The following is a 56,756-nucleotide window of genomic DNA, read 5'->3' on the forward strand; positions in this document are numbered from 1 at the left end:
CGCACTCTCCCAAGTGAGCCACAGGCTGGCCTGCAGCATAAAATTTAGATTTAAGAACACACATAGGCTGAAAGTCAATGGTTAGAAAAAGGTATTCCATTCAAATGGTAACCAAAAGAGAGCAGGGGTGTCTATACTTATATCAGACAAAACAGACTTTAAGTCAAAAACTGTCACAAGCAATAAAGCCCTGCCAGGGTGAGAAGCTGATGAGAATGAGTATAGGGTACCCATACCAGGGAGTGGTCAACCGTGGCTCTCTGGTGCCTGTGACTGCTCTACTCTGAGCTCATTATTTCCAGTCTCCTTAAATTCCCTCAGGATCGGGCACAAAAAAACCCAGAATTTCAGTTTCTCCCCAAAAATATATTACTAGCAAAGTAACTGATACCATGAGCTTATAAGGTGCAATAATTAGACAACTGAGTAATACACCCACTACATAAGGAAGAAAATACATTAAAAATTTTATACTACATGAATAGGAATTATTAGAACAAGCAGCAAGATTTTTAAGTAAGCATAACATATATTCTCAAAAAATTGAAATTATTATTAATATGAAGCAGGAAACTGAAGTTTTAAAAAAAGCCATGCTTCAAATATTAGATAAAAGAAATACAGTAGTTTACATTTAAAATAAGTAAATAGGATAAATAGCAGATTGATACAACTGAAGAATGAATTGGTGCATAAAATAATTGCATGAAGGAACTCTCCAAAAAAGTCATTAAAAATGATAATGTTATAGAACATACAAAATAAAAGCTAAGGTAAATGAAGGAAAGTATAAATGCCAATTTTCAGAGAATAGGAGATCCAAAGAGAGAGAGAAAAAATAAATGAAGGGATGGAGATATTTGAAGAAATAATTATAAATTTCTCCAAAATTAAAAGGTAAAGCATCATAATAAAAAGGTTCATAGAATTCCAAAGAGACATAAGTAAAAACCATTACATAGAATCATTATAATTAAATTTAAAAACATCAAAGTCAAAGAGCAAATTTTACAAACTTCCCGAGAGAAAGAGCATATCACATACTAATGAGCAAGAACCAAATTGACAGCTGACTACTCAGCAGCAACAATGAATACAAGAAAATTAATAAACTTGAAAAGTTTATGTAATATGCTGGAAAATTGCCTTTTAAATGTGAAAGTGCAAAATAAGAAATTTTTCAGGTATACAAAGTCTCACAGGGCTTGTTATACAAAAATCCAATCTGAGAATACTTCTGGAGGAAGTATTCAAATAGGAAGAGAAATAACTTCAGGAGATGCTGCAAAAGATATGAAAAATAAGAGATAGTAAATGACTTAGTAAATTTTACTATTTATTGATATATATATAGAGAGAGAGATAGATATAGATATATCTATATATATATATATAACAACTCAGAAGCCTATTGGCAAGAGTCTACTTTTATTTAATATCAACACGGTGGAAGAGAAATAGGACAGGTCTATGTGGCTGAAACAGAAGGGTCATGAGGTAACTGTAAATAATTCCATGTAATTTTATAGCACAGAGTTTTCAGACTATGATCTCATTTTAGCGATTTAGAAACCTTGAGAAGTAGACCAAACAAACATTATTATTTTCATCTGCTCGCAGTACCTGTAGGCAGAAACTAAGCTTGACAGAAAATTTCAAAATTCAGGTTCTCTCAATACATCAATACATTAAAGAAAAACATTCTTTATATGAAAAGAAAATTTTAAATATTGTATATATCCGTAAAATAATGGATTAAAAAGGGGGGGCATAAGAGTATGTAAAGCTCATGTATTTTTTGTGGGGGAGGATAGATACTAATTGGTTTAAGGACTCAAAAGAAATAAATAAAAAATAACTGGATTGGCAGGGGGAGGGCAGCTGGCTGGTATGGGGATCTGAACCCTTGACCTTGCTGTTATAACACCACGCTCTAACCAACTGAGCTATCTGGCCAGCCACCATGAATCTTAAATTAATAGCAACCACCTTATAAATAAAGTCAAATGCATAATTTAATCTGTGCAAAGAAAATTTCGATTTATTCAGTGGAAACCTCAGCAAGGGGAGAAACTGCAAAGTGCAGTAAATGAACATATTTAATAAGGTGGTAAAAATATAATGTAAAAGTAACTGCAGAAAATGCAAAAGAGTTTTGTAACATGCCAATGAGAATGCAAATTCTCAGACTGTATAAAACAAGAACCAGGCATATGATATCTATAAAGACACACTTGAAATAAAAAATACAGAAAGATTAAAAATAAAAGGAAGAAAAAAGGGGTACTAGAAAAATATAAGCCACAGTAAGGCTGATGTTGCAATCTTACCATGTGACAAATTAGAATTCAGAGCAAACATTATTATAAGGTACAAAGACAAGCATTGCATACTGGCACAAGGAAAAATAAAGCAAGAAGATATAAGCATCATGAACATACATTCACCCAATAATTAGGCCTCAAAATATTTAAAACAACAGTGACATAAAGTGGGATGAAATATATAATTCAACTATTGAAGCTGATGATTTTAATATATCTTCAGAACTGATTAATCAGACAACAAAAAACAGATAAAGAAGTTCTGAAATCAAAGAAAGATAAACACAGATAGATGCTAGAGCAATATTTCAATAAATTTATGCCTTTAAATACAAATATCAAAAAACAAGTAAGATTAGCCAAAAATGATCTAAGAGTTTAATTTAGAAGGAAAAAAGGAAATAGAATATACCCAGAGAAAAAAGGGAATAATAAAGGACAGAAATTGATTTTTTTAAAAATAGACAGCCAAAAAAGCTATAAAGAAGATAAATAAAAACAAAAACCATATATTTGTAAAGATTAGTAGAACAGACAAATTTCTGACAAGACTGATTTTTTTTAAGAAAGTGAAGATAGCAATAAACAAATTTCAGAATAAATGGGTGAAATAACTACAGATCCAAGAGAGAATATAAAAGCATTATTATTATTAATTAAATGCTAACAAACTTAAAAATCATAAATGTACATTAAGTGTGAAATAAAGTTAATGCTAAAACTTCGATGGGAATAAATAGAAATTTGAATAAACTCTTGTGCATTATAGCAATTGAAATGGTAATCAAAATCTTCCAATTACAAAAACATCAGTCTTTGATTGTTCATCAGGTGGGTTCTACTAAGGACAGATAACTTCTGTCTTAAAGTATTCAAGAAAATGGAAAAAGAGCAAATTCTGGCTATTCAATTTCTGATGCATTAATATACCCTTGATTTCATAACTAGATAACAACAATACATAGGCAAAAAAGCTATAAGATTAATTCAGTTATAACCATAGAAGAGAAAATTGTATATAAAATATTAACTAACCACAACCGACACTAAATTAAAAAAATAATGCACCATGATCATGGTGGATTTATGCCAGGAATGTAAGGATGGTCCACTATTATTACAGTTTATCTACAATGTAATTTACTTCACTAACAAACTAAAGAGAATAAAATCTTATGATTATCATAACAAATGTAGAAAAACAGACTAAGCTCAAATTTTAAAAAACTGTTAGGATATTAGAAATAGATGAAATTTCCTTAATTTCTTCAAAGATATTGCTGTAGATTGAATGCTCCCTCCAAACTCATTGAAGCTTAAATTATGTCCCCCAAAGTCCCAAGTATTGGAAGCTTGGCCCCACTGTAACTGCTTTGGGTGGGAAATCCTAGTATGGTAATTGAAAGGTGGGGCCTTGAAGGGGTGATTAGATTGTAAGACCATACCATAGTAAATGGATTAATAATGGTGGTCAGGAGCATGGTTCTGAGGGCTTTGAAAGTAGAAAATGTGAGGGTCTCTCTCTCTCTCTCTGCTCCATCATTTTCTGCCATGAGAGACCTCTGCATTGCTAAAAAACCACCAAAGAAGACCCTCACCAGATGTGTTCCTGGACTTTGGGCTTCACAGCCTACTGTAAGCAATAAATTTTGTTTTCTCACAAAGTACCCAATTCCTAATATTTTGTTATAAGCAACAGAAATGTACTAATACAGATATATAACTAAAACCTACAGCAAGCATTATACTTGCATTTAATGGAGAAAATTTGGGCCCATTTGAGAGCAGGAATAAGATGAGGATAACTACCATCACTGCTACTCTTTAACTTATTAGAAATTATGGTCAGTGCAATAAGAAAAGGAAAGGAAATAAGAGGTGTAAGAGTTTTAAAAAACTATCATTATTTGGAGATGAGAGAATCATTAACCTAGAAAATAACAGGGAATAAACAGGCAAGTTATTAGCACTATTAAGACTTCAGCAAGTTCACTGGATACAAGAACAACTTACAAAACTCAAGAGATCTTTTTATGCCAGAAATAATAAAATATAATTTTATGAATCTGATCTCTCTAATAGTAACCAATACTACAAAGTGCTTAGGAATTATCTGAATGAAGACTATACAAGGCCTATATAAAAGATATTTTTAAATGCATTTAAAAAACATAAGAGGCCAGTGCACACCACCCAGAGAGGCCTCCAGGCAGACCCAAGAACTGCCTGGCCGCTGCACCCCAAGGCACCCATGCCAGAGCAGGTAGGCACCGCTGTGGGACCCCCAGCCCAGGCCAGTATGCACCACCCAGAGAAGCTCCCAGAGAGGCCTGAGGCACCCGCACTGGAGCAGGTAGGCATAGGTGCTGCTGCAGGACTCCCAGCCCAGGCCAGTCCCCACAGCCCAGAGAAGCCTGAGCCTCCCACCCACAGACACCAAGGCAACCATGCTAAATTGGCAGTCCCTGCAGGATCCTAGCCAGACATTAGGGTCAAACAAGTGGACCATGAAATCCCCTGCCATGATGACTAAACACCAAAGGAAAGATACCAGAAAATATCAAGGAAATAAGACACCACCAAAGGATGATAATAACTTTCAAGATCTAGATCCTATAGAACAGGAAGTCCAGGAAGTGACTGACAAGGAATTTTGAGCAACAATTCTAAGGAAACTAAATGAGATACAAGAAAACTCAGTTAGAAACACACTGAAATGAGGAAAAATATACAGGACCTGAAAGAAGAGATGTACAAAGAAATCAATGCCTAAAAAAGAATGTAGCAGAGCTTACAGAGCTGAAGAATTCATTCAAGAAAAAAAAAAACACAACAGAGTTCAACAAGCAGGCTAGAACAAGTAGAAGACAATTTCTGACCTTGAAGATGGGCAGTTTGAAATAACACAGGTGGACAAAATAAAAGAAAAAAGAATTTAAAACACTGAAGAAAATCTAAGAGAGATAATAGACAACCTTAAGTGCTCATATATCCAAATCATGGGTATTCCAGAAGGAGAGGAAAAAGGAAATGGCATTGAAAATATATTCAATGAAATAATGGCAGAAAACTTCCTAGGTATAGGGAAAGACACAGATCTTCAGATTCAAGAGGCTCAAAGATCCCAAAACATATTCAACCCAAAAAGGTCCTCTCCAAGGCATGTTACAGTCAAATTGGCAAAACTCAAAGACAAAGAGAGAATCTTAAAAGCTGTAAAAGAGAAGCGCCAAGTCACCTATAAGGGAGCCCCAATCAGACTAACATCAGACTTTTCATTGCAAACCCTAAAAGCCAGAAAAGAATGGGATGATATATTCAAAATACTAAAAGATAAATATTGCCAGCCAAACATACTTTACCCAGCAAGGCTATCCTTCCAAAATGAAGGACAAATAGTATATTTCTCAGACAAACAAAAACTGTGGGAGTTCACTACCACATGACCAGCCTTACAAAAAATTCTCAAGGGAGTACTGGGTTTGGTACCTGAAAAGGAACCACCACTGCCATAAATACTCAAGAAAAAACAAAACCCACTAGTAAGATAAAAATGCTAACAATAAAGAGGAAAAAAAGTTTATCCACCACCCCCAAGAAACCAACAAATATAGAAGACAAACAGAAAATCAGAAAGAAAGGAACAGAAGATACTCAAGACATCCAAACAAAAATCAGTAAAATGCTAGTAGTAAATCAACACCTTTCAATAACAACTCTTACTGTAAAAGGATTAAATTCCCCACTCAAAAGGCACAGACTGACTGAATGGATTAAAAAGGTGGACCCAACTATATGCTGCCTTCACCTCACTTGTAAAGACACACATAGACTAAGAGTGAAAGGATGGAAAAAAATATACCATGCAAATAGAAATGAAAAATGAGGGCCGACCCCGTGGCTCACTTGGGAGAGTGCGGCGCTGGGAGTGCCTAGGCCACGGGTTTGGATCCTATATAGGGATGGCCGGTGTGCTCACTGGCTGAGCGCAGTGTGGGTGGCACCAAGCCAAGGGTTGCAATCCCCTTACCGGTCACAAAAAGAAAAAAAAATGAGCCAAAGTAGCTATTCTTATATCTGATAAAATAGATTTTAAACCAAAAACCCTAAAAAGAGATAAAGAAGGCCACTATTTAATGATAAAAGGATTTATCCATCAAGAATTCATAACAATCATAATACATACACACCCAACATCGGAGCAGCCAGATTTATAAAGCAAACACTATTAGACCTAAAGAATGAGATAGATACTAATATCATAATAGCAGGGGACCTGAACACCCCACTGTCAATATTGGACAGATCATCTAGGCAAAGAATCAGCAGAGAAACACAAGATCTAAACAACACTTTAGACCAATGGACTTGGGAGACATCTACAGAACATTCCATCCAACAACCTCAGAATATCCATTCTTCTCATCAGCACATGGAACATTCTCCACAATAGATCACATGTTAGGTCACAAATCAAGTCTCAACAAATTCAAAAAAATTGGAATTATTCCATGTATTTTGTCAGATCACAGTGGATCAAAATTAGAAATCAATAACAAGTGAAACTCTGGAAACTATACAAACACATGGAAATTAAACAGCATTCTACTTAATGACATATGTGTCCAAGGAGAAATTAAACAGGAAATCAAAAAATTTACTGAAACTAATGAAAATAATGATACATCATACCAAAACCTCTGGGATACTGCAAAAGCAGTACTAAGGGGGAAATTTATTGTATTAAATGCTTACTTCAGAAGAACGGGAAGATGGCAAATAAACAACCTGACACTTCACCTTAAAGAACTAGAACAAGAACAATCCAAACCCAAGGTTAACAGATGGAAAGAAATAATTAAGATCAGAGCAGAACTTAATGAACTAGAAACCCAAAAAATGATACAAAAGATCAATGAATCAAAAAGTTGGTTTTTTGAAAAGATAAATAAAATTGACAAAACATTAGCATGGCTAACTAAAAAAAGAAGAGAGAAGACCCAAATAACAAAAATTAGAAATGAGAAAGGTGACATTACAACTGATACCTCAGAAATATGAGAAATCATTAGAGACTACTATAAACAACTGTGTGCCAACAAATTTGAAAATCTGGAGGAAATGGATAAATTTCTGGACACACACAAACTACTAAAACTGAACCAAGATGTAGAAAATCTGAACAGACCAATAACAATAAAAGAGATTGAAGCTGTTATCAGAAGGCTCCCAACAAAGAAAAGCTTAGGACCAGATGGGTTCACTGCAGAACTCTAACAAACCTTCAAAGAGGAATTGATACCAATTCTCTACAAACTTTTCCAAACGACTGAAACAGAAGCCATTCTCCCAAACTCATTCTATGAAGCAAACATCACAGTGATACCTAAACCAGACAATGATACAACAAAAAAAGAAAACTACAGGCCAAAATCCTTGATGAACATAGATGCAAAAATCCTAAATAAAAGACTAGCTAACAGAATACAGCAAAATGTACACAAAATTATCCACCATGATTAAGTGGGATTCATCCCGGGGATGCAAGGTTATTTCAACATATGCAAATCAATAAATGTGATACACCACATCAATAAAATCAAAGATCATATGATCATCTCTAGAGATGCTGAAAAAGCATTTGACAAAATTTAACATTCATTCATGATAAAGACTCTCTACAAGTTAGGTATAGATAGAAAGTATCTCAACATAATTAAAGCCATATATGATAAGCCCAATGCCAATATCATCCTGAATGGAAAAGCTTTTCCCTTAAGAACAGGAACTAGACAAGGATGCCAACTCTCCCCACTCCTATTCAACATAGTGTTGAAATTACCAGCCAGAGCAATCAGAGAAAAGAAGGAAATAAAGGGCATCCAGATTGGAAAAGATGAAGTCAAACCGTCCCTGTTTGCAGATAACATGATCCTATATATTGAACAGCCTAAAGCCTTTATAAAAAACTCTTGGAGTTGATAAATGATTTCAGCAAAGTTGCAGGATATAAAATCAACACACAAAAATCAGTAGCTATGCTCCAGCGGTGAACATGGAGAAAAAGAAATCAAGAAAGCAAGCCCATTTAAAACAGCCACCAAAAAAATAAAATACTTAGGAATAAAGTTAACCAAGGATATGAAAAATATCTACAATGAGAACTACAAACCACCATTGAGAGAATTAAAGAGGACACAAGAAGATGGAAAGATATCCCATGCTCTTGGATTGGAAGAATCAACATTGTGAAAATGCCCATACTAACCAAAGTGGTCTACAGATTCAATGTGATCCCAATCAAAATTCCAATGAGATTTTTCTCAGAAATGGAGAAAACTATCCAGACATTTATATGGAATAACAAAAGACCATGAACAGCCAAAGCAATCCTGAGCAAAAAAATAAATAAAACTGGAGGCAAAACATTATCTGACTTTAAACTATACTACAAAGCTATAAAGACCAAAACAGCATGGTACTGGCATAAAAACAGACACACAGATCAATGGATTTGAATAGAGAATCCAGAAATCAATCCATACACCTACAGGCATCTAATCTTTGACAAAAGCACCAAGTCTACACACTGGGGAAGAGACTGCCTCTTCAGCAAATGGTGTTGGGAAAACTGGATATCCATATGCAGGAGAATGAAACTAGACCCATACCTCTCACCATATACCAAAATCAACTCAAAATGGGTTAAAGAATTAAATATACACGCTGAAACAATAAAACTCCTTAAATAAAACATAGGGGAAACACTCCAGGAAGTAGGATTGGGTACAGACTTCATAAATATAACCCCAAAAGCACACTGAACCAAAGGAAAAATAAACAAATGGGATTATATCAAACTAAAAAGCTTCTGCACAACAATAGAAACAATTAACAGAGTTAAAAAACAGCCAACAGAGTGGGAGAAAGTATTTGCAAAATATACATCTGACAAAGGATTAATATCCAGATTAGACAAAGAACTCAAACAACTTTACAGCAAAAAAAACAAGTAACCCAATTAAAAAATGGCAAAGGAGATGAATAGGCATTTCTCAAAGGAAGATATACGAATGGCCAACAGATACATGAAAAAATGCTCAACATTACTCAGCATCCGGGAAATACAAATCAAAACCACACTGAGGTACTATCTCACTCCAGTCAGGATGGCTAATATCCAAGAGACTGAGAATGATAAATGCTGGTGAGAATGTGGAGAAAAAGGAACCCTCCTACACTGTTGGTGGGACTGCAAAATGGTGCAACCATTATGGAAATGGTATGGAGGTTCCTCAAACAATTACAGATAGATCTACCATATGACCCAGCTATTCCACTGCTGGGAATATACCAGAGGAACAGAAATCATCATATCAAAGGGATACCTGTACTCCAATGTGTATTACAGCACTGTTTACAATAGCCAAGAGTTGGAACTAGCCCAAATGTCCATCATCAGATGAGTGGATATGGAAACTGTGGTGTATCTACACAATGGAATACTACTCAGCTATAAAAAAGAATGAAATACTACCATTCGCAGCAACAAGGATGGACTTAGAAAAAAATTATATTAAGTGAAATAAGTCAGGCATAGAAAGAGAAATACCACATGTTCTCACTTATTTGTGGGAGCTAGAAATAAATAAATAAATACACAAACAAATGGGGAGGTAGGGAAGAAGACACAACAATCACAATTCCTTGAATTTGTTAAGACAAGTGAACAGATATGATGTTGATGGTCAGGAGCAGGGAGAGGAAAGGGGGAGGGAGGAATCAGTAAAGGGACATTAAAATCAACTACATTGTATATTGATAATAATAATAAAATTAAAATAAAAAATAAAATAATAAATTTTGTTAAGTATATATATAAAAAAAGACATAAGAAGAGATTTGGATAAATTAAGAGTTGTTACATGCTTTTGGATGGAATGATTTAATATTATAAAGATGTCAAATTTCCCCAGATTAATCTGTAATTTCAATGTTACCTCAATCAAAATTCCTGTTAAAAAATTTGAGACACTTGATAAACCTAATTTAAAATGTACACGCAATCATAAATGTGTTCAAACAAAGAAAAAGAAAACAGAGAATTTGTCCTAATGTCATAGTAATCAAAACACTAGGATACTGGCACAAAAAGAGACAAATAGAACACTGGAACAAAACAGATCTGACACAGACCCATCTGTAATGGGAACTTTCAGTATAATAAAAGAGGCACCACAAGCTTATGAAGAAAAGGTGAACCATTTAGTAGGAGTTGGGAAAACTGGCCCACTATATGGAGAAAAATGAAACTTGATCATCATCAAACACAAAGATGGATCCCAGCTGAATTAATGGACTAAATGTGAAATTTCAAATGATCTGAGACCCTGGTTTTGAGGACCATGAAAAATAAAAATAAATGAATGAATAAATAAATAAAACAATCAGAGGTATTTTAAGAGTACAGTATCTTTGAGACCTCAGTATGAGGAAAACTCCTTTTTTTAAAAAATTACAAAAACAAATGCATGAAATAAAAATATTGATGAAGTTGATTGCAAAATATTAAGGATTTCTGTACAAAAAAGGAAACCGAGATGGAAGTTGCCAGGTGTCAAATGAGGAGAAAAAAATCGTGATGCCGAAAACAGACAGGGGACTGCTAGTGAGTCTATGCAAGGATCTCCTGCAAATAAATAAGAAAAAGACAGGAGCCCACAGTACAAAAATGGACAAAGGATGTGAACCAGCTATTTACAGAAAAGGAACCCCCAGGTGGCTAACAAGCATAAAGATAGTCCCAATTACAAACAATTAAAGAAATGCAAATTAAAGCAGCATATTCCTTTATGCACATAAAATTGGCAAAAGTGGATAATGTCCAGCATTGATGTGGGTTTAGGAGCTGCGAAAATTTCAGGTATTGCTAAAAGAAATACATAGTAGTTCAGCCATTCTACTGCACCGATGGGTAGTACTTAGTCAAATTAAGGAGTTGCCGGAGCCCACCCAGGGACCCAGGGCAAGGAGAAGGGGAATGGTCCTCACTCCCTCAACCAGGCACACCAAGCCAGTGCTTCAGGGCCTGCCCAGGGACCCGAGGTATGGAGAAGGGGACTGGACCTCTCTCCCACAACCAGACACACCAAGCCAGTGCCTCGGGGCCCACCCACGGTCCCGGGGCATGGAGAAGGGGACCGGACCACCCTCCCACAACCAGGCACACCACGCCAGCACCTTGGGGCCCACCCAGGGACCCGAGGCAAGGAGAAGGGGACTGGACCTCTCTCCCACAACCAGGGACACTGTGCCAGTACCTTGGGGCCTGCCCGGCCCAGAGGCATGCAGAAGGGGACTGGACCCTCCTTCCACACCAGGCACAAAACGCCAGCACCTCAGGGCCCACCTGGGTACCTGAGGTATGGAGAAGGGGACCGGACCCTCCTCCCAAAACCAGGCACAGTGCACCAGTAACTCGGGGCCTGCCCAGGGACCTGGGACATGGAGAATGGAACTGGACCCCTCTCCCACAACCAGGCACATGGCGCCAGCACCTTGGGGCCTGCCCAGGGACCAGAGGCATGGAGAAGGGGACCAAACACACCCCACAACCAGGCATACTACCAGTGCCAAGGAGCATGCCAAAAACAGCATCTCCACATGGGTGGCCCACCACAGCCACCACAGTAACTATGGCTGCCACAAAAGAGGCTAGACACCACAGCCACCATGCAGATGGTCTGCCAACCACTGGAGTGCATTGACACAAGAAGAGTCACCAACAGAGACAAAGAAAAGAAGAGGATGTCTTTCCACAAAACCCATTTCAGAGTGACAGAAGAAGCAGCTGCTCTATGATAATATTGGGGGACCTGATCACATTGGACAGATCATCTAAGCAACAAGTTAACAAAGTAACCATTATTCTTGCAGAAGGATAGAAGAAATCTAGGCAATTAGAGGGGGGAGGGGGAGGGAATAGGGGAAGGGGAGAGATTGGAATAATTACGTACTTAAAGAATAATTACGATTTGTAACAATATATATGCTAGTAATATTGATTTAATCAACATATCTCAAAGTTCAACCCCCAAAAAATGTGTAATCGATTTTGATTCAATAAATAAAATAAATTTTAAAAATAAATAAATAAATAAAATTTGAAAATAAAATTAGAAAATTAAGGAGTTGCATCTCCAATGACCCTGCCACCACTTTCTAGGGTACATACATTGCAGAGATACAGGTTCATATAAGAATACAAAAATTGCTTGCAACAGTGGAGAACCAGAGATAATCCGGGTATACCAGGAGGAGTACAGATAGGTGGATATACAGAGTTGGAAGCAACAGACTGGATGTACAAAATTAGATGTATAAAATATCATTTTGGTTAATTAAAAATACATGTACACTAATACTATATACTATACAGGGTATAATAAATAAAAGGAAACACATTAAACCCATTAGAATGTTTACTTAACAGGTAGGGGTGAGAGGTTAGATATGGGAGTAAGGATGGGGGACAGAGGGAAAAAATAAGTCAAGAAAAAACTTGGAGGTACTAAGATGATAGCACACATGACCTGAGTGGAATGATTGACTTAACCCTTTGCATCTGAGGTCCAGTGAATAATAATAATAATGATAATGAATTAGGTATGGTCCTCATCATGGAAAGATCACTACCTGATGGGAAGAGAATTACAGGATTACAAAAACAGATAAATATATAAAACATGATTAAGTGCTGAGGTAAATAAAAAACTATGGAATCCCAGAAGGGGCATTTTTGTGTGAGCTTTGCCATTCAGTGAGTCCAAGTAGAGACAGCAAACAGTTTATTAGGTACCTGTCACACTGTTTTACAATGATGTATAAAATATGGATCTTGCTCCACTGCTAGTCTATGGGCTCTTGGAGAGCTGGGACTTGGTCTTTTTCTTAAAATAGGGGTATAGGGCAGTGTTAAGCAAACACCTTGGATCCAGACTTCCTGGGTTTGAATGCTAGCCCCACTACTTCCCGGCTGTGTGACCTTGGTCAAGCTGCTGATGTCTCTGTGTATATAAGAAGATAAAAGTATCTCTCGTGTGTAAAATGGCTGCAATAATAGTACCTACCTCATAGAGTATTTGTGAGGATTAAATGTAATTAACAAATGTAACTGCTCAGATCAGAATAATGCCTGGGCATATCAAGCACTCAAATTATCAGTGTTGTTGTTGTTATGCAGCTCCATGCTTTTAACCATTAAGAAATCAATGTGCACTTATCAAATTGAATTTTTCCTTCTTTCCTTTATATACTATACATCCTAGGCTCCCTCCTCTTTTCCTCTGACTGTATCCTAAGACTCCCACCTCCACAGTAACTCACAGGGGGCCCTGGGCCCGGGGGTCGTGACCAGAACGCAGAGCCTTTATGATGAGGATGGTGCCAGTGACGATGCCCACCAGACCTGCCACCAGGCCCAGGGCGCAGACCACAGTCTCCGTCGTCTCAGCCACCTGGATCGGCTCCTGGGCCTCTGGGGGTAATGAAGAGATGGGTCAGCAGGTGCAGTGTGGGGTGGGCTGGCCTACAATGTGTGGGGGCTGAAAGTTAGAGACCATTTGATGGCAGGTTAGGAGAGGAGAGACTGGGACCTGGCAAGTGCATAAGGCACCAGATCCAGGGAGGAGACGGTGCCAGGGAGATTTTAGAGAGGAAAAGAGGCTCCATACCCCAGTGCTTGAGGAACGGCTCGTCCAGGCCCCAGTGCTCCACTTTGCAGTCATAGACGTCCTCAGCTGAAGGCACGAAGGTCAGGTAGAGGAACTTGTGGAAACTGTAATCTGTTCTGGGCAGGAAGAGGCTCTCAGCAACACCTTCAGTGACCGGCTGCCCATTACGCAGCCACGTGACATTGAGCACCGGCGGGAAGAACTTGTCAATGTGGCAGATGAGCGTGTTGGGCTGGCCCAGCTCCACAGGCTCCTTGGGAAACACGGTCACCTCGGGAGGCTCTGGGAGGAGACAGGACCTGGTGAGTCCCCTGTTCTGGAATGAATCACAAAGGCTCCACCTTTGGGGTGTCACCTAGCTCAGGCTCAGACTTTATGGTACCTCTGGGGTCCTGAATCAGAGCCAGGAGTCTCATTGCACTGATCAATTTCACTCAGCTCAACCTTTCTCCTGAGTGAGAAGGGAAGATGCAAGCCCTCAGCTCTACTGGAATAAGCCCAATGCCACTCTGGGAAAGAGGGTCACTCAGCAGTGGGCTCTGGGTACTCTATTCTGTGTGGCAGAGGGGCCCTCCCATCCCTTTCACAGTTGGGCTACAGGGGAAGAAACAAAGACAGTCAGTACCATTGGCAGCCTGGGTGTGGTTGGAACGCTGGATCAGTATATTCAAGTTGGTATTCGATATAGCAATGTTGGCCAGCCCACCCTGGGCCTCAAAGGCAAAGGCTCGGCCAAACTCCGGCAGATGCCAGATGGTCTCTTTCTTGTCCAGGTCCACGTAGAACTGCTCATCCTCATCAAACTCAAACATAAATTCCCCCAGTGGTCTATGTTTCTGTACAAATGTGACATATGTTGACACATGGTCCGCTGCATAAAGAAAATGGAGAAAATTATGACAAAATGTAAGTATGAATATGTAAGTGGCAGGGGTCAGAGAATGAATAAAGATTTATTAATATAGAAAGTCAGAAGGAAAGAGGTCAAAGGAAGGGCATACGGAGGAAGAAGCAGTAGCATCAAAAAGGAGATAATGCAGAGCAGATGAGAGCAGTTATCAAAGGAAACGAGGGAGGAACAAAATGGAAGAGCATCACCGAGAAGTCAAGGTGCTTTCTGGTCTCTGAAAGTCTGAGCATCATGACGCTACAGAAATACCAATAATAATGAGCAGTAACACTGGAGCACTTACTGTGTGCCAGGCATCATTCTAAATACTTTACATATTTTACTCACTTGATTGTCACAGTAACCCTACGATGTAAATACATAACGTACTATTTTACAGATAAGGAACTGCAGAGGTTAAGTGCCTTGCCTAAGGTCACACAGCTACTGGTGGAAGTAGTAAAGCGATTCTTCTCTGCCCTTAAGATCTCAATTCTTCTAGGCCACAGATGTAAAATTGTTTCTAGAGTCATTGGTGGTGGGGGGAATATTATTATTATTACAGAAAAAGGAGAAAAATATAGGAAACTGAGAAGGAGAAGAAAACATCCTTCAAATTTTAGTGCTCTTTATAGTCATTAAATTTCTGTTTTAGTTTATGAACATGAAACTGCAGAATGTATAGCTTTGTCCATAATATTTTGAATTTTAGGTATATTAAATTCCAAAGTACAGTACAGTTATTTTGGCATTAGTTTTAAACTTTCCTTTTTAATTTATGTTTTGTTTGTTTGTTTTAAATGGAACTACAAATTGTTGCTGAGTTTGAAATATCTGTGGGATTTAATTTATTTTGTTTCTTAGATTTATCGATTTTTAAGTCGAAAAGACAGGAGAAACTATCATCATTAAACAAAGCAATGAATGTAGGGATTCTGAGTTTAGAATGACAGATGAATAAAAGTGAAAAGGGACTTCAGGGCTTATCTGTTCTAACCTCCTAACTCATGGTTTCCCTGTGAGTTTGCAGCAACCACATGTGGGGACCCCAGTCTGTGCTTGGACACTTTTAGTGAGAGGGAGAATGTTTTTTCACAAAGATACTTAGGTTCCTCCTCAGTTTAGAGGAATCATCTTCAGAAAAGAGGGTAAAATAAAAAGAAACAAGATCCTCTGAAAGTTATTGAGAACTCATGTTCTCAACACATGAATGTAGTTTGTACTTCTTTTGATGATTGTTTTTAACATTTTCACAATTCTGGGGACTAAAGATCGGCCATATATGTGAGACAAATTATTTTCCTTCAAATATTTTCATTCAGACCAAAAACAAGTATTAAAAGCCTTCTATGTATCAAACACTGTTAGACACTAAATATTCAAAATAAAATTAAGATATAATTCCTATTCTTGAGATGCTTACAATTCACTGAAGGAGAAAGACAAGTGAAAAGACAATAGCAGGAGGAGTTTGATAACTACAGAAACACTGGTATGCACAAGACGTTACTAAATAAGGCATTAGGGGAGGCTTCCTGGAGAACAGATTGCTTGAATTTAGGTAGTCAGAAAACAGGAGAAAAGCTATTTCTTGCACAGGGAGAAGAATGCTCAAAAGTGTAGGCCCAGCATGACGTATGACATATTTCAGCAGCTACACATGTTTCAGTATGACTGAAGCTAATTTCAGATGTGTGACAGCAGCAGGAGATGAGAAGAAGTAGCCAGGGGCTAGATCATGACAGACCTTACATGCAGAGCTCAGGAGTTTTAACGCTATCCTTAAAGTCACGAGGAATTATTGAAGAATTTTGGCAGGAGAGTAAGCTGATTTGCGATTTAGAAAGGTCACTGTGGCAGCAGTATGCAGCATGAGTGGGAGAAGTCTAGTTTAAGACAGAAAGTTAAATAGTGCTTTAACAATGAGAAGAGAGAAAACGGGCATAGTAACAGAAGGAAGGGAGAAGAAGAAATTTGATTGACATTAAAGAGATTAGACTCTTCAGGAACGGGTGTGTGAAGTGGGCAGTAAGGGAGGTAGAAAACTCCCACATAACCTTCTTTTTCCCAGACTGGCCAGTCATCTCCTTTTTTTTACCATTTGTCATTTTTTAAAATTATTTTTTAATTGACAAATAAAAATTGTATATATTTATTGTGTACAACATGTTGTTTGAACTATGTATACAATGTGGAATGGCTAAATGAAGCTAATTAACATATGCTTTACTCCACATTTTTTGTAGTGAGAACATTTTAAATGCATTCACTTAGTGATTTTGAAGAATATAATACATTATCAACTACAGTCACCATGTTGTACAGTAAATTTCTTGAACTTATTCCTCCTAACTGAAATTTTGTATCCTTTGACCAACATCTCCCCAACCCAATGCAATCCTATTGATTACTTTAATTTAAAAGGTAATAAAGGAAGACAGTCTGATTGGAAGATGACATTGAGTTCAGTGGGGGGCTCATTGCATTTAGATCATCTAAAAGCCATCAAAGTAGAAATGATAAATGAATAGTTGCATATGATGGTTGGTCTCAGGAGAGAAGATTGGGCCAGAGAACTGAGAGTCAACGGTGGTAGGTGAAGGTTAGATGAGATTTTTCCAGGAAGATGCATAAAATAAGAATTGCAGAAATTTGAGGATAGGGCTTTGAGGAACATGATAATTAAGAGGCAATTTCAAAGAAGAATAAGGAGGATCCCAAGAAATAGGAGAAATTTAAATAAGGACACAGTAAGTTAAAGGAGGATCTAATAAATGTTTCACTGAGAAATCAGAAAGAAGTGGATTACAGTGAAAATATTATCAAGAACTCAAGTCAGCTCTCCGACTTGCGAGTACACTGAGAAGTACCCACTAGATTTGATCATATATAGAGGTTGCTGACAGCCAAGATGAGGGTACCCTCAGTGATATATCAGAGACAGAAGTCAGAAGCTTAGCTATAAGGGTAGGGACACAGAAAGCATAACTCTAGGGTAGGATGCAGAGTGAAGGCAAAGTTGTTTTTTATTTGTTGTTCATGTTTGTGTTTTTAAGGTAAAGAACATGCTTCCATGCTGAGAGAGAAGAAACCAGTGAGAAGGGAAGCAATAAAGACAGAGCTGAGTTCACTAGTAATATCTCCAAGAATCCTAAAGAGCATGTATATCTGTATGAAGATATGCTCATTATGGTATTTATTATTACATAACATTGGAAATAACCCAAGTGACCATCACAGGACAATGGGTACTGCTGTTTCTCCCCAGTTTTATCTCCTCTTTACTTCTACCCACCCCCAGACACCCTGCCATAAACAACTGTCTGGGACAGGGTGCATCTTTTATATTATGAATTCTAATCCTTAACATCACGAGATTTTTGGATGAGAACATCATGCACAGGCTTGATGTTTTCTTATGTCAGCAGCAGGGGTAAAGAGTTCTCATCCTAACTTACAATCCCTGGCTGAGTTCTCATGGTTATCCAAAGTCTAGACCTCTCAATGAAGCAACAGTCCCCTGGGTCACTCAGGACTTGAATCACAAGGTTAATGAAAACATGAAACACTGCTGTCTGGAGAGAAGAAGCCATGTGAACCACCCACAAAGATCCTTCAGGATGCTACTAGGATCCTGGGAGAAAGGGAAGAATACAGGAACACTCTAGCACTTTCTCTTCTGTGTTCCAACACACAGAGCCCACATCTCTGAGTCCCTCAAAGGCAATCATACAAAGCAGAGGCTGGGGATACAGGAGAGATAGGAGGGGTGTCAGGTCCCTGCAGGGTTCAGTTAGAAAAGCATGGTGTGCAGAAGTCTGGGGAATGCAGAGTATGATCATCAGAATTGGGTCTGGACTTCGACCTTGGCTCTTTGAGTTCATATGTAACCTTGGAATGTATCAATTTTTTGAGCTTCAATTTTTTCATCTCTATGATGGAGGTAATGATATCTTCACTGAAGGTTCCTGTGAGATGTAAAATGAAGAAAGAAACTAAATAGGTGTCTAGTAAATTGTGGCTCCTATTGCTATGATTATCATTAGAGCAACAAGAAACAAAGGTGAACCTCACACAAGGGAATGAAGAGAGAAAAAAGACATAGAGGGAAATAGATCAATGAGTCCCTAAACTCTCTAACTCCTGAAGCCACAATTCATGGTAGCCTGTCCCCTCTCTCACATCCTTCTGAGCACTCACCCTTAATGGCCCCAGCTCCTTGGAGACTCAGCAGGAAAGTGAAGAACAGGGCTCTCAGGATCACAGCTTCGGTCCGGAACATTCTCTCTTCAGGCCACACGTTGTGGGGTCTACACTTGACAACTGTGAGCACAGGAACGGTGGTGAGGAACTGGGACAGGGAGGAGGCGGACAATAGCTCTGAAATTGTGGGCTCTATCACCTGAAAATGTCCAAAAAGGGTAGAGAGGAATCAACATGGCTAGGCTTAACCAATCAGAGAAATAATACAGCTGACACTCTTGTTGCCAGGTAAAGAGAATACTGGAAGGGGCTGGGGAGGAGATGGGAGAGCTTTCAGGGACCAGTATGCTAAGGAACTCCAATTCATAGTGCATTTTCAGAGTTAGAGAGAGAGACTTGAAAAGATAAGTCATACATTCTTCCGATGGTAAATGGTTTTAAGTTATGTTCTGTTATGTGATAGGATTAGTCTTCCTTCATTCCTCATACCCACCCCATCTCAAACATTCAGATTATCTTTGATGTTTTTGTCCTCTATTTTTTTTTCTAAATTATTTTTTAAATTATTTCATTAAGTTTACAAAAATGATCAGCTGATATTTAGGGATAACTGCACTATCTAATAAAAAATATAATTAATCTTTCTTTCAGGCCCACCTGCCTGAGATATTTTCTTTTCACTTAATTTTTTTTTGTAAAAGTTTTATAGTTTCCATGTAGAGTTTTAATTAACTTGAAAGAAGTTGATCTTTAAGTATTTTTCTATTCCTGGTTATCTTTGTTAGTGAAATTTCTAGATAATTCCTATTATTATATTATTCAGATTTCTTATTGAGTTTCCCTGATATGTAAGACTTCTGAAAATAATATTTTTATCTTTAAATTACTATTCATTTTATTTCATTTTCGTATAAGAATGCTTAATACAGCATTACATATGGGCACCCTTATTTTGATCTTGTTTTTAAGAGATTTCTCTAATGCTTTCCTACTACATGTCATTTCTGTTTGTTTGTTTTATATTCTCTTTACCATATTTGAGAAATTATTTTTTTATTTTTATTTAAAATTTTTTATTTGCAAACATTTCTTTAGTATTTATACATCAGATCACAAAACATTTAATATATAATATAATAATAAAGTATACTATATCAATATTAATTTTTGTTTTCTGGTAGCCTTGACTTGCATAAATACTAATTAAGCGTTAATAGATTAGTACATGAGAGATGCTATCTTTGGTGTTTCACAAGTACTATCTCATTTAATCCTCAAGTCAAACCTAAAAGGTAGGTATTATTAATGCCCATTCTAAAAATAAATTACTTGAGACATTCAGGAGTTAAATATTTGTCTAATTGTCCATAGCAGGTAAGTGACAAAGAGAGGAGACAAATCCAGTCAGTTTTACTGAAGAATCTGAGCTTTTTTCTCCAATACTATATTGACTCCTCATTTCTAATAGACATCTTATGCTGTCTAATTCTTTTTTTCTTTTGAATTCTGTATGCTAGCATTTTATTTACATTTTAATTCTACATAAAGAAATGATGCCAGTCTGACATTTTCCTTATTGGAATTTGTGGTCCAACAGGATCACATTTATAAGTTTGTAAAATAGGGAGTAATGCTCTTAGAGAGTTTGAAAAAAATATTCACTATAAACATAACAATCAGATGCTTTGAAGGAGGTAGGGTCTTTGATGAGCTTTTTCATTTTCTTCCTCGTTTACTAGACTGTTTATATTTTCTATGGACTTTACTTTCCCAAAGCAATTTCAGGTCTATTTATCCAATTTGACCTTAAGAGTGATGTAGGTTATGTCAGCCACACTTCGAAGACAATGAATTGAAGTCCAAAAAAGGCACTGTCCTTAAAGTTGAATAATTACTTGGTAGTATAGCTAGTATGTCCCTATTCCCAGGTGTAAGGTCCCTAGACTGAGCCCTGCTGACCCTGATGACAGTCCTATGGAGGGACCATGAGTCCCCTGCTCCTCTCAGAACTAACAGACCTCTAGGAGAAAGAAAATACAGGTGGGTGATAACCCTAAACACTCCCTGAGCTGAGGTAAGGCAGGCAGGCTGCAGGACTCATTTTGAGTTCTGGGATGGATACTCTAATCTCTCTTACAAATCATGCCACTGAATGACCATTTACACACTGAGGTGGCACTTGCTGCACCCCAGATTATGTCCTGTGGGTGTGTGAGCTATGGCAGGGTTGGGGAATGATAATATCCATAGATGGGCCAGCAGAATATTTGAGATCACCTGCAGAGCAAAGAACACACATAATCTCTCAAAACCTCATCACTTACCCATTTGCTTAAAATGCGTATAACTGTCCTCTACCTATCATCTTAAGTGCATCACACACTTTAAGTTGTCAGACCTCTCACACTAACCATCTGCCCAGTGAGTGGTGACTCATATAAATCTCAGTGCCCATTGGTTCTTTTCTCAGAGTCTGTCCAATCCTAGGGAACACAGGAGACTACTTTGGTTTATGGTCTCTAATATTTCAGACAGGAGTTCTATTTAGTGAGTCCTTCATTCCCCGACTGCTGTTTTCTTCATTTTACCATCCTTTTCCAGCTCCATGATGATCCTGCAGGTCCCTGAGGCCCCCTGGACAGCAGCCCTGACAATGTCACTGATGATGCTGAGCAGCCCCGTGGTCCAGGGCAGGGCCACTCCAGGTAAGTGCTGAGCGGCTATTGCTGGAGGGCCTGGCTCAGGGAACAGTTCCTAGGGGCCTTTCCCTTCAAGGGCCCAGACTCTGGGACAGGCTGTGGGGGCTCCTGCCATAACCCAGAGTCCTTCCTTTCCAGCTAGAGAGTCAGGCTCACCTCATTGCTATTCAGCAGGCCTATTCTCTCTCCCAGGGACACAGCACAGTAAACAAGAGCGGTGCCAAGGGGTCAATATGCTTGTCTGTGGTGGAAAATGGGGTCAAGAGGTCTGGGATAACTTTGGAAGGACAAGGTTTCCAGAGCGAGAGGTCAGCAAGTTCTGCCTCCTGGGTGTCTTCATGTCTGCATCACAGCCTTGAGTGGAATTGGGCAGAGCGCCCTTGGCTGGGGGTGTCCAGCTCCAAGGATCACCCTGCTGATTCAGTGCTCAGGGAGAGGGCCTTCCATTCCCTAGGGCAGAATAGGAGCCTATGCCCCTTGGACAGTGAAGGCAAGACAGAGATAAAGGGGATAAGACAGGCTATGGCTCCAGCCCCTGAATGGATTCTTGCTGAAAGTAAGTCTCCATGAGGATAAGGTATGTGGAAAGTGTTGAGTGTAGCTTATCAGACAGCCAAGGAAAGAGTAACTAAAGGAAAACCTCTTCCTTATGCTGCCTCCCCACACCTCGTGTAATATTATGGCTTCTACAACCCAGTGTTTCTCTCCCAGTATGCTTCTTGACTTTCTAGTCCAAATTTACATCCAACACCATGAGAAGAAGGGTTGTAAGTAGGTATCTTAGTTTTCCATTAATGTCCACCTTTCCTTCATAGATCCCTCCTCTTTTAGACCCCTCCACACCCCTCCTAGGATATACTGTCCTTATCTCACTTCCTCATTTTCCAGGGGTAACATTATTTGAGTCTCCTGAGTCCAGCCCCTCAAGCCCCTGGGCCCCTCTCCTATTTCATCAGGTCCATTTGCTGAGAAGCGAGGGACAATTTGCCACTGATAGTCACAGAGGGCTGCTGAGAACCAACAAGCAGGACAGCTCAGCTGTGGGAACTGTGCTTCAAAATCCCAGGAATTGGAGAAGGATGAGGCTGGGAAGTGAAGAACCTGAAGCAGTGTTTGGACACTAAATAATGACCAGCAGGAAGTGAAGGACACAGCACCAGCATCCCATAGGACGAGTTGTTCTGTGGGATAACAGGCAGTGGTGGTAGTCCAGAGGCAGGGTGAACAAAGAGCAGCAGGATATGTGTGATGGTGGGAGGGGAGGCAGTGGAGGTGCAAAGGGTGGACTGAGGTTTGTAGGAGGAATGAGATGAGGATGTGTAGGCATGTGAGAAAGACTGAGGGTGGGTTACCAGAGCACCCTGCACAGCACAGATGTTCAACAAGAACCTGCTGGAGTCATGGGGGTATGGAAGTAGGGTAGACAGGACAGATTCTACGATTCCCTTCAAACTATTCCACCTCCAAACAGATCCCCAACTCAGGCTGTGCTTAAAGTGGCCGGGGGGAATAAAAGCTTGGTTGAAACAAACCCTGGGGAGCATGAAGTGAGGCAGCAGATGTGGCTAAAAGAAAACAGACTGATAAAGGCAACATCCTTTTGGCTCAGATAGACTTTAAAAATGAGCTTTTCATGGCTGAGTTTCCCATTACCACACCCTCTGCCCCAGGGCTTTGGGCCACACACTCCCAAGTCCTCCCTGCCACACCAGTGGGGCATTTGCAGAAGCTCAGTGTGCGTTTGAGTCTTTGCATACTTATTTTTTTGTCATTTTTATCCCCCGAGTAAAATCAGGATAAAAGAGAGGAGGGAAGACATAGTCAGCAATTAGCCAACAAAAACTTTTCAATAGTTAAGGTCTAGTCTAAATGGCACCTCCCCTTCAGATTCTCCAGTAGCCCAGGGACTGAACTGGTCCCTCCCTCCTATAAGTTTCTTTAGAATTTTGCACATATTAAAACAGATCACACATTGAAAAGAGGAAGGAACTAGCTTGTATTGAGCAGTACCAAATATAATGCTACATGTTTTACATATGGTAACTTATTTAATTCTCATAGCAGTTCTTCAAGGCAAACAGTGTTGTTACTATTTTACATTTTAAGAAATGGAGATTTAGAAGATTGTTTCTTGTCCAAGATCACATAGCAATAAGCCATAGTGCAAGGATTTGAATCCATTCCTGTAACATGTTCTTTTTCTTACACCATATTGCCTCCATTATATCCTCCTGCGATTATTATTATTATTTTTTTTTTAAAGATGACTGGTAAGGGGATATTAACCCTTGACTTGGTGTTGTCAGCACCACACTCTCCCAAGTGAGCCATGGGCTGGCCCCAATTATTTTTTTTAATACATCCTGTTATGAATGAGAAATGAATTCACTTAGGTCAGTGGTTTTCAAACTGTGCCCTGGGTAACTTAATTGTCAAGGGTTTCATCAATAGTATACAGTTTATCATACACAAAACATGAAGATTTCAAATTACACACACACACATATACATAAAACCACTCATAACTTATGTTATTTGATTCCATTAAAAAGTTAAATGCTCAAAAAAAAAAAAAACTATCTAGCCTGTTAGCTTAGTTGGTTAGAGTGCAGTGTTATAACACCAAGGTCAAAGGTTTGGATCCCTGTACCAGACAGCTGCCAAAAAAAAAAAGTTAAATTTTGCAAAAAAAAAAAAAAATTCAAAATTATTTTTCTAGACTGAAAAAAATGTTCCTTTATTGATAAATGAGAAGGAGAAACAAGGACTAACAGGTTAAAATGACAGGATACATGTTCAGAGTAGGGCAGTTGAATAGGGAGGGCAGGTGGCTGGCAGAAGGAGAAAGAGTCTGGACTAAAGAGGGCTGGGGTTGATGGGCCTAGAGATTCAGGGGCTGGGACCAAAGGCTGCAGGAAAGAAGAATATCTGAGCCAAGACGTAGAATCTGATCTTAGCATTGCCAGTAAAGACTAAAGGCTTTTATGGTGCCCCTGAGGCCAGCCCCACCCCTCCCCACTGTCCTCTGCCCCCAGCTGTGTAGCTCCTAGTGATGGCTGAGATAGTACAGAACTCACCAGATGAACCAAAGTTATTCTGGTCACCTCTATGGTGACAGAGGTAACAGTCAGATCACCCCGACAACCGCTCCCATCTTGCTTCTGGAAACTCCAGGCCTGTTTTCTTCTGCCCTCAGGACGGCTCCCCAATATTTGGAGCTAGAGTAGGCAGTACAGCTTCATCTGGGGCTCTGGGCTCCTAATCTTTGCTTTAACTCTGCCCAGTACCTCATAGTCTACCCCGACATTGTAAAAAATGGGTGAGCATCCTATTTAAAAACACAGTTGCTGCCCCACCACACTTGTACATTAGATGTGATCTCAGAAGTTGTGTTATTGATTGGATTTGGCATTTAAATTTCTGAGATTATTTTTATTTACGTATTTTTATTGAAACATAATTGGTTGTACATATCTGTGGAATACAGCATTGAATTTCTGATATTATTTTTAATGAAGTAACAGAGATTGCTATTTTTAAAATACACTTGGTTAGAGCACTGTGTTATAAGACCAAGGTCAAGGGTTTAGATCCCTGTAGGAACCAGCCACCAAAAATAAAAATAAAAATAAAATAAATAAAACACACTTAATAAACTTTTTAGAGTCCCCTCTTATGTTCCAGACACAACATTTATTTTATTTACTTATTCATTCATTCACTGATACAGAAAAATTTACTGAGCACTATGTTAAATGCCGGATATAAGAAGAAGACAGTAGGTATTTGCCTTGAAAAGCTAACTTGAAGAGGATGGGACAAATATACAAAACAACCTTAATTTCCCCAGTGTGACCAAGAACAGAGCAAGCCCAAAAAGACTCAGACAGAAGCAAAAAAAATGTTCTAGATCACTGTTACTTCTGTGTAGATATGCACCTGCCGTAGTGGTGGCACTCCCCAGAAGAACAGCATGTGGTAAAGGTTGCCACGTTTCTGTATATTAAAATTACATCATCAATGCCTCTAGGAACATGGAGTTCACCCCCCCAGGTCTCTGGTTTTTGTGATATTCATGGATTAGTGCACATTCCGCACCGTTTGAGATTTATACAGCTATGTTTGAAAAGTAAAAAGCACATTAACTTTCAGACTAGGACACCTGTCATGTATCAAGCTTTAAGAAATATTTCTGGGCCGGCCCGTGGCTCACTTGGGAGAGCATGGTGCTGACAACACCAAGTCAAGGGTTAAGATCCCCTTACTGGTCTTTAAAAAAAAAGTAAAAAGAAATTTATTTCCAAATTTTCGGCATGCAACACAACAAAAGCAAAACTGAGGTATATTCAATATGTAATAATATAGTGGTACATCAGGGAGAGCACCTAACTGTGAAAAGAGAAAGAACCAAGGGAAGGCTTCCGGGAGGATGTGCCATCTGAGCCGGGATTGTCACCAGGACGGCGGTGTCAGGCAGGGAGTTCAGGGAGAACAGCCTCACTCTCTATTTCCCCAGCTCCTCCTGCCCCTGCGGCTTCTCGACCTGAGGGACTTGCCCCTCTAGTGAGATTCCGCTCCTTCCTGTGACCCCACATGAATGATCTCCCCGTCCCCCAGCTGCCAGCAGCACTGGTCACCTTCTGCTCGGTGTGCGCGCCGTTCTGTAAAGCCCGCTGAGTCACCCCTTCGCGGTGAGCCACATTATGTCAGTAAATCCTCTCACCTCACGGGTGAGAAAACTGAGGCCTACGAAGGTGCTGCGGCCTCCCCGCGACCCCATCACTCGCTACTGGAAAAAACACTATTTTAGAATCTGACCCCGAGTGGGAAGATTCGGGGAACAGCTGACAGAGGCAGTCCGTGAACGCGGGGCCGGGCAGGAGAGGCTCCGCGCACACCGAGCTCGGCTACTCCGTCCTCTGCACGGGGCCCTGCGGGGCGGGCGGTGGCCACGGGCGTCCCGCGCTTGAGTCCCCGGGAGCGCTGAGCTGGAAGCGAAGGCGCGGGAGGCGGGAGGACGCGGGACGTCGCGGCAGCTCTGCTCGGCCCAGAGGGGCTCCGCGGGTGTGGGGGTCCCGCGGGAGTGGGGGTCGTGGCGCCCCCGGCTCAGCGCCGCCCCCGCTCCCCGCAGAGAATTACGTCTTCCAGGGACGGCAGGACTGCTACGCCTTTAACGGGACGCAGCGCTACGTGGAGAGATACGTCTATAACCGGGAGGAGCTCGTGCGCTTCGACAGCGACGTGGGGGAGTTCCGCGCGGTGACCGAGCTGGGGCGGCCGGAAGCCCAGCACTGGAACGGGCAGAAGGACATCCTGGAGCAGAAGCGGGCCGTGGTGGACACGTTGTGCAGACACAACTACGAGCTGGACGAGGCCGTCACCCTGCAGCGCCGAGGTGAGGGCTGCGGCCGGGGCTCGCGGGCAGCCGCGGGGGACAGACCAGGGAGCAGGGACGCCGGGCCCACCTAACGGACCGTCGCGAGGGGCGGGAAGGGCACTCTGCGGTTGGGGATTGATGGGGGAGCTTGTCCAGGGGAGCCAGGCGAGAACCTGTACTGGGCTGAGATGAAATGACGGCAGATGGATCGAGAGGCAAGTCCTCAGGAGTTGATCAGTCCTGGCAACTGACCGGTGCGGGGTGAGGGGAAACGAGGCACCGGGGTAACTTGCAGGGTGTAGTGTGGAGATGGAGGTGGTACCTCCAAGCCATGCAGAGAAGAAACACCGTGGGGAAGACAGTGGGTCTGAGGTCCCTGAGGGGCACCAGTGGACTGTCTCATGAACAGGTTTGTGGATATTACTTTAAATATGAAGATTTGGGGTTTCTGTAGAAGAGACCAGAAAGTATATAGGTTGTTTGCAGAATAACTCATGTCAAGCTTTAGCCATTTTCTTTATATTTTTATGAAATAATATTATTGGCTTAATAAACCAAGAGAATGCTATTGTCTGTACATCTTAATTTCGAGAAATTATTTGAGTGAATTTTACATCGTTTGCATCAAGATGGAGCATTGAAAAGATAGGTAATTTCATGTCTGATTAAATATTATTTGTCAAAATATTAAATTACAATTAGTTAATTTCTTATAGTAAAAATCTCCCCTAAATGTGCTGCAAAGTGCTGCCCTTGTCTCTCTCCTATTCTCAGAACTTATTAATTAATTCAAGATTATGCATAGTCTGCTTGAAGGTCTATTTCTCTTTTCAGTACCACCCTTATCCACTAGCCTAATTATATCATTCATATTTTAAACATCTAGAAACCAATTCCATAATGAACATGTCTAAGAAATAATTATTTCAAGTGCCATTTCATTTTTTTTCTTCCCCATTCCTAGTCCCACCTAGGGTGAACATCTCCCCCTCCAGGAAGGGGCCCCTGCAGCACCACAACCTGCTTGTCTGCCACGTGACAGATTTCTATCCAGGCAACATTCGAGTCCGATGGTTCTTGAATGAACAGGAGGAAACAGTTGGGGTTGTGTCCACCGAACTGATCCGTAACGGAGACTGGACCTTCCAGATCCTGGTGATGCTGGAAATGACCCCCCAGCAGGGAGATGTCTACACCTGCCAAGTGGAGCACCCAAGCCTGGACAGTCCTGTCACTGTGGAGTGGAGTGAGTTATTCACTGATGACCCTTCTAGAACCTACCTTCCGAAGAGCAAGGGATGCTCTGGCTCTGGGGTCCACCACCTTGTCTTAAGTGTCTGTGCACTGGAGCCATACCTACCCCTATCTTTCCCCTCTACAAGCCCCTGAGTGTGGTTCTGAGCTGGGGGCATGGATACTTGCCTGTCCCTGCCTGGCCTATGGAATCTTGAGGATTCAGGATCTTCCCCCTTGTTGGAGAATCTAGGGAATCAGGCAGCTTCCTGAATTGCCCTCATACATGGGAACTGTTCTCTTTCCTCAGCATTTTAGCCTGTTCTGAGTTATTTTGAGAGGCATCTGCCAGAATCAGCATTTTTCCTCTTGTTGAGGTCATACCCTAAGCTCCAGAATTGAGTGGGTGGGTCTTTCTAAATTCCTCCTTATCCAAGGTACATCCTCCTCACTGTACTCATTGCCAGTATTTACATCAGGCTCCACGATCTCAGACAGGGCTGAGGAGGGGTGCAGCTGGTGGAGGTGAGACTGACCCTGAGGTCTGTTCTTCCCAGAGGCACAGTCTGATTCTGCCCGGAGCAAGACGCTGACTGGAGTCGGGGGCTTTGTACTGGGGCTTATCTTCCTTGTAGTGGGCATCTTCATGCATATGAGGAGCAAGAAAGGTAAGAAAACCTGACTAACTCATCCATCTTGCATGATAAGGGACCAAGAAAGAAACTCAATGCCAGAGAGTTCTGCAGGCCACTGAAATCAGATTGTCAGGGAGCAAAGATGGCCTCTAGGGAGAGAGGAATCCGCAGGCTGGGATCTTAATGCCATCAGAGGCATGAGTTCTCTGGGTCCTCAAGCTCATGCTGGGCGTCCACTCAGTGATGGGTTGGTCTCCAACCAGCCCCTGTCCTAATTCCCAGTGGTAGGATCAGGGCAATGGAAGATGGGGTGGGAAAGTTTGTGTGATTGTCTAAGGTCTTTTTAATGGCTGAATACTTTCCCTTTCCTTCTTTCATTTCAGTTCAACGAGGATCTCAATGAACAGGTAATATTCATGCTTCGATTTTCTTTAGGGGCTGGGTTGTAGAAGGACTTGTAAGTCCTTTCATTTCATTGTGACTCTGAGGCACCTACTGGGAAGAAAGTCTCAGGCCTGAACGTCTCTTTCAACCTCAGCCCTTGGGTGAGTGTGAGGGAAGAGCATTACTTTACTCAAATGAGAAAAGAGGCCGAGATAAACTCTGTTTTCTATCAGGCTAAGATTCAGTCTGTCACTAAAATTTTCCTCTCCTGGGACTTAGAGGAAGAGTGGTTGGCAACAAGGGATAACTTTTTTTTACCCCCACAGGGTTCCTGATCTAACCTAAAGGACTATGCGTGCCTTGGAACAAGTATTTTTCTGTGTTTCTTTCGTCCCAGAGGCTGGTTCTGGGACAGACTGCCAGCTTCCCAAGAGAATGTCACTGCAAGTAATTGCTCGGAAACCACTTTTGGCTCTTTGATTCAATGCACAGTTTCTCTTATGAGGCCTCCAACCAAGTTCTCTTCTCCTCAGCTCTATAAATAATCAAAATCCAATGTTACTGTCTGTTTTCTTTTAAGAATATGCACCAAGTCATACCTGCCATTGCTTTTGTTTGAGGGTTTTGGGAAAGAGTAGGAGTTAATGAAGAAGTTCATTGTGGTTTATACATATGCAAGAAGAAAAACAGGAAAATGGGGATATCCTAACTAATGGAAAGGGTGGCAACTGGATATGGACCTCCTCCAAATTTGCTATATTTCACTGGACTGCCCCATGTTCGTGTTTACTACCTTCATCCATGTAGGTCTGAGGCCATCACTCCTAGTCATTCAAGGACGAGCAGACCCTGAATTCTGGGTTATACAAACCATATTCACATAGCACTGATTCAACATATTAAGAGCATGTTTTACCATTACCATTAAGAAATCAAATTAAGATAAGAATTAATAATTAAAAATCAGAAATATAATGTACGTTTTAAGCATTTTCTTTGCATACCATGATACTCTTTAAAACCACACATGGTTTAACCTTATTTAGTGCATCAAGTTATAGAAGATAAAGACTTATCGTCTGTCTGTATTCATCAGACCACCCAGACCTCTTATCTTAGTAATTCAAACAGTGAGAAATGCATCTAATTGCTTAAAAGGCTCAAAGCAATAGATGCAACACTCTTTTCCAAAAAGGCCTGCTTTTACAATCAAAAATGATCATGTGTTTTGTGTTTCAAATTATCTTTTAGTCAAGATAGAGGACACTTTTGGTCTACGTTTTCCTTTCTGAGTAGAGTACAGGTTATTACCTCCTGGTGCATATAATGAATGCTCAGCAGCTCTCTGACACACCCGTTGCTTCCCTCTCCCTGGCTTCTTACAAGCAGCTTCTAGCCCTTGTGTGCCCCTGGACATCTATCCCTGGTCAGTTCCCACAAGCCACTGTGCTCCTCTGACACAGCTCCCCTCCTAGTTCACACCCTGCATCTGGGGACCAGCTTTCCCCATTTCCAAGAGAGGTCAGGGCTAAAGGTGCACACTTGGACGTCACTGACACAGAAGTAAGTATAACTGGGGTCTGCAGAAAGTGAGGATGCAGAGAGTCCAGGAAGAGAAGCCAGGGACATGGAGAATCAACCAGGTCCTATGGAATCTGTTAAATGCATCTGCAGTGCCGCAGATCGAGCCAGACAGTGAGGAGAAAATGAGGCAGCGCAGGGCAGAGAGGAGCTCTGAATCCAGGACTTGTTTCCTTATCCCTGTGGAGAGAGAAGGGGTGGAAGTGAAACAGCTTGAGGGGGCTCAGCCAACCAGAAAATGTCCTCAGAGGCATCTCTGTGGCTGGGTATAGAGGATGCTAAAACCGCTGGGAGGGGAAGTGGGAGAATTCTCAGAGGCCAGCACACCCCAGAAAGCCCAGCCTATCGTGAGGTTTCGGAATAAGTGAAGGAAACTACAACGGAGACATCATAATCATCTTCTTGATGGGGTTGTTTGGAAATACATTATTATTCAAGTTGATCCTTGAATATGTTTTATTTGTAGTTATAATTTTGTTTTCTTTTTTTTTTTTTTTTTTGGTGGCTGGCCAGTACAAAGATCCACACCCTTGACCTTGGTGTTATTGTTATTTGTAGTTACTTTTAAGAATGGGTAATTTTTCTTCATAATTTCATGTTGATTCTTTGTGTCATATGGGCATTCATTTCATTGTTATCAAATATATTTACCCTTTTATATTTTTGATAATTTTGAGGGAATTCTTTGATGTTTCTACACATATAAACAGAATGCAAAAAAATATTTAATTATTTCATTTCTAATTATTCTGTATATTTCTTCTTCCTCCAAGAATGTGGTGACACAGACACCGTTATTTTTATCTTGTATATAAGAGGGATTTCTCTAATATTTTCCTATTAAATGTAAAATTCACTCTGTTTATAAATTCTTTATTTTATTATAGATTGGTGTAGAGCTATAGTAAGAACCCCTGGTATTTATTAATAAAATTATAGAACTTATATTATTAAAATTAATAATATGTTATAAGTATTAATCCATTTTCTGCCACTTCTAACAGAATACCTGAAACTAGATAATTCAAAAAGAAAAGGAATTTATTTTTTACAGTTTTAGAGGATGAGGGAGTCCATCTGATGACTCTCTTATTGGTGAGAACTCTCTACAGAGTCCCACACAATTGCAGTATATCACACGACAAGAGGCTGAGCAAGAACACTTCAACATGCTCACTTGCTCTCCGTGCCACCAGTCCACACCCATGATAATCCATTAATCCATTTATGAGGGCAAGGCCTTCAAGTTCCAATCACCTCCTCAAGGACTTACCTTTCAACACTGCCACATTGGGGATCAAGCTTCAATGAGGTTTGGGGGGACATTCAAATCACAGCATTATGTTTATTCAGTAATTGTTTTTATTGCTTTGAATTAGCCTTGCATTATAATGATTAATTTTTTTTTGCATTAAATAATCAACATATCTTACTGTGCAAAGCTCTGTTTTAAGAGACTCACAGATACTGAGTATTATCCAAATTAGTTTTCGTAATAAATAAGTGACATAGGCTCCATACTAATTTCTATTCTACAGGAAAGAAAACTAAGACATGGCAGATTAAATAACTTATCCACAGTCAGCCAGGAAGTAGCAGAAAAAGGGATTTACATGAAACAGGGAATTTCACTCTAAACCTGTGCTATGACCACATTACTATATTGCATCCTCATTCGAATAGAAAAGTTAAATAATTTTACATGATTTCATTCAATTTATCAACACTTTAAGTACTTCATAAATTTGTGGGAACTTGTATTCTTTCTGTTATTTTGTCTCCTAGTTGAGATCCCCTTACCAGCTAGTCACCAAAAACAAAAACAAAACAAAAAAACATTTTGTGTCTTAGGTTTTGTGTTTAGGCAGGACTGTTTTTACCGCATACCAGGAACTACCTGTAAATTTGTTTGTTGGGAATCATTTGGTGTTTAAAATTTCCAAAAACTGTATTCAAATGCAAAGAAAGGATGGTCCTCAGAGTTTTGAGGTAGGGAATGTCATCCCCCTAGGTCTTCAGCACACTGAGCAGGACTTGCTCTGTCCCAGACCATGCCCCGGCAAGGGGGATGGCCATCACCATGAAGGTGGTATCAGATTCCCTGGGATCTGTTCCAGAGCAAGAAAAACATAACATAACCAAGCCTCAGGAGGCACCAGTAGCGCAAAATGAGAATCCCTTTCCTCATACTGTCTTAAGCTAATCTTCCAACTCAAATGATCAAATGCTTTATACCAAACCTCTGCCTGTGAGTAACAATTCCTGCTAATTGATTTCTTTTTCAGAATCTAGCTACACCCAGGCGCTGGAGGAGGCTGCCCTGGCTCATGTTCTCTGATATTTTAGGAGTGAGCCTGTGTGAGAAAATCCATGTTTTTCCTTCTGTGCTCTCACTCATAACACTCAGTACTTCTGGTCACCAAAATATGTGGAGGTTTTCCCCACACCAAATGTCTTAGTCCATTTTCTGTCTCTTATAACAGAATACCTGAAACTGGGTAATTTATTTTGAAAACGATTTATTTCTTACAGTTTTGGAGACTAGGAAATCTAAGGTCGAGGGGGCACAGCTCCTGAGGGTCTTCTTGGAGGGGACTCTGAAGAGTCCTGAGTCAGCACAGGGTATCACATGGCAAGAGGGCTGAGCACGCTCACTTGCTTGCTAAGGTCTCTTCCTCTCCTTATAATGCCACTAGAGCCACTCCCGTGATAAGCCATTAATCCACTAACCCATTAATTCATCACAATCCAAACACTTCCTAAAGGGCTTGCCTCTCAATACTGCCACACTGGGGACTGAGTTTCAGCATGAACTTTGGAGGAAACAAATATTCAAACTATAGCAGCAAGCAATTCTCCAATTCTCTGCAGACACCAACTTTGTGTCATATAATTTAACTCGGTTCTGACACTACCTGGAGATGGTGCAGATCCCACAGGTTAAAGTCTTAGTCCCTTAAGACTGCCCCCACTTCAGATGCCAATTGCAAGTCCAGGTTGTCACCTGTGCTTCTGACTGGTTGGCTGTAAAATCAGAGGGTGCCACAGTCCCCTCTTCGGGTTTGATTATTTGCTAGAATAGATACAGAACTCAGAAAAACAGTTCACTTACTAGATTGTCAGTTTATTATAAAAGGCTACAACTCAGGAACAGCCAGGTGGAAGTGATGCATAGGACAAGGTGTGGGAAGGCGAGTGAAGCTTTCACGCCCTCCCAGGGCTCACCACCCCCCAGCACCACCACGTGGTCAGCAACTTGGAAGTTCTCTGAACCCTGTCCTTCTGGCTTTTTACAGAGGCTTCATTACGTAAGCATTATTGATTAAATCCTTGGCCGTGGTGATTAAATCAATCTCCAGTCCTTCTCCCTTCCCCGAGGTTGGGGGCAGGGCCTAAAAGTTCCAACCCTCTCCTGGTTGGTTCCCCCAGCAACCAGGCCCCCATCCTTAGGGGCTTTCCAGAAGTCATCGCACTACCATAAACTCAGGTGTGCTTGAAAGGGGCCTGTTACAAATAACAAAGGACACATATCTCACACCTTCATCACTCTAATCACTTAGGAAATTCCAAGGGTTTTAGGAGCTCTGTGACAGGAACAGAGGACGAAGACTAAAATATTTCTCACTCCATCACAATATCACAGAGCCCCACTGAGTGAAAGCTGCTCTGACTGCTCTCAGCCCTGTCCTATCCCAGGTTCCAGGATACTGGCCCTGTGGGTCACTGAGGGCACCTGGGTCGCAGCTCTGATAGTGTTCTTGGTCATGCTGAGCTCCCCTTTGGTTCAGGGCCAAAGGTACCAGGTGCGTGCACAGGTACTTGCTGCTCTTGGAGGGCCCAGCTTAGGTGAATGACCCCCATGGAGTTTTCCCTGGTTGGTCTACTGCCTAGGAAAGGCTTTGGGAATCTGATATTACCCAGGGGAGGAGGAGATCAGTGTGTAAGTCTGTTGGGGACAACGGTACCTGGTGGTCTGGAATGATATTAGAGGGACAAGGCTCTCAGAGAGAGTCATCATGATTGTATTTCAACATCAAACATTTAAAATGGGAAATTATGGTTAGTCTGGAATGTCCAGGATCCCAAGATCACGTTGCAGAGTCAGTGCTAGAGGCCCCGTCTGCAGAACCAGCAGGAGCCCCCATCCCTTGAATAGCAATGGCCTGAGGAGCAGAGAAGTGTAAAGAGGACAAGCTGTGGTTACCGGCCAACAGGATCCCTGCTGCAGCTGACTGTCCCTCACTCCACAACCTGATCACACCACACGAGGACAGGGCCAGAGAGGAAGTAAGAAACAGGAAACGGCCTCCTCCCTGTGCAGTCCCTTGTAGCTATTTTAATATTATGACTTCTAGGTTCCTGTATCAAATCCTCACAGCACCTCTTAATTTCTAGTTTCAATTTACCACCAAGACCACATGAAATAGAATTGTGATGTTTATGTCAAACTCCCCCACTTCCCTGTCTCCATCTCTAAAGCCATCTCCACTTCTTCCTGACGATCTGGTTCTCTCGTGCTACTTCCCCAATTTCCAGGGGTAATAGCATTGGAAACTCCTAAATTCATCTGCTCAAATTCCATCCTATTGGATACATTTCTCACATCGAGGGAAGGGGAAATTTTTCTGACATTTATCGCTTACAGCGGCAGAGAATTGGACAAGAACAGCTCAGCTGTGGAGCTTATGCCTGCAGACAAGAAAGGAAATGGAGAAGCTTGAGACTTAGAGGGCAGGAGGGGGCTGTGGAAGCAGCCGGGGAGATGGGGCGATGCCCCACAGGAGGGAGAGGCGAGATGGTGCAGGGCGGGCATGGGAGCAGCTATTCTGGAAAGGAAGGGGCAGTGGTGGACATTCATATGAACACACTGGAAATCAGGCTTGGAGCTCCTGTGGGGTGAATAGTGAGCAGAGTGGTGGTGGGAGGGGTGGAGGTGAGGTGGAGAGGCCAGCGGGTTCCGATTAGTAAGAGGAATGAGTTGAGGATTCTTCAGTGTGGGAGGGAGAGAGCAGGCGCAGAGCTCTCTGCACAGTTTAGATGCCAGGGAGCTCATTGCTTTGTGAAATGTGGAGCCAGGAAACATAGTGCAAACAGGCTGGGCACATTCCATCATTTCCTTCTTATGCCTCCAACTCCTCAGGGTTTCTTCCACTGATGGAGAAGAAAAGAGGTCAAGAAAGGAGAATAAAAAGAACCACAGTGACTCCATCTTTTTTAACTTAATTGACTTGTTTTCTTCTAGACCAAGAAGCTGACCCTTCATTAGAGTTTACGACTTGACAAACAGACTCTTTTCATGGAAGTTTGTTATCACCAAACATATTAGTCTGTTTTTGTTGCTTATAACAAAATACCTGAAATGGGAATTTATAAAGAAACAGTATTGCTTACAGTTCGGAGGCTGGCGAGTCCAAAGTCCAGGGAACACTTACGGCAAGGGCTTTCTTTGGTGGTCACTTTACAGCAATGCAGGGTGTCACATGGCAAGAATGGTGGGGGGAGAGATAGCTCCTCATGCGCTGTCCTTATAAAGCCCTCAGAACCACGCCCACGGCCACCCTCACACCATTTACTAGGGCATGGTCCTTACAATCTAATCACCTCTTCAAGGCCTCACCTTTCAATTACCGTAGCTGGGTTTCCCACCCTCTTAACACTGTCACAGTAGGTAGCACCAAGCCTCCAACACATTAAACTTTGGGGGGACACAATTCAATCCATAATATCAGGAAACCTATTGTGTAGATAAGCACAGGTAACACTGTTTAGAGAAATCCTGGGAAGACAGGATGTGTCAACCTGTTAAACATATGAAAATTACTTATGAATTAAACAGCTTGGATTAGAATAGCCAAGAATACTGTAAAAGGCCCGAGAAACCATTTGTTCAAAATGTCATAGTCAGTTATCCATTCCTTCTTCACACAATGTTCGGAATTTGTTTTACTGCTTAGAATTTCCTGAACTTACACTATAAAACTTGCTCACTTTTTCTGCTTGTTGGGCAGACTGACTTCTCACATTGAGAGGTGATCTTGTGAGAAATGTCCTCACCTGTCCAATGCCAAAGGATGGACTCGGAGACACGAGGTGTGGCAAAGCGATACTTTAATGGCAGTCTTGCAAGATCGGGTGTCTGCTGGGCAGGCACGCCAGAAATGGTTAGTTGAGCAATTTATTCCCTAGTGCACAAGTTCCTCCCCCAGTTCCTCACTGGCTGAGTACTATGGGGCACACAATCTTCCTGGACATCACCTAAGTTTTGTTACTTCCTTATAAGGCATTTATTGTCCCCTTCCCTCTGGTGGGAAGGGGTGGGCCCAGGACAAGCCTGTGAAAAAGGCCGCCAGGAGTCCTGAGGAGGAAGAAGAACCAGGAAGTAAAAGAACAAGGTGACCAGCCACCACCTTGAGAAGTCACCCTCGGGAAAGTGGACTGTCAGGTATCACACCGCAAGATAGTCAAGCAACTCTTGTTAAGCTGTTCTGGAAAATGAATCACTTAGGATATTTTCCCACAGTCTTCCCCATTTGCAAATCTAAATAAAAGCCACACTTAAATTTCCTCACAGAATGAAGTCCTTTGCTTTAACGCACCTTCCAACACTGAAAAAGGAGAAAGGAGCAAAAAGGGAAGGGATGGCTTAAAGGAGTGAAGCTGAAATTGTTGAGAAAACACTAGTGACCTTTGGAACATGGCTAAAGGAAACATTCAGCTCAAGGGTGCAACAGATTTGTAGCTCTCTGGAAAAATCCATTGTTCAGGGCATTCACCGTCCCAGTATTGAAACCCTGGGCCTCCACCCTATCACCCCAATAGCAGCAGAAGAGGCCTGAGGGGTTGTGTTTTTGTTCACTCCTTTTCTTACATCTCTTAATGAAAGAAGAAGTGGAAAGAAACAGACTATCGGGCCGGCCCATGGCTCACTCGGGAGAGTGTGGTGCTGATAACACCAAGGCCACAGGTTCAGATCCCGTATAGGGATGGCCGGTTCACTCACTGGGTGAGCGTGGTGCTGACAACACCAAGTCAAGGGTTAAGATCCCCTTACCGGTCATCCTTAAAAAAAAAAAAAAGTCACATCCATTATGGATGTGAGAACCACATCCATTACTCCATGAATGAATTGATCCATTTACCAGGGCACAGTCCTCACAGTCTAATTACCTCCCAAAGGCCCCAGCTTTCAATTACTGTAATAAGACTTCCCACCCTTTTAATACTGTTATGGTGGATATTGTTTCCAATACATGAACCTTTGAGAGATACATTTGACCCATAGCACTATCTCAAACATTACATGTCTCTTGGAACAAGCACTTCTGATATTTCTGTTGTCCAGCAACCTCCAACCTTCAAAAAGGACATTACAACTGAATTGTGCCTCTGACACCAGTTTCTGAGTCTCTGCATTTTAATTCAATGTTCTTTCTCTTTCTCAAGTTCTCCAGTCTATAGAGTGTTCTTTCCTGAGGAACGTAAATCACCTAGATATGATGTTATTGTCTGCCTTTCTTCTTGAGAGGGAGGAAAGGGTCATATGGCCATGTTTATCTTGAAGGCTTTGGTGACCATTGGGACTGGTGAATAGCCTGGGGTTAAGTCACTGTTGCTTTAGCCAGGCATGGAGAAATAAACTTCTTGATTGTGATCAATTCTCCTTAACTCTCCTTATTGACTAGAAGTCCAACTGATAGAGAACCTCCTAGAATTTGCTTTATTTCATTGTAGATGCCCAAATTTATGTTATGCCAACACCAGCAAGGAGTGGGACCATCACTCCTAGTAATCCCAGATAGTTACTGAGCCTGGCTTTCGCTGCTGAAAGATATATAGGACTGATAAACCATGTCAATTATTAAGAATATATTTTCCAAATATAAAAGTCAACATAAGATCCCAGTTTGTATTATTATTTGCATCGTTTCAGAGACAGACTTATCCCATAATTCTGTGTTCACCTGATCACCCCAACTCCCTCCCTTGTGAGTAATGTAATGGGAAGTACACCCCCAGTTTCAAAAGTCAAAGACTGGGTATATCAGCTTTTTCAGACATAGGCCCGCTTTTAGAATACAGCATGTTTCTATAATGATTTTTATAAATCATTTTAATTGATGTCTGAGACCAAGACAGAAGAAGTCTTATTTGCTCCAGTCATTTCATGGGTGTGCCACCAAAGTCCAAATTTTATATAATAGTACTCAAGAAAACTTCTAATTGTTATAATACTCATAGATTAATATCAATTTTCAAAAATAGCAGGGCCTTAACCAAGCTTAAAGGGTTTTCTTTTCCTAACTGAAGAAGTTGGATGTGACTACCAGAAATCATTTTGATGAAATCTGTCCATAAATTATGATAAGTCAGGTTTTGGTGAGTTTGTACATTACTAGATAAAATACCAAATAGGGGACTGTGTTGGGGATCCCCAAGACCTCACCAGGTTAGATGATTCACGAGGAGGAGTCACAGGACTCAGCAGATAGTCATACTCACTGCTATGATTTATTACAGTAAAAAGATACAAAGCGAAATTAGCAAAGGGAAAAGGCACATGGAGGCAAGTGACAAAGTCTAGGAGAAACCAGACACAGGCTTCCAAGGACCCTCTTCCATCAGAGTCACACAGGACACGCTCAATTCCTCCAACAACAAGTTGTGATGACATGTAGAATATTGTCTACCAGAAAAACTCCTAAGAGACTCAACACTAGGGGTTTTTACTGGGGCTTGTGTTAGTCAGAATTTTTCAGAGAAACGGAACCAATAGATATATATACTGCAAGTAGACATATGAGAGGGTATTTATTATGGGGATTTGCTCACTTGATAATGGAGGCTGAGACAACTCAGTATACACCATCTGCAAGCGGGTGAGCCGGGGAAACCAGTAGCGTGACTCAGTCCAAGTCCGAAAGCCTGAGAACCTGGGGGGCCACTGGTACGAGTCCCAGAGTCCAAAGTCCAGAGAACCTGGAGCTCTGATGTTTAAGGGCAGGAGAAGATGGGTGTTCCAGCTCCAGAAGAGAAAGAGAGGGAATTTTTCTTTCCTCTGCCTTTTTGTTCTATCTGGGCCCTCAGCTGATCAGACGGTACCCACCCACACTGGAGGAGGGAGGATTTTCCTTACTCAGTCCACAGATTCAAATGCCAGTCTCTTCCAGAAACACCATCACAGACATATCCAGAAATAATGCTTTACCAGCAATCTAGGTATCCCTTAATCCAGTCAATTTGATGCCTAAAATTAATCATCACGTAGTACACACCAAAGTTCCAGACTCCCAGAAGGAAAGCAGGTGTTCAGCATAAACCATAGTTTGTTCAGACAGTTTAGACATAGTGAGCCATTCTTATCAGTGCTGGGAATGGGGAAAACCCTCCTGAAATTCAAGTTCGCAGATGCCAGCCAGGGCCAACATTATAAGCTGGCGTTTCAAATGACAGCAATAAGTTCTGATATGTTAACTCCTCTGCACAGGAGCAAACCATCCATTTTGTTGACAATTTTCAAAATAATGTGATTGTCCATTTTTATCAAAGAAAGTCGTACATTGATACAGAAGACTCTCTTAAATCCTACTTTTCTGGAAACAGTGGTAATTACAGAAGACATAGGGCTAAATTCATAACATTATTTTTTACTCTGAAATTATTATTACAAATATCTTATGAATCCTGTTGGTACTTAAGCAGGTTTTAAAAAGCTAAAGTTACAAACCAAGAATACAGATAAAAGTGTTCAGTGAAATTTTTAATTTTTGCTGCATGTGATGAGAAATTACACAAACTTTCTATCCTGTGATATTTCTTTTTGTGTGTGTGTGTAATAATGAATATGCAAAATAAAAGTAAAGAAAAAGTAAGCCCGCACCCCCACCCCCACCCCGACCCGGTCCCAGAGAGTCCCACAGCCTCCATTCCTGTGATATTTCTTGTAGAGACTAGGGGCAGCCCATTTCTCAGTGCCCCAGATGAAAAAAAGAAATTATAATTTGATATATCCACTGTCAATCATCTAGGTAGAAATGAGGGGGACAGTCTACTTTGTCCCCAAAGAACTTCACATCCAAGGGGTTTGGCTGTGAATGAGCCTCTCATTGCCTGCATTGCCTGACAGAAGCTTCACTAGTTGGGATCTTGAGAAGAAAGAAACACACAAACAAGCAAACCTCATTAGCAGAGGGCAGAGAATCCAGTGTTTATAAGTCCTAATGATTAATTTAATATTATCTTGAGTCATAATTAAAGGACTAAGTTTAACAACGATTTTGACTGACATCACAACGCTGGTTGAAATAGGAAGGAATTGGACACATCACTAACAGACATGTAGACGGGATATCTGAATAAATTCTGATCCACGATTACCAGGGAATACTGCACAGTTCCTGAGGTGGGGGGTGGTGGGTCTATGTGTACCCACATGGAAAGGTATCAAGGAACCATTTAGGTGAAAAGCACATTGACAGTCTGTCTGCCTTGAGGAGCTCATTTTTACAAACTACATCTATAGACATAAGCATGCATATACACATGTATGTAAATGAACATGTGCATGAGAATGAGACAGACAGCCTGACAGAGACAGAGAGACTAATGAGAGAGACAGAGCCCGAGAGATGTGACCAAACCACTAACAGTGATCAGCCCTAGTGGGTGGGACTTTCAAGTCATTTATCTCTCCTGTAGGTAATATTTAAACATTTTTATAAGGTGCATATTTTTATAATTATAAAGAGATTAACATCATATTAAATACTATCCATTTATCACTCACCTATCAGATAAAGTGCATTACCTAGTTTTTATATTAAAGGTGTTTATTACAAAGACAAAAGATATTTATAGTGAAATAAAGACTTCAGTACCAATAAAGAATAAAATAAAGAACATAGTCCTTCCACCCAGAAATAAATAAATAAATAATATTTTGGCTGATATCTGACTTTAGAGTCCTAAACTTTTCACCCTCTGCTTTATGAAAAGAACCGATAGATTAATCTAGAGTTTGACAAGGAGAAGAAGGCCTCCGTGATCTTCTGTTTGGCCAAGAATTCTGTTATGGCGTCCTCAGGGTACAGCCATGCAGCTGTGAGACAACTCCAAATTCTCACCATTGAGTCAAGTTGTGAAGCTCACCTTCTTGCGGTAGAAGATTGTTACATGGAAACATGGCAGGTAAATAATATACCTACCCTTTTTCCTTTCCCTTTTTACTGGACAGTTGCAGAGAATAAAAACTGTAGGTTGTTTTTAAATGTCATGAGAAACATTCTAAAGTTTTTGAGAAAAAGGCCAGATGAATCATTGCAAAGAACCTGAATTTAAGATGAATCTAACTTTAGAGAATATGAAATTATCTCCACCTAGTGGTCAACATTGGAATCCAGACTTGGAACAAGAAATAAGGGAATTTGTCAACAACTTGGGAATTCTCCAACATTCATTACAAAAAAGTTATAGAAAAACGGAGGTATGCAAAAAGACATGAATAAAAATAAATATGACCAAACAGATAGGCTTGGCAGCACCTAGACTCCTGTGGTTTGGCTATGCTTTTAACAGCAGCTGTGAAAATATGCTAAGCGTTGCTATGTTGCCAAACTGCTCTAATTTTATATATATATACTTTTTTTTTTTTTTTTTGGTCTCTGCTGGTGCCTCTCTTTGTCAATGCAATTGAGAGTCTGGCGTGCCATCTGCACAGTGGCTGTGACTGCTGCTATAGAGACTAGCTTATTTTGCAGCAGCCATGGCAATTGTTGTGCCATGGCGGGCTACCCGCGTGACAATGATGTTTTTGCTGTGCTCTTTACCTGGTTGCAGCTGGGTTTGGCTTCCCCCGGCTCCACACCTCAGGGCTCCGGTAATTATATTTTTAAAAAATTGATTTTTTTTTTAAATGGTAACATCAGAGGATACAAAATTTCAGAAAGACAAGAGGAATAAGTTTGTGACATCTATTGTGCAATATGGCAACTATAGTTAATGACAACGTATTGAATACTTGAAAGTAGCTAAGAGAATAGGTCTTAAGTGTTCTCACCACACAAAATATATTAATTAGCTTGTTTATCCATTAAACAATGTACACATAAATCACGAACACCACAAATATGTACAATTTTTATTTGTCAAGTTAAAAAAGAAAAGAAAAAAAGAATTAAACAAATATATCCATTTTTGTTGCGCAGGTGTATGAGAAAGTAATCAATAAAAGACTTCTAAAATCGGACTGGCCGGTTAGAGCGCAGTGCTGATAACACCAAAGTCAAGGTTTCGGATCCCCTTACTGCCAACCGCCAAAAAAGAAAGAAAAGGAAAACAAAAGAGACTTTAAAATATATTGTTTAAAAAGTACAAACAGAAGGCAAGCCTTCAATATCCACTTTGGAAAGAAGAATGTGCACATAAGTAGAGAGTCCTGGTGTGTGTAAAGAAGGTGTGATCATCAAAGACCACCCCGAGCAGCGCTGTCCAGCAGAAGTTTCTGCTCCCATGGGAATGTTCTCTATCTAGCTGTCCAATTGAGTTGCCCCTAGCCACAGGTGGCTCCTGAGCACTTAAATGCTAGTGGCTGGTGCAGCCAAGGGGCTGAAGTTTTTATTTAATTTCATTATAAATTATTTAAATTTATCAAAATCATATACAAGAAAAAGTCTCTTTCCCACCTCTTATACCACAGCCACCCAGTTCCTAAAATTACCAGAGATATTTCATGCATATAAAATTACATATGTATATATAGTCCTCCTTTTCCCTGAATGGTAACTTACCATACACTTCCTTCTGCCCCCTGGATGCCAGCGTTTGGTGTATATTGATGCATGCCTACACAGACTGTACAGTGTATCCTCAGGAAGTGTCACAATAAAATGCTCTGCTTAAAGAAAAAAAAATCATTTAAATTTAAATTATTATAGCCACACGTGACTAGTGGCTACCATACTAGACAGTCAGAGTAGAGTTAAGAATCTCTGTCTTTAGAAAGGTAGGCCCCCTCTGAGTAGCTTTTAATGAATGCAGAACCATCTGCAAGAGAAAGTGCTAGAGAATTGAAAAAATGAAAAAGAATTTGAGAAACCAGGAAGCATGGAGATAAAGTGTCTGGTTATGGCTCATTAGATTTGGAGATATCAGAATCCCAAAACCATAATAGACCCCCTAGCAAGTTAATAAAATTACAAAAGAAGGTTACGGAAGGATCAAAAGCAGTCCAGTTCTAGCAGATACAGAAGCTACAGCCATAGAAATAATCTTGGCACACCCTCAACTCGTGCAGTTTAAAAATGCTGGGAGTCAGGCCAAAGGAGAAGACCAGGACAAAGAGCTTGTAAACTTTAAGAACACATTTCTCTAAGTACATGCAGAAAGGGGGCATTTCAACACCTCCTTTGGTTCATTCTCTGAATTTAAGGAGCTTTGCCCTAAAGCCAGATCCTCACAGGACAGGATGAATAGCCCCAATGTCCTCCTCTCCAGATATGTTATGACGTTAGTGTCTGGAGACACTCTACACTCTAGTTAGAATGTTTTGAACAAAGAACAATATTTAAGAACTCTTGAAACTTTGGGATATAGGATCAATGGCAACTTTCAATCAGGAAACCCTAATCTACTAAGAAGGGCTATTTTGAATATTGGGGTATGTGGAGGAGAAAGGATCTAAGTTGGTAGATGGTGAAGACATTAATGGGGGATCAAGAGAACGGAGAAAGTTTCTATGGTGATTTCATCTGCCCTGGGTATGTTATTTGAACTTACTATTGCAATTCTGGGAACTGGAAAAGCTCCTACTTAAATGAACCCCTGAAATTCCTCTTCCCCACAAAATAATGTAAACAAGAAACAGTGTCACGTACCTAGGAGGGTATATAAAATAACAATTATGGTAAAGTAGTTGGAGAAACTTGAGATAATCCCTCTGACCAATAGTACTCGTTAGCAATTCATTTTGGTCAGTCAAAAGGTAGGTTGATCTTGGAAGTTAACTGTGAATTACAACAATATTAGGAATAATAGCTAATTCTGAAGTAGTATTTACTAAATACAAGGGAGTGTTCTAAGCACTTTACATGTATTTAACTCATTTAGTTATAAAAAATATGTAAATTGTGTCCAGCACTGTACCTGATATCCTTTCCTTAATAAAAGATCTTGCTAAATCAATCCTTGATTAAATCTGGCTGATGCATTTTTTCAATACCAATAAATTATTTTCACCACCAACAGTTTGCTTTCACTTGGCAGCCGCAACAAGTCACCTTTACTATATTGCCACAGTAAATTCTGCCACCCTGAGACATAATCCAATAAATAGAATGTAACAGATGACCTAAATCCAATTCAAATATTAAAATTGTTCATTACACTAATAACGTATTAACCAGGGATAACTTGAAAAAAATTGTGCCCATGAGGAACTTTTTAGGGTGATAGAAGTATTCTTTATCTTGCCTTTAGTGTAGTTACATGATAAATATGTTTGTCAAAACTCGTGGAACTGTACAGCTAAGAAGGATAAATTTTACTGTATATAAATTATCTCAGTAACCTGATTTTTTATAAATGCAACTGCACCCAAAAATTCTGTATTCTTTTATTGATTTTATGAGTAAAAGAAATGGATAAAACGTAAAAACAGCAAAAATAACAGTAAGACTTTTGGGGAGAAAAATTCTGCCTAAGACCAGGCGAAAGCCCTTGCCCTCAAGACCCTCTACCTGAAAAAGAAAAACAGAAATTAACTAGCATGTTTGAATTCTGAAGACTGTATATCCCACATCTGTATTATACTTGGGTCTCTTCATCAATTACTAAAAATGAATCCAAAGTTATGTGGGTCTTTAAACAGCAAGATGCCTCTGAGCTCTGCTGTCTAATATGGTAGCCACTAGCTACATGTGGCTATTTAAATAACTAAAATTAAATAAAATTAAGAATCGATTTTCTTGGGTATGCTAGCCACATTTCAAGTGCTCAATAGCCACGTGTGCTAGTGGCCACCATATTGGGTTGCACAGATGTAAAACATTTTCATCAGCACAGAAAATTCTGTTGTACGGCGCTGCCTTAGAGGCCAAACAGGTATATAGATCACTGGAGTTTAGTGATATGTGTACTGAACACAAAATTATATGGCATGTGTCCCCTAGAATTCAACTGCCTGATATTTCTAACAATTAAGATCATCTTGGGATGATACATACTGTGACTACCCTGCTAGTGCCCTACCTAACGAGCCCTTCTCAGACACAGACACCTCCAAGGCAGACATTATACATATAGGTGACTAATGGTGGAGTAATGGAGGAGCGGTTTGCTACGGCATAGGCACAGCTCTCAGTGCCTATAACAGCCTCCAAAAGCTTCAAGAAATCCCTGATGGGAGGTTTACCAGCAAAACAACACAAATAGCCTATTTGTTTTTAGACTCTTGCTATAATGCTTTGCCTAGAGGTACTGGCCTCCAGGCCATCGCTAGTAGGTTGATTATGTTGAAATTCCCTCCCATCAGAGCAAAAAATATGTCCTTAAACAATAGGTCTTATGCAAACTATGGGACTGCTTTATGGTAAAATTATGGTTAAAAAATTGTGGTAAATAAATAAATTAAATTAAATTAAAAATTGTGGTAAAACCCTGCAGAATCCCCCATTTCCAGATATTACTCAAGAAATTGTTCATAAAGGGCTGACGGTTAGCTCAGCTGGTCAGAGCACAGCCTTGTAACACCAAGGTCAAGGGTTTGGATCCCCATACCGGCCAGCCCCCAAAAAAGAAATGGTTCAGAGACATGGTATGGCAGAGAATGCTAGCTGTTCCCCCATATCCATAATCCCATGATTCCCGTGATTCCTTGATAGAACTTTAACTGGGCACATGGACTCCCAGAATATGTACTTCATGGTATGTACTAGTTTCCCATGCTGCTTTCTGGTTATGTGTGGCCAGGTGACCAAACTCTATCCAATGAGCTGTAAGCAGAACCCTTTGCACAATTTCTAGAAAGTGGCTTTATAAAGAAAGGTTAGTTCTTATTTCCCCTGCCTCCTTCCTGCTGTCTGGAATGCAAACATGAAGCTGGAACTCAAGCAGTTGTATTGGACCTTGAGAGGGAAGAGTTAAGTTGAGGGGGTGGAGCAACGAGATGAAAGGAGACTAAATCCCCAAGGCTGTTAACACTATACCAGCTCTACGTGAGAGAGAAATAAACTTCTATCTTGGTTCAGCCACCATTGTTTTCAGAGTTTTCTGTTTCTCACAGCTGAACCTGATCCTAACCAAAACAGAACAAGAGTAGACTCATCAAACTATAAATGGAGCTTGCAATGTGCTTATCATGCCCAAGCATCAGGCATAGTAAAATGATGGGATGGTTTTCTCCAGCCCTGGTGTGGAACCCTCACTAACAGCTCCCTTGCTAGCTGTTCATCTCTTTGGTAACCACGCCTTACATGGCGCCTGCTGTAGATTGGATGCCCGCCCCACCCCAACCTCACTGAAACTTAAATCTCCACTGTAACTGTTGAGGGTGGGAAATCCTATTATGGTAATTGAAAGGTGAAGCCTTGAAGAGGTGATTAGATTGTAGAACCATGCAATAGCGAATGGATTAATAATGGTGGTCAGGAGTGTGGTTCTGAGGGCTTTAAGAAGGAGAGCACAAGGAGGGTCTCTCTCCCTCTGCTGTGCCATTTTCTGCCATGTGAGACCTCCGCATTGCTGTAAAGCCACCACCAAAGAAGACCCTCACCAGATGTGTTCCCTGGACTTCGGACTTCCCAGACTCCAAAACTGTAAGCAACAAATTTTGTTTTCTTTATAAATTACCCAGTTCCGGGCATTTTATTATAAGAAACAGACTAATACAAAAGTCAGTACTGAGGAGTGGGGTGTTGCTTATAACAGATACTTGAAAATGTGAAAGCAGTTTTGGAACTAGGTAATAGTCAAAGGCTAGAAGAATTTGAAGAACAGGCTATAAAAAGCCTAACTGCTGGTGGGAGCTTAGAAGACAAGAAAACCAGGGAAAGTTTGGAACTTCTTAAAGATTGGTTAAGTGGTGGTGAGCAGAATGCTGATAGAAATATGGACAGCAAAGTCCATACTGAGGAGATCCCAGATGTAAATGAGAAGTGACTTTTTGGAACTGAGCGAAGATCACTCTTGCTATGAACCAGCAAAGAGCTTAGCTCCAATCTGTTCATGCCCAAAACTTTTATGGAATGTGAACTTAAAGTTGCCAACTCAGTATTTGGCAGAAGAAATTTCTAAGCAGCAAAGCATTAGGAAGCTGCATGGCTACTTGTAACAGTCTACACTAAGTTATGGCAGAAAAGACATGATGTAAAGCCAGAGTTTATAATTAAATGGAAAGCAGAGTATAGAGATTTGGAAAATTTGCAGCCTAGCCATGTGGTAGAGAAGCAGAGAGCATTTTCAGGAGAAAAATGCAATGGTGCTAAGGTTAGTACAAAAGAAAGGGATTGTCAAGAGAAGGGGGGAAAGTCCCTGAAGTCATTGTAGAAGCCTCTGGGGCCAACCCTTCCATTTCAGGCCCAAGGCCTAAGGAAACAGACTGGTCTTGAGGAATAGACCTGAGGAACCCTCCACAGGCTCGCTGCCCAGGGCATCTCAAGACGCTGCTCCCCATACTAGTACCCCATCTGCTTCAGCTGCTCCAGCTATGGCCAAATTGGCTACAGGTGTGGCTGAACTGGCAGCTTTGGAAAACACAAGATGGAAGACTTAGCAGCGTCCATGTGGCATCAGATCTACAGGCTCACAGAATGCCAGAGCTCTGAAGACTTGGGAGCCTCCACCCGATTTCAAAGAATGTATGGAAAAGCCTGGGGGTCCAGGAAGTGATCTGTCACAGGGCAGTCACCACAGGTAGCCTTCACTAGAGATGCTGAGCAGAAACGTGGAGTCAGAGTTGCAGCTGAGAAACCCCATCAGTGCCGTGTCTACTGGACCCGCAGGAGCTAAAGCATCACCTGAGACCAGAAAAGATACAGAAGCGGAGCTGCCTGAGGACTTGGGGACCCAATCCCACACACCAGCGTGCAGAGGATGTCGAGCAAGGTATATGATTTGCCAGCTTTGAGATTTAATGCCTGCCCTGCTGGGTTTCAAACTTGTTTAGGACCAGTTACACCTTTCTTTTGGCCTATGTCTCTCTTTTTGAATAGGAATATGTATACTATGCTTGTCCCACCATTGTATCTCGGCAGTAGATAACTTGTTTTGATTTTAGAGATGAGACTTTGAACTTTGGACTTTGGACTTTTGAGTTGAAACCAGATGTTGGGGATGAAATGAATGTATTTTCATGTGAAAAGGTCATGAGATTTGGGGGACCAGGGGCAGAATGCTGTAGATTCGATGCCACCCACAAACTTATTGAAGCTTACATCTCTGCTATAACAGGTGAGGGTGGGAAATCCTATTATACTAATTGAAAGGTGGGGCCTTAAAGTGGTGATTAGATTGCAGGACCATGCAGTAGTGAAAGGATTAATAAGGGTGGTCAGGGGCGTGGTTCTGAGGGCTTAAGAAGGAGAGCACAAGAAGGGTCTCTCTATCTGCTCCATCATTTTCTGCCATGTGAGACCCCTGCATTGCTGTAAAGCTACCACCAAAGAAGACCCTCACCAGATGTGTTCCCTGGACTTTGGACTTCCCAGCCCCTGAAACTGTAAGCAATAAATTTCATTTTCTTACAAATTGCCCAGTTCCAAGTATTTGGTTGTAAGCAACAGAATACAGTGCCTTTTCCAACATCATATACCTCTATGGTGCTCATTACTAAGGAGCAAATGTGATTCTTTTTATTCATCTAATCAGTGAGCCCCCAAAACTGTGACTAACAGGACAGAAAAGGAATACCAAACACTGTTCCGTGTGTCAAGAGAATGTTAAATGTTAAGGCATTTGTTGAGTTTAGGGCCACCTCTATTGATTTCAAAAAGGACCTGTATAGATTTATCTGCAGTAATAAATCAAAACACAATTCAGTGGCAATTATACCTTTCCCATGTTGCATCTGCATCTGCCAAGTTTAAGACTCGTGTCTTCAAAGCATTTGCAATAGCTGTAAAATGGCTCTTTAAAGACACAGCGAAGCGGTAATGAACATTTCTACAGCTAAGTGGTGTGGGGCATGTATACCACATCTTTTCTTTGTTGGTGAATGTATGTATGACAGTGACATAAACAGAAAACAAGAGTTATAACAAAAATATGCTTAAAGTTTAGCCAAAGAAAATATGTAAGGGTAACATTGTGAGAGGATTAAGTTTAAAGATATAAAGAGTCTGGGACCTTGATGGCATTATTGAATGGTAAAACAAATGCCAGCCACTGTCTGCTACAGATTTCTTCTGTGAGAAAAATGAATTTTGGCTTATTTTGGCCACTGTTTTTTGGATCTTCTGTGCCTGCACTTACAAGCATTTCTGATGGATACAGCAGATCCCAGGAGGCCCTTTCAGACCTGGGGCACTTGGTCGCCTTTCCCACTCTATTCCTTTGCTTATTTCTTGCAGATCTCCAGTTTAGAGCAGAGGTTCTCAACCCAGCCTGCTTTTGGAACCACCTGGAGAACTTTTACAAAAGTACCCTGGCCCCAGCCCCAATGGATTGAACAACATCTCTGAGAATGGGGAAGAGGGCACGAGTATTTTTAAGAATGTATCTACGTTAGTGATTCTCAAACTTTCTTTATCTCAGGATCCCTTTATACTCTTAAAAATTATTGGGGACTCTGGAAACTGTGTTATGCCATTGATGTGTACCATATTGTACTCAACACTACCCAAACCAAGACCATCTACCATTTGGAATTTTTTGTCAAAGTCCCCAGAGCCCCAGTTAAACATGGTGCTGTTTCCCATCTTCACTCTAACCCTAATATATCTGAAATATGTTTGTTGGTTTTTTGTTTTGGTTTCTTGATTTCCTTTTGTTTGTTTCTATAGATTTGCCATTCTGAAAATTAAGGAAAACCTGCAGGTATTAATAAAAATAACCACAACTGAAAAGTTGCAAAGTTGTAAGAAACCTCTATCAGCACGAGTAATAGAGGTATACTTTATTCGATGAGGAAAACTGGCACACTACCTGATCCAGCAATATAGCCCAGACCCTGGGGAGATGTGAACACAAGAAAGGAGTATATCACTAAGACCCACATACTTTGGCCTCAATCTCTGTAGAGTCTAAGCCTTTTATGGGTGAGGTGGTGAGACCTGAAGCATGACCTTTACATGAGCTGCCATAATATCCAATGTGGCCTTTATCTATTATACTTTGGAAAACCATCCATCTATGTCTTAGGAATCAAAAGACCTTTGGCCTGGAAGTAATATGTTACTAATAGAAACAGAGGCCAGAGCCATTGGCTGTTGGACTCTGCTGCAGCCTGAGCCATTGGTACTGCACCAAGATGCTTCAAAGCATTATTAAAAATGTTTGGATCCCCATAAGGCCCTACTATACCCAAGTTTACCTGGAGATTTGGGTAGGAATAGGGTTGATGGGCTTTATTGTTTACAAAATCAGGAGTGTTGATAAAAGAAGTAAAGCTTTGAAAGGTTCAAGCCCTGCACCTGCTCGTGGTCATCATTAACCAGCTTTACTTGGAGTACACACCAGATGAAATGTCCATCTGCCTGTAAATTTCAGCAGGTTAGATGGGAAGCTGGGTTAGATGGGAACATGGAACATCACTATACACTTGTATACGTACCGTTCCTTCGCAGCATGAATAAATGTATCTGTGAAATGCACCACTTGAGTTAAAAAAGAAAGAGACAGAGGCCAGAGCAAAGTTAACAAAATGAACTGACATGCTCCTGCCAACTGAGGAAAGGTCATGTGGTGTGCTCGCTCTCACTGAGTCTGAGAACTGCAGTCATTCTATTGTCCTGCCTGTTTGGGGGTGGCCCTAAAGGAGGTGGCCCTATAGATGTCCCTGGTCTTCACTCAAGGACTAGTGAAATGGGTTTCCTCTACTAAGATGGCAGCGTGCTGGCAGTGCCAGTTCCCATGAAACTGAAGATGTTCCCTGAAGATGAGAAAAAAGATAACAGAAGGCCAGCTGCAAGTGCCCAAGGGCGACTTCTGTTCACATCAACGAGTTTGAGTTGAGAAACGTAACCATGGCCAATGCACATAAACTCTCTGGGAAGGAAGAAGTTCGTATGTGGCCCTGACACTCCCTGCTGGCCACTCCAAACTTGCGGGGACAGGGGCTACACACCAGGAAACCGGTTCACTCCCCACTACTACACAGGAACTTCTTCCTGAGGCTGCTAGAGTCTTGTTTTCACCCACTCGCTTCCCTGTCTCTTCTCCACTCTCACGTGCCCCAGCCATTCTAAACTACAACTCCCAGCAGGCAACACAGCCAAGGGAGGGAGAGAACAGAGATAATGTAGCCATGGCCTTCTGGGAGATGTAGTGCCCCCCAGTACAGTGATCTAAGTGATGACTATTTTACAACTTTGTTTTGGGATTTTCTCTACTTTTTATTTTTACTTTTTTGGTTTTTGTTTTTTTATTTGTTTTTATTTCTTCTTTTTTTATATTAACTTTTTTGTGTGTGTCGGTTAGCCAGAAGGGGGATTCGAGCCCGTGACCTTGGTGTTGTAAGGTTGTGCTCTAACTAATTGAGCTAAGAGCCCAGCCCTATTTTAACATTTACTTGCACATATTTTTGGGGTACAGTGTTATGTCAATACATGCATATACTGCACAATGATTCCCTTAGGTAGATAGTGTAGTTTTGTACCCATTAGTCCACGACTTCTCCTTGTCCCCCCTTCTCTCAGCCTCTGGAAACCATTATTCTACTCTCTACTTCTGTAAGAACCACTTTTTTTTTTAAGATTCCACACATGAGTGATATCTTGTGGTATTTGTCTTTCTGTGTCTCACTTACCTCACTTAACATGATGGTTTCAGTTCCACCCATGTTGCTGCAAATGATAGGATTTCTTTCTCTTCTTTTATACCTGAGTAGTATTCCGTCATGTATATGTACCCCAGTTTTTTATCCATTCATCTGTTGATGGACATTTAGGGTCAATTCCATCTCTTAGCTGTTGTGAATAGTGCTTTGATGGACATGGGAGTGCAGGTGTCATTTTGATATATTGATTTCATTTCCTTTGGGTATATACCAAGTAGTGGAGTAGGTTGGTCAAGGTAGATCTATTTTTAGGACCCTACGTATCGTTTTCCAGAATGGTTGTACCAATTTACTTGCTCACCATCAATGTAAGAGAGTTCCTTTTTCTCTGCATCCCCCTCAGCATTTGTTATTTTCTGTCTTGTTGATAATGGCCATTCTAACTAGAGAAAGATGATACTGTGTTTTTAATTTGCGTTTCCTTGATGATTAGTGATGTTCAGCATTTTTTCATGTGTCCGTTGGCCATTTGTATGTCTTCTTTTGAGAAATGTCTGTTCAGGTTCTTTGCCCATTTTTTAATGGGTTTATTTGATTTTTTGCTGTTGTCTGAGTTCTCATATATTCTGATATTAGCCCCTTGTCTGATGCGTAGTTTGCAAGCACTTACTCCCATTCTGTAGGTTGTCTCCTCACTTTGTTGATAGTGTCCCTTGCTGTGAAGAAGCTTTTTAGTTTGATGTAGTCCCATTTGTGTATTTTTGCTTTAATTGCCTGTGCCTTTGTTGTCTTGCTCAAAAAAGCACTGCCCATTCCCATTTCATGTAGCATTTCCCCTATGTTTTCTTCTAGTCATTTCATAGTTTCAAGTCTTAAATTTAGGTCTTTAATCCATTTTGAGTTGATTTTTGTGTATGGTGAGATCTTCTGCATGTGGATGTGCAGTTTTCCCAGCACCATTTGTTGAAGAAGCTGTCCTTTCGTAGTGTATATACTTGGGACCTTTGTCAGAAATCAGTTGTCTCTAAGTGTGTGGGTTTATTTCTGAGTACTCTCTTCTGTTCCATTGGCCTATTTGTCTGTTTTTGTGCTGGTACCATGCTGTTTTAGTTACTATAGCTTTGTAGTATATTTTGAAGTCAGGAAGTGTAATGCCTTCCACTTTGTCCTTTTTGTTCAAAATTGCTTTAACTATACGAGGCCTTTTGTGGTTCCATACAAATTTTAAGATCATTTTTTCTATTACTGTGAAGAATGTCATTGGTATTTTGATAGGGATTGTGTTGACTGTTTAGATTGCTTTGGGCAATATGGACATTTTGGTGGTGTTAATTCTTCCAATCCATTTATTTGTGTCCACTTCAATTTTTTTCACCAATATTTTATAGTTTTCACTCTAGAGTTTTTTCACATACTTTGTTAAATTTACTGCTAGGTATTTAATTTTTTTGGTAGCTATGATGATTAAGATTACTTTCTTGATTTCTTCTTTGACTCTTTTGTTATTGGCATATAGAAGTCTATTGATTTTTGTGTGTCAATTTTGTATCATGCCACTATACTGAATTCGTTTATTAGTTCTAGTAATTTTTTTGGTAGCGTCTTTAGGGCTTTCTATGTATATGTGATCATGTCATCTGCAAATAGGGACAATCTGACTTCCTCCTTTCAGATTTAGATGTCCTTTATTGCTTTCTCTTACCTTATTACACTGACTAGAACTTCCAGTACTATGTTGAGTAAGAGTGGGGAAAGTGGGCATCCTCGTCTTGTTCCAGATCTTAGAGGAAAAGCTTCCAATTTTTGTTCATTCAGTATAGTATTAGCTGTGGGTTTGTTGTATATGGCCTTTACTGTATTGAGGTATGTTCCTTCTATACCTAATTTGTTGAGTATTTTTATCAGGAAGAGTGTTGGATTTTATCAAATGCTTTTTCTGCCTCTATTGAAATGATCATATGGGTTTTTTTTTTTCCTTCATTCTACAAGTTATTTTTTGGACTACAAATCACAAATGCCAAAAATATCAGCCTAAAGCTGAGAAGCAGCTCCAAGGTTGTCACAGGCCGGAGGACCCATCCTCACAGTCTTCATTCTGTAATCTCACTGCCCTCCCCATTTGGAGCCTTCCTCTCTCCACTCTCCAAGCCTGCTGTCTGTGTGCCTGTATGTCCAGCCCCTCCACACCCTAATCCAATCCACACCCTAATTCTCACCAGCACACAATTCTATCATATCACTCGCCTTTTCAAACACCATCAATGACTCTCTCTTACTTTTGGGGTTCAAGTTAAATTCCTTTGAGAGGCAGTCAAAACGTTTCAGAACCCCAGCCCCTCCAACAAGAGTTTATGTTCTGTCCTAATCAAACCCAAAGTAGTTCCCCAAAGCCTCTGCCTCTCCTTTACATCCTCCCAACCCATCTAGAAGACTCCTTTGCCCACAAGCCATTGGAGCCACTGCCAGCACCCACATGCCCAGATGCCAGGGGAACTGCACTACCCACACCCAGCCACACCCCAAAACCCCCACCTCTGAAGCCCCGCCCTTAGAGCCAGGCCCCAGCCTGCAGGAGGGAGAAGTCAGCTCCCAAGAGAAGGCTGTCATCCGCTGCAACTTGGCACAAAATCGCTCACAAAGCTGTTACATGGGGTTCGTTGGCGCACTAAATAGGCTTTTGTGGATTGGCCTGGGGACCTAACCGCCCTATATAAATGTTATTTGAGTGACTGTAGGGCATTGTTTCCATGGGGAAAAAAAGCCCTCTGAGTTCAGATCATCTGACCAAAAGTGACCTTTGGCGACACTGCCATTTGTGCTCTGGGGGCGACCTCTGTGGGTTTGGCTCCGACTGCTGAGAGAGCACCAGAGAAACCTCAGCTCTGGCCGGCTCGTCTGGAAGTGGGTGCGGGCGGGGGGGGGGGGGGGGGCGTCTATTTAAATCTGATCTTCTCTTGCTCTGAGGCCTGGGAGGGAGGGAGGGAGGGAAGGTGTCTGAAGCCCTCGGGAGGGACTGCGTGGAGAGCGGGGGTGATCCCAGAAACCCCCTCCACGGCCTGACACCAGATATGTGGGATCGGGGGCTTCCTCCTCCATTCGGCCTCCTTCCGAGTTGGGGGAAGTGGGAGTGAGGGTTCAGTGGGTGACAAACGCGGGACAGAGGTTTAGAGGCGTCTGAGGGACTGGGATTGTTCCGCGTGCCCTGTGGCGGGCCGAGGTCCCGGCGCGGGCAGCAGGAGGCAGCAGAGGCGGAGAGATGCGCGGAGGGGTTGTCACCTGCGGGCGGTTTCCCGGCCACCCGCGGAGCGCAGCGGCGCTTCTAGACAGCCCGCAGAGGGGCTTCCTGGGACAGAGGATGAGTTGCTCCAATGCCCTAGCGTTTGGTCCCTGGGGACGGGGACAGTCAGGGCGGGGCCGTCGGGAGTGCAAGGCCGCCCCCGGGGGTCGCGGACCCGAAACCCGGACACAAACGCGCGTACGCTCGTCCCCCGCCTCGGCGTCCGGCGAGGAAGGGGCGACCCAGTTGGGATGAGACCCTGGAATAGTTTTAATCTCCCACCAGGCGGGCGGGAGCCACTCAAAGCTGAGTGAGGACGGAAGCCCCAGGGGAGGCAGGGAGGACAGTAAGGATGTCGCCGCGCGGCCAGCCCTCCACGGAGGGGCCCACCTGGACACCTGACCGGAGCGGACGGAGCTGCTGAGTAAGCCCCGGGAGGGGCAGCTGGGGAAGGAAGTGCGGGCCCGTCCAGAGCCGGGTGGGGACAAGGCGGACAGAAA

General features: G+C 41.2%; 3 protein-coding genes across 3 annotated transcripts; 2 read left to right on the plus strand and 1 right to left on the minus strand.

The window, feature by feature from the left end:
* Positions 1–13,705: 13,705 nt before the first annotated feature.
* LOC134378039 (HLA class II histocompatibility antigen, DP alpha 1 chain) lies at positions 13,706–19,337 on the minus strand. Its single transcript, XM_063096949.1, has 4 exons — positions 19,146–19,337; positions 14,682–14,927; positions 14,057–14,338; positions 13,706–13,860 (listed from the first exon to the last, which is right to left on the minus strand). Exons 1-4 carry the CDS (start codon positions 19,225–19,227, stop codon positions 13,706–13,708), a joined length of 765 nt encoding a protein of 254 aa, XP_062953019.1. The 5' UTR covers positions 19,228–19,337.
* Positions 19,338–21,693: 2,356 nt separating this feature from the next.
* LOC134377856 (HLA class II histocompatibility antigen, DP beta 1 chain-like) lies at positions 21,694–30,271 on the plus strand. The gene is made up of 6 exons (XM_063096611.1): positions 21,694–21,853; positions 26,979–27,242; positions 28,189–28,470; positions 29,015–29,125; positions 29,476–29,499; positions 29,803–30,271. The coding sequence occupies exons 1-5, from the start codon at positions 21,754–21,756 to the stop codon at positions 29,493–29,495; spliced, it is 777 nt and encodes a 258-aa protein (XP_062952681.1). The 5' UTR covers positions 21,694–21,753; the 3' UTR covers positions 29,496–29,499; positions 29,803–30,271.
* Positions 30,272–51,512: 21,241 nt separating this feature from the next.
* LOC134377642 (ATP synthase subunit ATP5MJ, mitochondrial-like) lies at positions 51,513–51,695 on the plus strand. The gene has a single exon (XM_063096163.1). The coding sequence runs from the start codon at positions 51,513–51,515 to the stop codon at positions 51,693–51,695; it is 183 nt and encodes a 60-aa protein (XP_062952233.1).
* The last annotated feature ends 5,061 nt before the right edge of the window (positions 51,696–56,756 follow it).

This window comes from Cynocephalus volans, chromosome 5 (genome assembly GCF_027409185.1).
Source record: "Cynocephalus volans isolate mCynVol1 chromosome 5, mCynVol1.pri, whole genome shotgun sequence".
NCBI lineage: Eukaryota > Metazoa > Chordata > Mammalia > Dermoptera > Cynocephalidae > Cynocephalus > Cynocephalus volans.

Coding starts and splice junctions, on each gene's coding strand:
- LOC134378039 (XM_063096949.1), bottom strand. CDS start 19,227: ATGTTCCGGACCGAAGCTGTGATCCTGAGAGCCCTGTTCTTCACTTTC. Junction 14,339..14,681: donor CCACACCCAGGCTGCCAATG/GTACTGACTGTC, acceptor GTCTCCTCCCAG/AGCCTCCCGAGGTGACCGTG. Junction 13,861..14,056: donor GCCGTTCCTCAAGCACTGGG/GTATGGAGCCTC, acceptor CATTACCCCCAG/AGGCCCAGGAGCCGATCCAG.
- LOC134377856 (XM_063096611.1), top strand. CDS start 21,754: ATGATGATCCTGCAGGTCCCTGAGGCCCCCTGGACAGCAGCCCTGACA. Junction 21,854..26,978: donor CCAGGGCAGGGCCACTCCAG/GTAAGTGCTGAG, acceptor CGCTCCCCGCAG/AGAATTACGTCTTCCAGGGA. Junction 28,471..29,014: donor TCCTGTCACTGTGGAGTGGA/GTGAGTTATTCA, acceptor TGTTCTTCCCAG/AGGCACAGTCTGATTCTGCC.
- LOC134377642 (XM_063096163.1), top strand. CDS start 51,513: ATGCTTCAAAGCATTATTAAAAATGTTTGGATCCCCATAAGGCCCTAC.